The 72,089-nt window shown below is 28.5% G+C and overlaps 5 protein-coding genes across 14 annotated transcripts; 1 reads left to right on the top strand and 4 right to left on the bottom strand.

The window, feature by feature from the left end:
- Positions 1 to 24,153: 24,153 nt before the first annotated feature.
- On the bottom strand, positions 24,154 to 29,648 carry IQD29 (IQ-domain 29). Of its 5 annotated transcripts, none has more exons than XM_028058134.2 (7): positions 29,385 to 29,647; positions 28,765 to 28,891; positions 28,317 to 28,604; positions 27,736 to 27,924; positions 27,432 to 27,512; positions 25,657 to 26,659; positions 24,154 to 24,411 (listed from the first exon to the last, which is right to left on the bottom strand). In XM_028058134.2, the coding sequence occupies exons 2-7, from the start codon at positions 28,861 to 28,863 to the stop codon at positions 24,380 to 24,382; spliced, it is 1,692 nt and encodes a 563-aa protein (XP_027913935.1). In that variant the 5' UTR covers positions 28,864 to 28,891; positions 29,385 to 29,647; the 3' UTR covers positions 24,154 to 24,379. The 5 variants fall into 5 exon arrangements, with proteins under 5 accessions (XP_027913935.1, XP_085526031.1, XP_085526033.1 ...); XM_085669905.1 differs by adding an exon at positions 29,319 to 29,384 and having other exon boundaries at positions 24,346 to 26,659; positions 29,489 to 29,648; XM_085669907.1 differs by adding an exon at positions 29,350 to 29,384 and having other exon boundaries at positions 24,346 to 26,659; positions 29,489 to 29,647.
- A 5,128-nt stretch (positions 29,649 to 34,776) lies between these two features.
- On the bottom strand, positions 34,777 to 36,696 carry LOC114172221 (ubiquitin-conjugating enzyme E2 2). Of its 2 annotated transcripts, none has more exons than XM_028056819.2 (6): positions 36,524 to 36,696; positions 35,718 to 35,843; positions 35,609 to 35,634; positions 35,431 to 35,520; positions 35,144 to 35,232; positions 34,777 to 35,045 (listed from the first exon to the last, which is right to left on the bottom strand). In XM_028056819.2, exons 2-6 carry the CDS (start codon positions 35,840 to 35,842, stop codon positions 34,917 to 34,919), a joined length of 459 nt encoding a protein of 152 aa, XP_027912620.1. In that variant the 5' UTR covers position 35,843; positions 36,524 to 36,696; the 3' UTR covers positions 34,777 to 34,916. The 2 variants fall into 2 exon arrangements, with proteins under 2 accessions (XP_027912620.1, XP_085525684.1); XM_085669558.1 differs by having other exon boundaries at positions 35,427 to 35,520; positions 36,524 to 36,674.
- A 3,365-nt stretch (positions 36,697 to 40,061) lies between these two features.
- LOC114166516 (Pentatricopeptide repeat (PPR) superfamily protein) lies at positions 40,062 to 44,877 on the top strand. Of its 4 annotated transcripts, XM_085669902.1 has the most exons (5): positions 40,062 to 42,470; positions 42,712 to 43,170; positions 43,565 to 43,825; positions 43,992 to 44,110; positions 44,483 to 44,877. In XM_085669902.1, the coding sequence occupies exon 1, from the start codon at positions 40,174 to 40,176 to the stop codon at positions 42,064 to 42,066; it is 1,893 nt and encodes a 630-aa protein (XP_085526028.1). In that variant the 5' UTR covers positions 40,062 to 40,173; the 3' UTR covers positions 42,067 to 42,470; positions 42,712 to 43,170; positions 43,565 to 43,825; positions 43,992 to 44,110; positions 44,483 to 44,877. The 4 variants fall into 4 exon arrangements, with proteins under 4 accessions (XP_085526028.1, XP_085526027.1, XP_085526026.1 ...); XM_085669901.1 differs by having other exon boundaries at positions 43,565 to 44,110; XM_085669900.1 differs by lacking the exon at positions 44,483 to 44,877 and having other exon boundaries at positions 43,992 to 44,237.
- Positions 42,070 to 44,198, bottom strand: LOC114166522 (Cystathionine beta-synthase (CBS) protein). 2 transcript variants are annotated; one of them, XM_028051273.2, is made up of 5 exons: positions 44,030 to 44,198; positions 43,508 to 43,950; positions 42,938 to 43,204; positions 42,693 to 42,862; positions 42,070 to 42,430 (listed from the first exon to the last, which is right to left on the bottom strand). In XM_028051273.2, the coding sequence occupies exons 1-5, from the start codon at positions 44,196 to 44,198 to the stop codon at positions 42,148 to 42,150; spliced, it is 1,332 nt and encodes a 443-aa protein (XP_027907074.1). In that variant the 3' UTR covers positions 42,070 to 42,147. The 2 variants fall into 2 exon arrangements, with proteins under 2 accessions (XP_027907074.1, XP_085526029.1); XM_085669903.1 differs by having other exon boundaries at positions 42,693 to 43,204.
- Positions 44,878 to 53,203: 8,326 nt separating the features above from the next.
- Positions 53,204 to 55,441, bottom strand: LOC114173257 (WRKY transcription factor 72A-like). The gene is made up of 3 exons (XM_028057531.2): positions 54,839 to 55,441; positions 54,483 to 54,596; positions 53,204 to 54,265 (listed from the first exon to the last, which is right to left on the bottom strand). The coding sequence occupies exons 1-3, from the start codon at positions 55,283 to 55,285 to the stop codon at positions 53,384 to 53,386; spliced, it is 1,443 nt and encodes a 480-aa protein (XP_027913332.1). The 5' UTR covers positions 55,286 to 55,441; the 3' UTR covers positions 53,204 to 53,383.
- Between the last annotated feature and the right edge of the window lie 16,648 nt (positions 55,442 to 72,089).

Genomic DNA, 72,089 nt, shown 5'->3' with positions numbered 1-72,089 from the left:
TTACACATATAAGATCTTAGACACCATTTTAACCCAAAACCTTAAGACAATGTTGTTATGGGTCTTTATTCTTATATAGTGTTTAACTTTGTCTTTTCTATCTAATGTGGGACTTTTTGACTCATACTTGGACTATTACCAACATTTTTTTATGGAGAGTATATGGGATAGCGAAACCTGTCCCGTCCCGCCTCGTTGCCATCTCTAACAGCGACCCCTGTCTGGAGAACAATTTTCCAACCTCATTTTTCTGACATTTCATTATCATCGTTATAAATAATTATAAACATATTTACATAATTAAAAAGTTATATGTAAAGTTAAACTTGTTTATATTAAAGTAAATAACTGATTCGTTATAACATATTTTATATTTAGTTTTTTATATAATAAAGAATTTTACATTTTAATAAAAAAAATCTTTAAAAATTATGATGTGTATTTATTAAAAAAATTAATTTAAACAGGTAATTAGTGTTACAAATATTTTTTTCAAATTTAAAATTCTTAATCATTTTTTTAAATTAATTATATACTAAAGTTAACTTTCAGTATTAATTACATGTTGTTTCTTCTTTTTATATCATCAACCACTTAATTTTTAAAAGTACTGCATTCAACATATTCTTATTCTCAAGAAATAATGCATTCTTTGAAACCTCCACTATGAAGTTGCTCAATACTTTTTTCAGCCTGTTAGTAAGTATTCTTTCCAATATATTTACACGTTTGGATTTTCGCATTCCAGGATCAAAGTAATGAAAGATCGATGTAAAAATCTCTTCCTACTGTAAAAATCTGACATAGGTTTCATGACTTTATTTGGAAAATGAGGTTCGTTTTTATAGAGAGCTTCAATGATCCGACCCCAGTTCTGTTAAAAAAACATCCTAGAATCAATAGTCACATCTCGAGATATATAATGTTTGTTTTAGAGTTTGGATCTCTTTTCAGAAAGGACAGAGAGAAGGGAAGTACTTTTAAATTATATTTGATTTCAACTTTTAATACAAGACTATTGAATATATTAGAAATAAAAAACACTTATAATTAAGGTCTAAAGAAAACGAGACTTTGGAGAGTATTGAATATGATAATATATTAAATGATGAACAACAATTCAATAAATATATTCTAGGGTGTGGCATTGTATATTTCTAGACTTTTTGAGCGCATGAATATAAATCATATCGCAAATTTAGTCATGTTAAACTTACTATCTTTCTAAAAATAATCAGTTATATTTTTGTTCGAACTGTTTTTTTTTTTATTAGCAAAATACATATGTCTATATATATATGGATGACTTGTGTTCTAATCCTTTTATAAAAATATATTTATATTGTTACTTGTTTTAGATTCCCATAAACAACATTTACGTTCTAATCCATATGTTTTATAAAAATATATGATGTTTTATAAAAACATATGGATCACCTCCTATGTTTGCCCTAGCTTTAAAGTTGATGACTATGACAATGACTTGGTAGGACAAAGCATCTTATTATGTGTTATATCTTTCAAATTACTTTAGCAGCATCGACCGCACTCAATCACTCACTCCCATTCTTGCCCAACATCCTGGCCAGGTTCAGAAAAAAACAGAACCTTTCTTACGTTGAACTCTCTATGTCCACATAAAAAATTCATGTTTCTTTTGGTCAATGAACATGAAAATCTCCACCATAAATACCACAGTTGTTGTGCCTTTGTGCAGAGGAGAAACATGTATAGCTATATGTAATTTCTGTTGGTTGTCTCCTGGAGTTCCTCTGAACGCTTCATAAGAAAATATATATGCATTTCTTTCTCTCTTTCAATGAAGTGTTTGGGGGAACTCTTGGGTTCAACCAACAACTGAACTAATTTCTTTTCTTCTTCAAACAGCATTGTTACTCTTCACTATTTATATTATCAGTGTTTTTTGGAAGTCTCACATCGATTAGAGATAAAGTAATTTTATAGTATATAAGTAAGGTACAAATCTTACCTTATAAGCCGGTTTGTGAAACTTGAGTTAGGCTTAAATCTTATCCTTTAATATATTAGAGTACTTAAAGTCTCTATATTTAAAGTGTACAAACACCTCAATAATTTAAAGTATGTATATGTGGTTGCAAACTTCACCTTTCAAGCCGGTTTTAGTGTTTATTGTGCAAAACAAAATTAAGCACGCAACTTATGCTTCCCTAGGTTTTTTCTTTTGGCTCTTCATATGGGAGATGTTTTCAATTTGTATGAAGTGGGACACAACACATACACATGTCTATGGCTTGTCATGTTGCAATATATGGTCAAGAAAACCTTCATCTTCTGCAATGCTATGTACGAGCCAAATGTGTTATACCTTGTAAATTTTTATTTGAGATGTCACAAAAGAAATTCTAATACCTATTCATCATTTTCCTATCCCTTCTCTTTTTACATAAAACATTTCTTCAACTAATCATGCATACAATATTCTAATTCTTTTTATATATTATTTTCTAGTATGCCAAATTTCAATTTTATCTCATGAAAGAGATATATATATAATAACTTCACTAATCTGTATAATATAACTAATGCAAATAAACTTCCAATTTCAATTAAAAGTAACATTAAAACTTCCTTTTATTATAAAAAGTTACTTACATGTATTAAAAGGTTAATGAAAATATTAATTCAAAGTAGTGTCAACTTATCATAATATCTTAGTTAGTTGTAGTTCAAGTAGGTGCTAATTAATTAGTGTAAAAAGATTAATTAATTTTTTGAATAAGTTTTTATTTTTTAAAAAAATACATAGAATCTTTTAAAGTGTAGTATTTTTGAAATTATTTGCTCAACTCTCAACTTAACTGCATAAGTATAGTCTGTGATTGATTATTTTCTGTTATTATTTCTAGGATTAAATATGTTTTATAATGAAATGTGTTTGAAGTGTCAAATAAATTTAATAAAATTTGGTTAAAATGATTAAATCCAAAAATTTATAAAGTTAAGGGACTAAATTGGTTCAGAATTTTCAAGAAAGACTAATTCCAATTTTCATCAAAAGTTGAAGAATCAAAAACATATTTAACCTTTATTTCTAATACTATGACATTGATTTTATTATTATTTTTTTACATAATACTCTAAGTTTTTATAATAGGTTTTGTTATTGAGATGATTATATACTTTTAAAATGAAATATTTGAATTTCACTTATTTTACAAAGATTTAGTAGTCTTTTCTATTGTGATGATTATATGAATTAAACGTGATTTATTAGCCTTTGTCAATACGTTTTATATGTATAAAAAAATACGTTTGGCAAATATTAACCTTCCTTTCTCAATATGGTAAGGCTGAATGTGAATATTATATATGAATTGCTAACTTCAGCACATATTGACAAATATTATCTTTTCTTTACCAATTCTTAATATGTTTTCTTGTATTTTTTTTATTATATGTTTAGATTCTAGAATTTAGTTGTATATAACTCAGAAATAACAAATAAATATTATTTTACCATATACTTGTCAAAATTTATTTTTAGTGGATGTCTATTATCATTTAGAAGATACAAAATAGTTTGTTTGGCTAATATTATGGGAGTACAACATATTTCATTCTTATTTAATACTTAATATTTTGAATATTTTATATTAAATTTAACAATCAGTATAAAAATTATTAAATAACAATCAATTTTAAAAAAAAAATTAGTATCTAAATTAGTTATTATCAAATAAATTATTTTTTTCTCTGAACTTAGATATTATTTAAATATTTTTTTGTAGTGAAATTTATATTTGTTTAATAAATTGATCCGCTAACAATTTGTGATATATTGAATCATCCCATACTATGCTGTCAATCAATTTAGCGTTTGTAGTGTACAAGTTTGGAAATCATAGGAATTATATGGTAAAAGTAAATATGAAATAGCTAAAAACATAAAATATATTAAATTATATATTTTAATGTACCAGGAGGACTATGAGTATTACGAGGAGTTCTTTCACCCATCTACTTAGAGGTGACAATATGGGTCTGTCCGTCGGGCTGGCCTGCAGTCCCAAAAAAATAACGTGAAGTGAGATAGAATAGTGAACTTGTAGGCTTGTAGTGGTCTGGTCCGCAGAAGCCCGAGTCCGTGCAGGTTGGCCCGTAATCCCATATCAAAAAAATTTGCACTTGTGTATATCAATTACTTTTTTATGAGCTCTTGCATTAATGTTCCCAACTATGACTGAAAAAGACAAGTATTATGTATTTTTTAATGTGGTAAAATTTAAAATTCATCGTGTATGTCATAGTACGAATATGAATATGATAAAAATGTTGAATTATCAATTTATCATCCAACTCCCCAAGGTCTTTGCTTAATTTTGTAAACTCCTTAAAATTTTTCAATTTTTAGAATATTGAAAATTTTATCATAAGAATTTTAAAAACAATTAAAATATTGAAGAGAAAAAAAATATCTTTTACTGAGTATGAAGGACTTATTAAGGGATCACGTCTATGTTTCATTTCTATAAACTAAGTAATTATAAACCAAATGTAATGATATGTTCTTATTGTCCATGAGGTATAACAATAGGTTGTATAATTGACGATAGTTTCTCAACAATCATTTCCCAACAAGTATATTGGTAGTTTGATTTTTGAGTTTTTAGTCTGTGATAAAGAGTGCAAGTAAAAATAAATAGTAGTTATTAGATAGATTGAGTGAAGTAGGAGCTTTGAAATGGTTTCATCTCATCTTCTACTACGCCACTATCATCTTGTTTACTTACTATGAAAATCATTCAAGGTATTGGGAGTACTCTTTCTATGTAGATATAGGTCCATCCTTGATACACTAGAACCTAAGGACTTCAAACCCATTGTGATTCCTCAACTCCTAGTAGAATGGTAGAATGAATCATTGTTTTAATGTGCATGAATCTTTCCCTCATCATCCCCTCGGGCTATTCTTAAATAAGCACCAGTACATGTATGATGATTTGATTAGACCATAGTTACTGATTTCCCAACTCAATCCAAACCAATTAAATAGATGAGTGGTCAAGTCAGTCATCATTAAGCATAAATCAAAGCACAAACAATTGAATGAAAACAAAGATAAATACCCAAGAAGTAGGATTATATAGAATTAGAATTGATTACATCAAACTTGAGCATGAGGGAGTTCAGGTACTCATAAAATATACAATGCAATTCCAGCAACATCTGCACATAAGATTTACACTAAAAGTACCTCCCTCGTGCCTCACAGACCCTATTCTATACTACTGCTACATTTTCAGCCTCCACTCAATGGTTATAATGAAGACCCAAGGTCTTTATTTATAGAAATTTTTTGGCGGTGCTCAGCCACAAGGGTTACTTCACAAGTGGGTTTCTTTTTCCGCTCAACCACTTGTCATGGTGCTTAGCACGTGACTTTCCCTTCTTGGAAGAGTTTTCTTGGCTGTTCAACCTCATGGATTTGGGCTCTATGTTTTCTTGCAAAGAGAGTTTCCGTACGAGGCTAGATTCCTTTTGTTGTGCTCATCCAGAAAGTCAAAATATGTTGTTCTATCTTTTTTACTTCTATGACTCAACTCTAGTATTGTGGCTTAGCTGCATACTTGATATTTACTTTTATATTCATTGCAAAACAGTAAAATCAGGGGCGGAACTATGCTTTGACCGAGGGGAGCCACGCCTCCCCCAAATATATTTTTTTTGGAATTTATTTTATATATATATATATATATATTCAATTATATTTATATATTTTTTATATTAAATTTATATTATGGAAATTATAATAAAGGATAAAATAAAATATTTAATGGAGACATTGATTTATAAAAGAGATTAAGATTTTGTTTTGGCTATAAGATTTGTTTACAGTGTAAATTATCGTGAAAGTGTGTGAAGAGAAATAAATACAACAAGATAGATTTATGAAGATAGATTTATGATTCTTTTTAGGATCTTTCTCCAAATTAAGTTTATCACAAATTAGTATAAATCTAATTATGATTTTAAAGATTCTTTTATAAAATTGGTATGAACCCTAATTATACCTTTTCCCAAATTATTATAAATGAAATTTAGGGATTTTGTGTTTTCTGCTGCCTATGGTAAATTTTTTTTTTTAAGTTTTGGATTTATACCGTGTTGCTTATTTAATTAAAGTGGTATGAGTTTTGTTATGTCTTGCATTGTGATAATTGTGATTTCTGAATATAAATTTTATCTTTTTCTAAATAGGTGAGATATGATAAATTTATATTAGAAAAATTATGATAAAGAGTAAAAAAATTGATTCTTTATTTAAAGAAGGTTTGTGATGAAAAAAAATGCATATATGTTAACTAAACTTTTCATGAGAAATTTCATGAGAACCAAGAATTCAAGACAATGAAAATCAAATCTCTAAAGTTCCTAGAGTTATATATAATGAATTAAAAAATTCATTAGAACGCGATCCAGAAAAAAGCGTCTTCAAATTTGACAATACCCACCGAATCAAATTGATGAGGTACAAATGGCTGATCTAAAATGATATTCATGGTTTGGTATCATGATATAATAACATGATATAATAGCGAATAATAGTCATATATATTTGAATTCTACTATTATGTGTTTGTTTTAAGAAGAGGAAATGAGAAGAAAAAATGAAAAACTTTTTTTTTCTAACTAAAAGAAAATTATATATAACAAATTTAATTTGGCACCCCTAACTTTTTTCTTCAAGTTCCACCACTGAGTAAAATATCATTATAATTTATACAAATCCAATTCTAAATACCTCATTTTGTATCTTAAGTTAAGGATGTTTGTTTTATACACAAATAAATTATTTGATACATGATAAATGTCAATTTAAAATGGAAAATTTAATTATTCTTCACACTTATTAATAATCACCATATGGTTGTGGAATCACATGATATAGTAGTATATTCAATTAATTATAATAGTTTTCTCTTTTCAAATTAATTGTAATTAAGTCACACACGCACATACACACGCACATGCACACACATAAAAAAAATCTAATTGTGAAAAATTCAACTCACATGTCATCCTAATGAGATTTTGTTAGTGATTCTGTGAAACCATTTTGAACTCATAAATGAAACAAAAAAAAGTTTGGTATCAACTCATGAATTATAAATACTATTTGTATCCAGACTTCATAATACCAAAATATAGTTTAAAAGAAATTTTATGCAAGCAAAAAAATTCAATATATTTGAATAAGAAAATTTATTAATATAATTTTATTAAAACGTAAACCGAAAATGCCAATCAAAAACGGTTAGAAGTTTTGAAATTTAACATTAACCAAGAAGTACATCTTCCGTTCCGCAGTTTTACTCCGATCAAATACTGGAGATTTGGTCACATGTCTTTAACTAACAATTAAAGTTTGCTTAATTTTTTACTATTCATAGCAATAATTAAATCGTGTTTCTAAGATTGCATATTGTAATTATAAAATATCCTTGTTATGTAAAAGATATTACTTGTTACCTAATGCGTAAGAATAAGAAATATTATTACAGCATCATAAAGAATTTTTTATAGCACACGTCTTCTCAAATTTTACAACTTGGTGTTATCAAATTAACATTCTTTTTTCAATCAATTAATGTTCGAACAAGACAAGCTATTTTGGTTTAGTGTAGCTCGATAGCAATTGATCTCACACTGCCATTTAATAATAAATTATCATAAATTTGTTTATTTTTATGATAACTATTTTAAATAATATTTACTATGATTTTTTTATTGGTTTTTGTTCACTGAAATGAGAGTGTGAGAGTGCACTGAAATTAAACACGTTAAAATCACAAAAATATGTAAAATGGTTGTACGCAGTTTTATTATTAACAATGTCAATGAAAATGAAAAGAAGAAAGCTATCTAGTTATAGAGATATGACATTGATCATTGATCCTACGCCTTTGTAAGAAAACTAGGATATTATGTCATAAAAAAATATACAGAATTTGAGCTGCCATGCACAAAATGGAAATGAAGATGAAGAAGGAAATTGGATGTGTATCAAGAAATTCACTCTGTTAGTCCAACAGCTACAAGATTTTTACAAAAGAATTGCACCATCTTACAGTTCATGAATTACATTAGAAACTATTACTTAATAATCATATCCCACAATAAAACTCAAGACATTATATATATATATATATATATATATATATATATATATATAATTTTTATATCTCTTAAATCATTTTTTATATCTTCTTTTAAGGGTGTAGATACCTATACCATATGATAAACAAAAGTAAACCTATAAGAAAAATTACTAAACCAAAAATGCCTAATTCATTTTACATCTAAGGTTTAAACTCGCAAATGCACGCACGTACACATCCCACTCCCACGCATTCATGCACACATACTCATATCCACGGTATCAATTTTAGACTATTTTTTGTTTTAAATTTTAATTTGAAAAAAGTAATAACCTTACTCTTCAAATTTTGGCCAGCTAATGAGAATCTATTTTGTCAGTACAGTAAGTATATTAATTATTTTTTTTGAAAACAAAAAAAATATATATATATATATATATATATATGGTTTTATAATAATGATTTTAAAATTTATACCTCAAGTAATTTTAATTAATTGATATTGTAAAATCTTTTTCATATAAACAACACTATTTTAAATGAAAACTAATTTTTTTTAAATGAAAAATTTATCCCTTTATATTATAAATTTTCTATATTTTAGATATTATTTGAGATTTAAAGTGATACATGTATATAATACAGTTATATGTGTAGAGTATATCATGTATATAAATTACTCTACAATATATAATATATACTCTCTCTATATATATAAAATACAATTAAATATTTTTACATCATATATAATTTTATATAGAGTATATCTATTGAAGGAAGCACAGTATAAAGAGTATATCATATTTATACATCATAATTGTTTTTTATACTCAATTATTCATTTTTACTTCTCCTTATACCATATGATAAACAAAAGTAAACACATAAGAAAAATTATTAAACCTAAAAGTCCTAATTCTTTCTGCATGTGGAATGTATTCAGTTTGGATTGATGTTAAAGTTGGTTTTTTTAGTTGAACTCTCATTTCCTGGTTAGGTCCTTTTCCTTCCTATGATATGCACTCATTGTATGATGCACTCATTGTTCATGGGTTGTCATTGTTTCGTATTATATTGAAAGATGCAAATAAATTGTTTGTTGATTTGTTCATACCAGTTGGGCATAATGTTATAGTTTGAGAGATTCAATCTAAAACTTTGAAGAAACTCTAATCTTGAAGGAACTTTGGATTTCTTGGAAAATACGAACCCATTTGTTATACTTTAGGGGTTTTGTCTAAGTGTTTCAAGATTTGTATGTTTTTGCTCTTCAAATGTACAAATGTGTTGTTGACATCGGTTTGAGTGGTTGCGTAGAGTAGAGAAAAAATCGAGAAGGCAAATAATTAATATAGCAAGAAAAAAAAAATGAATGAGAAAAAAATAAGAGACAAAATATGACAGTAAATGAAAATGCAGATAAAACTCAAGACAATAGGATATGATTTGATTATTGTAGATAAAACTGAAGACATCATAAACAATCAAAGACTGTTTCATACTTATACATTTTTGTATCTCCTCAATTCATTTCTATATCTCCTCTGGAAGGATATACACCTACGCTCCATGATACCTATACTATATGATAAGCAAAAGTAAAAATATAAGAAAAACTACAAAATCTAAAATTTCTAATTCTTTTTACATGTAGGGTTCACACCTACATAGATGCACACGCACAGATCCACACATACTAATATAAACATTAACCTGCACATATTCGCACGCAATCACATAAACATTCACTCACACATGCTCATATCCACGCTATCTACCAATATTAATGTTATCTACCAATATTATTAACTTGAGTTTTAAATTAGTAAATTGTGATAAGAGAGAATGAATATACATATCAATCTGATTTTAGTTTCATTACTTTTTCAAAATATGAACCCACATGTTTTAAGTACTTTATTCATAAAATTACTTTTTCTTAAAAACACGTTAATTATCTTTTCAATGTTAGACCTTTAATATTAGAAGCAGAAACAACGTCATTGACATGAATATAACAAAGGATTCATATTTTGAAGCAACATCATTGACATGAGTATAATAAAGTATTCATATTTTGTACCTCTCAGCAGTTTAAGGATGATATGCTACAAGTTTTTAAGATGACAGATTTAGGAAAAATGTCATTTTTCCTTAATGAGGAGATTAAGCAAAAGAATGGTGAAACTTTCATTAGTAAAAGGAAGTATGCGCAAAGGAGAAGTTATGCAAAGATGATGTTTCAGAACAAGTGGAGGAAGCATTCTACAAAAGTTTAATTGGTTGCTTAATTTATCTTACATCAACAGACCTAATATATTGTATGCAATAGGTGTGTTTTCAAGATTTTTGAAAAGAGGGTGCTGATATATGTCAAGGAAACTTTAAATTATGGCGTCAAGCTCAGTCAATCACAAGATTTCTAGTTACAAGGTTATTTTGACAATTTTTTTTAATCAACAAGTACAAATATGTATTTAAATAGGAACACTTAGGGTACTCCAACCCTTATACACAATTTATGTACATCAATACATAGTTTCTGAAATACTTATCCCTGTTGTATTGATATTCTACCAAGAGTTAATTTCTACATCTATTATTGTGTCCTCCCTTGTTTTCCATCCAATAACAAGACTACTATTACAAATGCATGTGTATGTGAAAAGTTCAAATAATTTGGACCAAGCATTTGATTGCCTCTTTGTGCCTTCAACAAAAAGATAGAGACACCACAATACAACAATAATTTAGAGTGAATAGGATGTCATGGGTTCATTGTGTACGTGTTTAGCCATAAGCCTCACCCCATATCCAGTGCTATATTAGTCCAGTAAAAGTTGTTGATATCTTCACACCACCAATCATATTTTAGTCTAACTCTTGGAAATCTTCAATTGTTACATAAGTGCAAACCTCCTTCCCGTGGTTTTGTGTTCTCCCTTTTAAGATTGGTCTATTTTTGTTTCAGAATAATTTATCACAAAAATGATTTACCATATTTTTCACATGGTCAGCCTTCTATTGCAAATCATTTCCTTGCAAAAAGATTCTCTAAACTATATTTTCTAAGTTTTGTTAGCTACATAATGTCCTATTGTATACATGTCTCATAATGATTTATACGTAATTGCATGAATATGCATATTATTACAAAGTTTTAATGCAATGCACAGAACATGAATACTAGTCAAAATATGAGAATGATGTTTTTTTTTTTTTTTTGCTTCTTATCCATGTCCAAATCCTCAATTGGGCCAAACATATAATTTCTTCTTCGTCTACCTTTTTTTTCCTAAACACAACATTATTTCTTTGATTCCATATACTTCAGATGATAGTTACCCACATTCCTTTCCAAATGATTTTTTTTTTTATCTAGTCCGGTTAGGTGAAAATTATTGAAATTCTTTCTTAACTCATTATGGTGACATTACTAATACCTACTCAAATATCACACATTTGCCATACTTTAGTTGCTATCCTACATCCAAAAAATAGATGGCTGGTTGTTTCCTCACTCTCCCCACACAAGGAACAAACACAATTTATTCTCAAATCTATAGCCCTTTCTTTTTAGTTGTTCCTTAGTAGGTATTTTATTTAGAATGACCCTCCATGCTAGACATTGAGTTGATGGTATTACCTTTATGGCCAATAGTTCTTTATAAATCATAGTTCCTTCCACATTGCCTTTGTCATTTAATTTCTTGTATGCATCTTGAACAGTGATCAGGAAGGATCTTTAGATGACATGAAGAGTAGTTCAGGCTATTGTTTCAGTTTTGGATCAGGAATATTCTCTTGGAGTTCAAAGAAGCAAGATATTCTTGCACAATCAATTATTGAAGCTAAATTCATAACAGTCACAACAATTGTAAGTCAAGCCTTATGGCTTATAAAAATATTAATTGATTTGCACTTGGAGCAAGAGATGACTACAAAAGTAATGGTGGACAAACAGGCAGCCATTGTCATCTCAAAAAATTCCGTCTTTCATGGAAATACAAAACATTTCAGTATTAAGTTATTTTTCCTTAGAGATGTATAAAAATATTGTGCAGTGTGCTTGAAGTACTACAAGACTGAAGATCAATTATGACAATAGTCACTAACATAACTGAAAAACAACCGAGTAATTTAAAAAAAAATCCTAAAATTTTGGATAAATAACATGTTAAATAAATATCGGATGCACGTTGGTGCACATTAATGCACATGTTCAATAATCCTCTTTGCATGAGAGACTCAAACTTGTTTCTTGAAAATTCATTGATGAAGATCTGATTTTAGTTAAAACGGTTGGTGAAAGCACGTTAACGATAAAGAGAGGAAAGATAATATTTTATTCAATAATAATTTGTTTTAAATACATATCTTGTAGCAGCAGTTCAGTTAAAAATTGTAACTTAAATAAATAACGTACATACACACAAATTTGGAATGCATTACGGTCACTATCCATCAATATATACTTTTGTTCAATGTTACTGTAAGTTTCAAATAACATTGTTTTTTAGCACTGTTCATTATGGTTTCAGAATTAACATTTTTTTTTCTTTTTTTTTTTCATGTTCTTTTCATGTTAAAAGTTTTGGTGTTTGCTAGTATCTCTCTTTTCTATTTTAAAGATTTTATTATTTTACATATTTTTTATTTAGGAAAAATTTCATCTGAATTTTCCTTCCGTACTAAATTATTTGTTATTTTTTAATCTTTTCCAAAGTTTCAAATGACATTTTTTTTAGCATTGTTCATTGTGGTTTCAGAATTAGCAATTTTTTTTCTTTTCCTTTTCTTCCTTATCCTCTTTTGTTCCTTGCTTTCAGGAATTGACGCGATGTTATGGACCATTTAGATTTTGTCAATAATCTGAATTAAAATCTTATTATAATGTCTGGCTTTTGTGATATTTAAGGTTTAGTTTAGTTAAAATAAGATAATTATTTTTTTCTGGTAATTCACATAAGTTGTTACAATTTAAATATTTTTTTTTTTTATATTATGAGAGTGTTTTAATGATAAAGAAAGTTTGAATAGAGGTGCATGGAGTTGTGGAATATTTGATGCATGAGAGGGTTTGAGAGCTTTGGGCTCGCCACATCACTTTAGAGTATTCTCCATTCTTCATCTGAGGCTAGACACTATCAGTTTCAACTATGCCCACATCAACATCTGTTACTTTCACCTCACAATTACCAAACCTTCATGTGAACCAATATTCAAACCTTCATGAGATCGGGGAAGTTCCATGGTAACATTTTCGATTACCAAAACTTTTATTCTGTTATCTTTTTGTAGAAGCTGCATCTGTAACTGCAACTTGTTCATTCTGTTAGGGACTTTCTACGAGACTTGTTCATTTTCAATTTTTTTCAAAAAATATTGGACTTTTTACTAACTAGGCAAAAATTAAAAGTAAAGTTTTGACTTTGTTACTAACTGATAAATGATTGATGACATATGAAAATGAGAAAAAAAGAGTTAAAGTTGATACATAGTATATATACAAAATACCTTCATTACGTTACCTGGAATTCTCCTTGTCTAGATAAAATTTAAATTTATTTTGATTAAGATTGAACATAAAATTCTCTACCAAATATAAATGCAACACTTATAATGTATTATAAATAAAGCTAATAATAGAAAAAAAAAATTAGAATGAAAAAATAAAGAACAACTTATGGTTAGAAAGTGTCTTATTTATAAATATTATTTATAAATACAACATATGACTAGTAAAGGATACAATAATAATGTGTCCTTGATGTGAACCAATATTCAAATTTTTTCCATAAATGCTACAATTCATCTCTCTGCTATCATGCTATCATCAATGCTTCCTCTCATCACTTTAGTGGAATTCAAGATTTTAATACATAAGTAGAAAGATTCACAAAATTATTATTTTAAATTTTTTTATTAAAAGTATTATTCTGATATTTTAAGTATAAATTATTCACTATTTATTAGTACAAAATCTGTCTATCACTACTAGAAAAATGCAATTTAGTCACCGAATTAATTTAGTCGCAAATTATGACTGAAATAGTCACTGATTCATAGTAGTCGCAAATAGCTACCGATTTAGTAACTGAATAAATGTACAATAATATTCATTATTATAACGACTGAAATAGCCACCGAAAACTTTTAGTCTCTAAAAATATTATGTTTTAGTCACCGATTTAGTAACCACAATAAATCTTATTTTACATAATATATTTAATATGGTAATTAGTCACCGAATATTTTCGGTCGCTAAACATTATTTAATATGTAATGTTTTAGCCACCGATCTAGCGATCGAAATAAATTTTATTTTGTAAAATATATTTAATATGGTAATTTGCCCCCAAATATTTTTGGTCGCTAAATATTACAAATTGTGACTGAAATAGTCATCGATTCATAGTAGTCGCAAATAGTCACCGATTTAGCAACTGAATAAATGTACAATAATATTCATTATTATAGCGACTGAAATAGTCACCGAAAACTTTTAGTCTCTAAATATTATGTTTTAGTCACCGATTTAGTGACCAAAATAAATCTTATTTTGCATAATATATTTAATATGGTAATTAGTCACCGAATATTTTCAGTTACTAAACATTATTTAATATCTAATATTTTAGTCACCGATTTAGAGACCAAAATAAATTTATTTTTGTAAAATATATTTAATATGGTAATTAGCCCCTGAATATTTTTTGTCGCTAAAAGAATATTTAATATGTAATGTTTTAGTCATCGATTTAGCGATCGAAAGAAATATTATTTTATAAAATATGTTAAATATATTAGTTAATCACCGAATATTTTTCGCTCATTAAAACATTATCCATTATCTAATACTTTAGCCACCAAATAAAGTATTATATTATAAAATATATTTAATATATTAAGTAGTCACTTAATATTTTCAATAGCTAAAATATTATTTATTTAATATAAATTATAATTAATTAAATTATGTATTTTTACATTTTGTTGACACTTCAAGAAAAATAATATCTTACTTTAAAAAATACTCCACTACCATTAGAACCACTACCACCACCAACATCAGCACTACCACCATTACCACCACCACCATCACCACCACTATCACTACCACCACCTTCACCACCACCACCACATTTCTTTTCTCGTTGTCGTTTTGCCCTAATCGTTAATCTTTTGTCTCCTAACAACTGTGAAGGTAACTAGGCTACGGTCACCCACAACAGCGACGGTCACCCACAGCAGATGTAACAGTGCGCTCCCTTCACTTCGTAGTTCCTTTTTTGTTTCTTCATTTTTCTTTCCTGTTTAATTGTGTTGATAGCTAATTATTGAACTCAGATGCAATGCAATTTGATTGTTATAGTTTAGGAACATCATATTTTGTTTTCTCTTTTGCCTTAGGTAAATATGAATTTTATTTAAGTTTTGAATTGATTCTCACCAGTTTTGAATTTATTAAATATTTTGAATTTAGTTTTGATTCTCTTGTGACCGATTTTTGGTCCTTTAGCGACCAAAAATGAATGGTCACTAAAACACATTTTTTTTGTAGTGTATATTTATCCTAAAAAAAATCTCATAACACATAAATATTGTATGAGAATGGTGTATGAGTCACTTTCTTCTCCTATTTTGGGATACAAAAATTTTAGCTTTCACTCCATTTTACAACAGAAACAAACAAAGATCTACCAATCCTCGAATAGGGGTTTAACTTTTGTTTTACTCAAATTAAGGTTTGCTATGTTATAGATCTAATGTAATGGATAGGACCCATGTTGACAAAAGAAAAAGATGAACATTTTGCTTCAATAAAGAATTTTGATGATGATGATGACTTATGGGAAAATGTAAAAGACTTAATGATGATTTAGGAGAAGTGTTGAAGACTTAAAGATTGCTTGGAATTAAGAGTTATTTTAAAGTTTTATAATTTTGGTTCACTACCAAAAATGGTGTAAGTTACGATGTTTATTTTTGTATATTACGACGTTTTTAAACAGTGTTGAAGCTATATAATTTGTGTATGTCATATAAAATAGTAATTGTAGAAAGTCAAAACTCAAGAGAGAGAGAGAGAGAGAGAGAGTTTTTGCTTTTGCAATTAACACTAGAATAATCAATTATTCTTAGTGATAATTGATTATCTTAGTGAAAAGTGATTTTCGAGAAAAGCGTTTGATAATCGATTATCACTTCAGATAATAAAATCGATTATCAGTGGTAGTTGTGACTTGACTTCTCAATTTCTATACCTAATTTTCAAATGACTTCTTTAAATAAAGTGGTAGGCTTTCATTTAAAAATACAGAATTTAGAGAAGTTTCAATACTGGAAAGCTCTCTGTGGAAATGTTCTGAAACACTTAGTGTTTATAGAGCGATAACTTTCACCAAGTGGGTTCTTGTGTGATTGAGTGTTACTAGAAGAAGTTATTTATCCTTTGTGTGATTCAAAGGAGGTGTTCATTGGATTCAAGGAAGGTGTTTCTTTATCTCTTGTTTGTTTCAATGAAGGTGTCTTCATCCTAAAGTAAAATTAAAAAGGGCACTACAGTAAAATAACAACCACGTCATTCAACAGTGCTTCACGTCACAGTAATGAACCATATTGGACACTGTTCTATTAACTATTTGACGGATTTACATAAATGGACCTAATTGAACGAAATTTATGAAAGTTAGGACCAAATTGAAAAGAAATCCTAAACTATGACCAAATTGAAAAAAGTTAACCAAAACTAGAACCAAATGACTATTTAAGCCAAAAAAAATTGATTGATTTAGGAGCCAACATCAATCTAGTGTCATTATCTATGCTTAAGAGAATCGATGGTCTTGAAGTTAAACGAACAAAGATGACTTAGTTAACAGATCGGTCTATCAAATGTCCTTAAGGATTACTAGTGAAAGTAGACAAGTTCACTCTTCAAGTTGATTTTGTCATACTTGATATGGAGGAAGATATTAAGGTTCCTCACATTCTTGGGAGACCATTCATAAAAACCACAAAAATTATTAGAGATGTTGATGGTCGCAAGCTAAAAATTAGAGATCGAGATGAGGAGATGAACTTCAATATGTTTGAAGCACTACACAATCAAGAATACAAGGATCTTAATGTTATAAATGAAGTCTTATCTGCGATAAGTAAACCCGGGCATGCTTCAAAGTTGTTGAAAAATTATTTCATTTGTTCTTCTCCACAAAGGGCGAAAGAAAAAGAAAAGGATCTTACTCTGAAGAAAAATAAAGATGTTCTGGTTAATCATAACAGTTTGATAGGAGGGAATGAACTTAGACTAGGCCAACGAATTATAAACTGTCATGCACATTAATAATTGTGGTTAAAAAAAATAAATATCTTTTTGATATTTTTAATTAATTAATAAATTCTAAAAATTATTTTATATTATAAATTTAAATAAATTATGTGTATCAATTTAGTATTTTGAACTGTAGTTAATTTGGATCTAAAATTAATTTTTGAATTGAAACAAATTTATGTAGTTTTTACATTCAATAACAAAATATTGTACCAATTATTGTTTTTGAGCTAAATCACATGACTTCAAATCACAAAATGAATTTCATTATAACACATTGCATGATTGAATCAAACAAAATTTCATTACCTTCATTACCAATATAACACGATTTATAAGTAATTGATCACATGCCTATAGCTTTATGATAAAGAAAGTTTGAAATTGAAACAATTTTAGATTACTTCTATATATAGGATCAAAATTTTATATACAAATTACTTACTTTCTTACTTTCAGAATAAAAACATTAAAAGCCAATTTTAATTAAAACCAAAACACATACACACAAATTTGGAACACATTATAATAAGGGATGTCAAAAAGTGAGTACGGTACCGGTAGTAGCTTCCCCGTACTCTGTCTACTGGCTGGATAAATATATGTTCCTTACCCGTCTACATATCTGTGCGGATATTCATTATGTGGGTATTCACATATTTTTTTTAATATTACGAATATCCACTGGTACCCACAGGTATTTACAAAAAAAAATAATTAAATATTTAACAACATATTTTAACCATAAATTCAAATAAAATAAAATATATAACATTCATAAATTTCAAACAAAGTCCAAATAACCTATTTAAATTGTGTTGAATGATAGTTTACAAAAAAAGTGAAATTTTTTAAAAATCAATAGATAAAAAATAACCCATTCAAAATCAATGTGTTAATATTTCAATCATATTTTTTTAATTTTTTCTTAATTCAAATTAGAGTATAATAGGTATGGGTATCCATTATGATACTCTTACACGCCCTATTAACATACATGTATTTATATCCATACATGTTACCTGCAGGTATATCCATTTACAATATCAATTTTCTACCTAATGCAGATTTTATCTGTAAATACCTATATGTACGAAATTTTTTTTACAACCCTAATTACGGTCACTATCCATCAATATATACTTATTCAATGTTAATGTAAGTTTCTGTCAGGTGGGTCACTAATTTATTGGGTTCACACTGATTCAATTAAGAAAAATAAAAGGAGATATTTTTGTATGGACTCCCGATCCATTATGCATATTAAATATGCAACACTTGCATAAAGGTTTTGTTATGAGAATTAAAAAAATAATAATAGAGTGAGAAAAGAGAGTAAAAGAAGTTATGAGTGCCTCTGGTTAGAAGCCATCAGATAGAGTGAAGTAGAAGAAAAGAGCAACTGGTTTACTTGTGCAAGTCTGTGCAGATAACCTATCTTGGAGAAAAGGTTTTATTCCTCTTCTCATATATTGGGGATCACTCTGTTGTTTATTTAAAGTAGTTATTGGGGTTTGTTATCCACCTTGTTGGTAAAGAGAATAGTGCTCCGTTGATCTTTTGAATCTCCAAGAGAACTTGTGGTGTATCCATTAATTTTTATTAGTAAAAGTTTTTACTAAATAAGGTCCCATGGGTTTTCCTTCCATTTTGAGGTTTTTACACATTAAAAGTTTTGGTATTTGTTGGTTCTTTCCTTCTCTATTTTATACATTTTATTATTTTGCAAATTATTTATTTAGAAAAAATTTGGTATGGGTTTTGCTTCAGTACTGAATTATTTGTTATTTTTAAATCTTCTCCGCGGTTTCAAATAACATTTTTTAGTACTATTCATTATGGTTTCAATAATTTTTTTCTTTTCCTTTTCTTCCTTATCCTCTTTTGGATCCTATTCTCCTCGCTTTTGTTCCTTGCTTTCAGGAATTGACGCGATGCTATGGGCCATTTAGATTTTGTCAATTCTCTGAATTAAAATCTTATTATGACAATTCATTATATATAAGAACATCACTTATGTACTCATTGTATACAAATAAAAGACTATTTAAGGTTCTTTTTGTGGCTTATAATGTATTATACACTCGATGTATTATAATGTCTGTCTTTTGTGATATTTAAGGTTCAGTTTAGTTAAAATAAGATAATTATTTTTTTCTGGTAATTCACATAATTTTTATGTTAAAGTTGTTATAATTTAAATATATTTTCTTTATATTATGAGAGTGTTTTAATGATAAAGAAAGTTTGAATAGAGGTGCATGGAGTTGTGAAATATGTGATGCATGAGAGGGTTTGAGACCTTTGGGCTCGTCACGTCACATTAGAGTATTCTCCATTCTTCATCTGAGGCTAGACACTAACCAGCTTCAACTATGCCCACATCAACATCGTTATTTGCAGCTCTAGTGGTCCTCTTAGAGCACAACCAAACCTTCATGTGAAGGAATATTCAATTTTTTTCCCATAAATGCTACAATTCATCTCTCAAACACAAGACCATGCAAGTCACTCAAATGTGGAAACTCAGATATCATCAACGTTTCCTCTCATCTCATCACTTCAGTGGGATTCAAGATTCTAATATATAAGTTGAAAATTCACAAAATTATTATTTTAAAATTTTTTATTAAGTCTAGTATTTTTCTGATATTTTAATTATTTTTTAATTAATTATTTAGAGGCTAATCTAAAAATTAACTTTTTTGATAACTAAAATTTAGGTGTCTAATGTTAGTGACTAATTTAGAAACAAATTCATAATAGAAACTATTTTAGTTACCAATTATAATATTTTAAAACTAATTTAATTACCAATAATTTTAAATTTATAAATTAGTATCTAAATTATTTATTATAGTGATTAATTATTATTTTTATTAAATTTAATCATTATTTACAATTTTTATTGTAGTAGACACCGGTGTAATTTCTGCACTGTGAGTTATTTTGTTACTGAGTTTCAGCGTTATTTCAGATTGTGACTAGAACATTGATATTTTAACGATGTAATTTGCCCTTTACATACACTATCAAAAGGACTTAAAAGTTTCACTATTAAACCAATTTTACATACACTATTAATACGGCTTAAAAGGTTCTTATAATTTATTGTTCATTTATTACTATTTAAATATATTAGTTTAATCTGTGTCTTATTAAACATAGAAATAAAATCTACAAACTAAATATTTAATCAAATGCTATGTATTTTCTTTCCAGTAGACTATTATTTTTACTAAAAAAAATAGAAAATATTTTAGTGCTTATAAAAAACAGGATTTTCGTTTGATGACTTATTTGGCTTTCATTCTTCCTTATTTTATTACTTGGCAGGTGATTTTGAAGATGGTGTACTTTTATAATTATAAATTTTTATGTTGGATAAGGATTTTATAGTCTCGTCATTCACTTCTGTAATCTTTCTTCTTTTCTATTTGATTTCTTAAATAGATTTTACAAAAACCTTATTAGTTCTATTGCCTCAAATTAGCATTGACACTAGTAGAAGCAGAAATGCACGATAATCGTAGCCAACAGCAAATATCAAACATGTTCTGTCTGATAATTTATACTGACTTCATAGTAAAAGCTATTTGAATGTCATGTTTTAACCTATGTGTTCCTCTCACCATATTATCTTCTTTGATATGTCATTTTTCTTGCATTGCATCAATAAATTTGTTCAGGATCATTATATATTTGAATGATTTCAGTGGTTTGTTCATGTTTTGTCTAGTAATTTATACTAACTTCATATGTCATGTTTTAACCCGTGTTCCCTCTCACCATATTATCTCCTTTGATATATCATTTTTCTTTCATTATTACATCAATAATTTTGTTCGGCATCATCGTATATTTGAATGTTTCAGTGGTTTGTTCATGTTCCCTCTACACCAATTTAATAGACACCCCTTTGGTTTGTTCATGTTTCATCTAAAGCTTACTAAATACGGTCTAGGAAAGAACCATTGTACTAAGAGTATATAATTTGTTTAAAATAAGTTTCATAGAAATAAGAATCATGTACTTTCATTATTATAATTATCAAAATAATATTTGTGAATGATCAGCTTCAAGTTATCGACAATTGAATTGCAACCATTTAGTTATAGATTAAAAAAAAACAAAAACACGACAAATTAATTACAGATTAACGAAAATATGACTACAATAAATTAGTTATAGATTGACGAGAACCAAATTGTAGCAAGTTAGTCTTAGAATAGTGAGAATAAAATTGTAACAAATTAGTTACAGATTAACAAGAAAAAAATTATAACATATTAACTACAAATTTATGATAACAAATTTGTGAAAAAATAGCTACAAATTATTAGAATTTATAAAATTTTATGATTTCAAGTAAAGAGGAATAACTTCAAAATAATGAGAGATTACAACCCTTCCTAATTAATTACCTGGATTTAACTATCAAATATTTCATAATAATTTCAACAAAGAACTGGACATAAGAAATAATTAAGAAATATTCCGTAGTTAATATATGAAAAAAATTTGTAGCAATCGTACTTTTCATTTTATAATCTTGTTTTTAAAATGTTCCTAAACAAATATTTCGTCTTGATTAATATATTTACTCAAGATTAAAACCTCCATCTACATGCACAGGGAAAAGCTTGAGAGTCCCCTAGAAAGTGTTTCCTTAGTGATATGAGCCAGGGCAAATGCAACATAAAGATGGACCAAATTATTCCTGGGCATCTTCTGCAACTGATAAAGTAAAGCAATATTGTGTTCAGATATCATCATCACTGAATAATGTCAAAAAGAAATGAGAGAGAAATTCCAATACCATTAGTAAATACTCCCTTGACAGCAAAACCCGACCAGGTTCATAGACAAGATTTTTTTGTGAATCAGTGACTGTTCCCTAACCAAAAGGCCAGTGTGTAGAAGGTGAAGAAACAGATTGACAGCACTATAAATAAGAATGTTTTTGGTAAACAGTGCATTGTCTTGCAAAGAATGAATAGTAGCATTCAAAAATGGAACATCAGTTGTCCTCTTGAATTCCCCTGACCACTTCATTAGCAGCAACCTTAATTAGGTTTCATTTCTGGTGAGGCTTTGTCTATTGAAGTGTTTGGGGGAACTCTAGGAGCCATTTGATGCTTTTTAACACACAAAAGAAAAAAACTTGTTCATTCATCTTTCTTCAGGTTTGTGCTGTAGTTTCTCAGGTACATGTCTTATAGTTATTCAACTTGGGATTTCTAACTTATATTTAAATTTTTAACCTTGGCTTTTGATATTATTGTTGAAATTTTCTTCTATAGTAATACTGAGAAGAACAATTTGTACTATGAGTTCCTATATTCCTATATGTAAGAAACCTAATATCACATCCAATATTATATATATATATATATATATATATATATATATATATATATATATATATATATATATATTTATTTATTTATTTATTTATTTATTTTGCTCGGTGCTTCCAAAATATTGCATAGCAAAATCTGATTTTTAATTAATAAATTTTGTTTATTTCTAACAAATTAAATATTATCATTTAAAAAAACAATATATTATTTTATTTTTTTCTAAAATAGATTATTTTATTTGTTAAGTTAAACTATATCTTTAATTTTCATTTTCATAACAAAATATCAATTTGGTCTCTTTATATTTTTTTTTTTATCTCAATTTTATTGGTAGAACGATTTCTTCATTATTTATTTTGTTTTCTTACCTATGTGAGTTTTCATTCCAGCGAATATTCTGGACGTAGTTTGTCAGAAAGGATAATAACAGTAGACTGGCCTCTTGTTGATAGTTTTTCATGTTTTTCTGTTAATGTTTTAAAATAATAAAAAAGAAAAAAAGAAATTGACTAAAATGAGTAAGCAATAACTTCTTGTAAAAGTAATTACTTCTTTAAAATTGTATATACTTTTAGTGTAAGGGTGTGTTCGGCTCGGTTTATTTTAAACTTAAAAGGATGTGTAGTGAACAATAATTTGATGAATTTCGAAATGATTTTGGTAGCTATCACATTAATTTGGTGAATAAGAGACATCAGTGACCAAGAAAAAATAAAACTTCAACTGAAAAGGAGCATTTTTTATTTTTTATAAAAGAATAAAAGTACACTTATAATCATTAATTAGATAATCCATAATTAAGAATTGTGATAAAATTAAATGTCTGGACAAACGTCAAGATAATCACAATATCAATAATTAATTTTCCAATGATTGTCTGTTATTAGTTTTCTTTCAAGGGCGTCTTATGCCATTCTAGAGTCGGTCCAAAATATCGCAAGAATGAAAAATGCTAATATAAACCTCAAAATCGAAATTTTCGCTAATTTATTCGATCATTATCTTTTAAGAGAAATAGTTGCACCAAAAATGTACCTCGTCAACTTTTTTTTATTTTATTTTTCAGCGGATGCCACTAACTTCCCATCATAATACGTCTGAATCTAAAAGTAAAAAAATAAATAAATTTCATTTGAGCATTTTCTCGAGAATATTTTTAACTAAAAAAATGTTTTTGAAGAACTATGCTGGATTTCGGACTGCACATAATTTAATTCCAAAATTTGATCTGAAAAAGCTTGTTAACTTGAAAATGAAACTTAGAACCAAATTGTAATTGTTTTTAGCAATAGACATTATAAAAATAAGAACATAAGCTTAAATCCGTAAATATATATATACCCACCAAGTACTCCTGTCCTATTAAAAGAAATTTGATATCATACGCTGAGCACAATATCCCTTTCTGTATCCATGACCACAAATAGAAATGAAAATCAAAAGTAAATAAATGTTGTAATGTAAGTCTCCATGTTTTTTACTGTTCAAGTTTTTACCTCCTTCAACCATCCTTGCCTTGAAAAATAAGGTAGAATCAATCACCTTCTCCACTGAGGTTGGATCAACTTCTCTGAAATTGATAATGTCCAAAGAAATCAGTGATTAAGGAACAAGGAAAAGGCCTAAATAATAAATCAGAGTGCACTTATAACATATTTTAAGGGAATTATTTATACCTATTAAATTAATTCCTGTTGTGTTTTCTAGAAATGTTGAGGATTTTATGGAAATGTTACCCAAATTACCAAAATCATGATTGAGACTTGTAAATCTATTTTAATTGTAACTTCTACTTCAAACCTCAGATTGAGCCAATTATGGTGTTTATAGAAAGTTTAGAAAAAAAAAATCTGAAATATTATGCAGACATCCAAGGCACCTCCAGTTTTAGGAAGGTGAAAAGTTATATGCATGATGGCTGACAAAATTTGACCAAATCAAATCTGTATCCTAAAATTTCAGGTCTCACTCTAGATCTCTAAGTTGGTACCCCAGCAATCCTTCACATTGCTAGAATCTCCAAGGAGAGATTTTATTAAGGAGATTTGATTCGTTCTACAAGGAAAATGTTTTTTACTTGTACCTCTCTTAATAGATCAAGAACAACTTTCCCTACAAAAATGTTATTGTCATTGACCCAACTCTTGTGTTGGTGCTGGAAAGAGAAGAGAAAATATCAACAAAATCATTCGTTGATATGAATCCTTTACTCGCTTATTTTCAATTATGAAATTCTGTCACAAGTTGACAAATGACATAAAAGGCTTCATTGATACTTGACAATAGGTAGCCTTAAAGGCTATAGAAAAAGGCACAAAAGGAGTAGACAAAGGTGAAACAGGAACCCAAGAGAAGTTGAAGATGTCCAGAGTAATATCTCAAGATTGATTCTTGATGTGCCTTCCATCTCTTAATTGCTTGTGTTTTAATTCCTATGAGAGTATGAGTACTGAATTTCCTTCTTTGCAAATTGCCAGAAAGAAAATGTAGCTTGCATTGGAAAAGAAAGAAAAACTATAGCTTTCAAACAAGCTACTGAGCTTTAGTAGTCTAGCAATAGTCTTGTAGTACTAGTAAGTCATTCATAACATAGGCAAAACTTTTGCTCACCAACTATCTACAAGCAAATAATTTAAGTATGTATATACGAAGATGGATACTTATGTCGATTCATGTCACTGTATTGTATTAATGTACTCCAAAAATGTCTATCATAATCTATTTCTTTTCTGTTGTCGGTGGGAAGGAGACACAAAACCAGAGCTTCACCCAATGAACTAGTTAATAAATGCAAAGAACAGTCTTAAATGCTTACCGGTTCCATCTCTTGAAGATGACAGAGATCTATCAGACTTTATCACTCCTCTGCCACTCACGGCCATCAGCCTTTCAGCTCTCGGGGAAAATGAACCTGACTTTCCATTGAGTGAGGAGGAAAGTGAATGCCGCCTGGTTGTACTGCTTTTTTCTACCAAATCAGTAGCAAATCTTGGAGAGTTTTGAGCTCTTAGCTTGGCCTTTGCAGATTCCGTAGGAGCCATATAACTGGGAAGCCTTGGAGTAACAGGAGTGGTATATAACTCACTATCTTGATCATTGAAGTTTGCAGGTAGTGAAGCTCTTCTCTGGCAATTGTTACTGATACAATTATCATCACCACCATTCTGATCCTCACCAACTCCTTGAACTTTTCCATTTTCACCCTTCTTCACACTAGTCCTTAAAACAGCAATAGGATCCTTATGTGGCTCATTACCATTCTGATCTTCTGCTGGCTGTCCATGACCCTTCCCAGGATCAGACTCTTCTGACTTTGCCACCGTCAAATCTTCCATTTTCTCTGAAGAGGAATTTGGGACCTGCTCTAAAACATCGGTGACAGTGTGATCCAAAATCTTTCTACTGCTGTGTTTTCTTTTTTCGTTAACAACCTCAGATCCATTTGAAACATCATGTGCATGTTTTTTCTCAAGACTACTTTTTTCAGTTTCTTTTTGTGGGTGTTCCTGAGCTGAAGGCAATGGATGGCTTGAATCCTTTTTTGAACGCTGTTTAGATCTGTTAGCAGCTAAAACAGAGCCATTGTCACCTTTCACAGCAGGAGATTTTCTAGTAGTTCTTTTAACTTGTCCCCTTTGAACTGTCTGGGAACTGCTATTTTTCTCATCAGATACTGAGTCAGATTTCTTTCTCAATACAGGAAGAGGTGCCCAAAAGTGTGACTGTGTCCAATATTCAAGCCACTTCCGAGCAAAGTTAGGTTCTGCTGGATCACTGGTGAGTGATAGAGGAACTGCATATGGGGATGAAGCCAGAAGCTAAAATGGATAACATACGGAATGAGATTTAATTCAAACCAAAATAATATTATGGGAATAACATAGTTTCAGAACAATATGAATTAAAAGGGAACAATAAAAAGAACACTATTAGTTCAGCACCTTTGTTATACCATTCATATTCAAAAATCATTAACTGGTGTGTAAAGTAAAAATGGTAATTGACCAACAAAATTGTTAAATCAACTTCCAATCAACAACCATGAGATTTATTAGAGGTTCGGTGACCAAAACTAACTCATTAGTGTAGCCATTCAACAGTAATAATTACAAGAAGTAGCATTGAACACTAATGTCATGCTCCACAATGCATAGCACAAAGACAAGCAGTTTGGGGAAAAAATATCGAATATTGCAAGATGAATAAACTTCAATACAAGCATACTGTGAATAAATGCATAAATATGGTACGGAACAAGATCGTTAACCAAGAACCACAACCAAAACATGTTCAAAACTTTAATCTCATAGCAGATAGAACTACAGAGAAGTTTATGAGCCCAAAAGTTCAGACAAATTTATCATTCTTTTAAAACAATAGCCTTAAAAACAGCTCCACCTTAGGAGAAAGTGAAAAGCACCAAGCTCACAAAAAAATCAGGGAAGAAGTCTTCATCATGGACACAAACATTATTATCTGGTAATAATATCCAGTAGTTTTAGTTAACTGAAATAAATAATCTTGCAGATATTTGCAGAGAATAAAATAAACTATTTATCCCCGACATGGGCATTAAATATCAAGTTTTACCTTGCAAACAAAGACATTTTCTGACACCTTCTCTTCCCGTGTTGATGAAACTACCGAAATAGAATTTGAACAATGAGTATCCTGACAAAAACATGTTGAATAAGGAGTTAGTGAATAGAAAGGCAGGGAGAATGCAACTGAAGACATTCACTGATGAAATAAAATCTTAAAGTCAATAGAAGATACCAACTGTATAGTAGAAAAAACCTTTGGATACTAAATTAATGAGAAAATTTTCCACCAGAATGGCAGGGAAAATAATACACAGATCACTGAAGTGATGAATTAGTTAAAGCACCTTTACCTTACAAATCTTCTGGACGGCATGGCCAATATCAGAACGTCTAACAATGTAACCACGAGCCAATGCTTGAAATTTAACTATTCCCTTCACACAGTATAAAGCAGAAACAGCTTGTCTTCTAACCAAGTGACCACGAATGAGAGCTTGTAGTTGTATGGCTCCTTTGAGTGTTTGAAATGTTTGACGAGCCTTCAATGAAAATGCAGGAATCACTTTTTACATTCAGTAACATATATATATATATATATATATATATATATATATATATATATATATATATATATATATATATATATATATAACTTCCCAATGAAGACTCAATGCTTACGAAACTTGCACAAAATCGTTTACAAATTAAGAATCAATGAGTACGGCAAGTCTTGATCAAATACGAGAATTTCAAATAATAATGCAATATAAAATGCAGAATAGACAAGACAATTACTATAGATGAAATACCTACATTTCCCTTTTCTCTACAACTGAAAACTTCAAATATTAAAATTGAAATAAATGTGGTTGCATTGTATCTGGAATTATTTCTAATGCATTTATATGAATAACTGCGAAGGGGTGATCACCAGATAGCTTCTACAAGCGGCCTGAACTTTTATAGCTGCTTCTGTAAGCTTAAGTTTCTCAGGATCCTCTTGAGTTTCAAAATTAGCAACATCCTGCACCTTGGCCTCTTCACCAGTTGAAAGAACATTATTATCATGTGCAGATCTACTAACTACCTCCTTTTCTGAAAGTACTCCTTTGGTATCATTAGCTCCAGATATAGGCGAGGATATCAGCAGAGAATTGGCAGGTGAATCAGACACAGGTACCTCAGAAGACACCACCACATCCTTATTACTTGAAGGTTTCTTAACACACAAAAAGGAAAACAATTACAACACGCGTATTTCAAAAGTTCAAACACTCACAAACACAGATTACAGAAAACAACAATGAGACTTTCTCCCTCCGTAGTTTCTTTTAAAACAAATCATAAACACAGACTCATGTCAACCACAACAAACTTACAAAAATATCATTCTTCTTCGATGAAGTAGACTTTGCCGACGATTTCTTCCCCAAGAGTAAGTTCTTGAACCATTTGCCAGGACTTCTTCCTTTCCCCATGTCAACCGCAGAACTCAAGCATCAAAATCTGCAAGATTCAACTAGATGTCAAACTAAATTAAATTCACAATCCATAAATTTAAAATTTAAAACTAAAGACAGTAATACCGTAACGTAAATGCATTTTACAAGTACAATTAATAATGGAACTATGAGTGAGCAATTATGAACCGAGAAAGTTTCGTAGAGTAATTGAAAAATCCAAAACCAAACCGTGAAGTCTATTTACAAAAAAAGGACAATAACTCTAACCCGAAGTCAAAACGAACAAAAAATGTAATTAATTCTACACAACACCAACCAATAGTCAATTTAAGTATTTCCTTTAAAATAGCATAAAGATCAGTAAACCCCAACCCAAAAATAACAAAAGCAATAAATTTTTATCTTAAAATAGAAAACCCAACCCAATGAAAGGTGGAACACAATGCAGCAGATTCAGATCAACAACTCACAAAACCAAGGATAACAGAAAGAGGGTCAGACCCACAAACAGAAAAAGAAGGAGCTGAACCCTAAACCTGCAATGGTGAAGAAATGAAAGAGAACAAGTGAGGAAATTGGTGAAAAGTATTATGAAGAAGAATGATTTGGGAAGAGTAGAGGATAAGAAGGAAGAAGAGACTTGGTATGGCTGAAGCTGGGGTTTGGATCAAAGTTGCCGTTTTTGGTTGCAGGGAAGGGAACAGTAAGAACCTGAAGGGACATGAAAGGAAGAGAAAGTATGACTGAAGCTGAAAAGCAAAACGTCACAGATTCCTCTTACGAGGTTTCAATTTTGAACAAAAAAATTAGAACCACCTCGTTTTTCTTTCTTATAAGAATTTGTATAAACTATATTGTAATTAAAATGAGAAATTTCTTTAAGAACATAAATATGTATGTATTCTAAGACAATATTTCACTAAGTGAATTTAAAATATTTTAATTTAAATTAAAACTAAAGGATATATTAAAAGAATAAGTTAAACTGTTCGGTTGATAGTTAAATCATTAAAAATATTAAATACATATTAGAGTATATTTTAACTTTGAAGATAATTTGCATTAATACATTCTTTTTTTAAGTTATTTCCTGTTTATTAAATTTTAGTATATCTAGACAAATATTTTTATAAAAATCTTTAGAAACAAAAAAAAAATCTATTTAAAATTAATCTATGTATAAGTTAAATTATAAAAACTTTTGTTATATTTTTAATTTGTGCAAAAGATAATTTTAAATTTGAATAAATAGTATTATTTTATTTTCTTACTTTTATCTTTTAAAGTTTCTCATAAATAAGTTTCTCCAAACAAATATAAACTACAATTTATTCAAAATGAAAAGTGAATATAGAAGAAGGAAATAATCTTACAATGTATGTTTGTAATATAATATGTTTCCATGGTTTCAATATTATCGCAGCTTTAATTTAAGAAAATTAAATTGACATGTATTTTTAGTTTTTAGTAAGACATTCATTTTGTATTTTACAACAACATTTATCGAATATTCAACAACCCTTTTTCTAATATTTTCTTACCTAAAAAGAGATTAATTAAATTTTAAATTTTTTATAACAAATCTGTTTTTATTTAACAAAATTGTTTATTTATTGCGTAAAATTTTTTATATTTTTTAAATTGAGTTTCTTTCTGTTATATTTATGTCAGTAATTATTATTTTGTTTTGTAATCTTGCTTCCATATTTTCACGTGAAGAAGATTAGGATGTTTTCGGTTACTTCTATTCATCTCAACAATATCATCATTAATAGGATTGTCTTTATTACGTAACATATTTTTAATTAAAATAATGAAATTAATCATAAACTTATATTACTTATAGTATTATTTTATATTAATCATAAATTTTCACAAAATTTTTAAACTAAATAACAGTTACATAATTTAGTTAATAAAACAATTAATCAAATAAAATTAAAAGATATAAAATTTTGATTGTTAAATGACAAAAATGTAAACAGATATGTAATGCTTAAATAAAAATATTTAAATTTACAACAACAAAAAAAGTAACGACTTCATTAAATGTTAAAAGAAATTATGTAAACTCTAAAATTGGTGTTGGTTGTCTTGTTGTAGAGTTTGAATTCTTTATTAGTTTTTATCTCTTGATCATATATTATGTTTTTAAAATATATTAATGATCATTAATTTTAAAGTTTTAAAATATATTAAAATTATTTTTAAAATATTAAAATAGTGTACAATGTTTAGTAGTGGACAACACAAATAAATTTAACTATGATGCATAGATACGACACGTGTATCATATATGACATGTATTAGATATGTCAATACGTTTATTTTCAAAATAATAAGATAATTAGAGACCAATTATTTTGATAGCCAAAATCTGATAGTTAATGTCAGTAATCAATTTAAAAACAATTCATAATTGAAAATATTTTAATTATCAATTTAAAGACTAATTATAATTTTTTGAAACTATTTTAGTTGTTAATTTAATCACTTTATAGTGACTAATTATTTTTTATCACAAAATTTGGTCACTATTCAAAAGATTTTATTGTAGTGTACTACGATTTTATAAATTAGATATTTCATTAATAAGTATCATTAAAATATCTTAAAATATCAAATACGATATATGTCAGATATATGTCGAATCCAAATTGAAGTACTGGTGGATAATAGAAATTCAACCGAAGAAACTCTTGCTATATATGAGGTCACTTTCTCTCTCTAAAATATGGCTGTTCTTTGGGGTTAATAATGTGTTTTTTGGCCCACAATTCAAAGTTTTTGGCCCACAACTTTTGCAGACTGGGCTGGTGTTTCTTTTTGTTGTTATGTTTGCTTTGGTTCTCAGTTTAATGTGTAATAGTTTTAGTTTTACTTTAGAAATGGACCACATTCTTTATAAGGTAAAAAGGAGAACAATTTAAGTAGAAGTTATAAGAACTAAACTGATATTCTTGTCAATTTTCTAAATAGGGTATATTAGACTCACTAGATATTATCTTCAAGATGAGTTAACCTCAATGGATAAGACCAGTGGATATGATTTCAGGATGTTTTTTGAGTCATTGGGTTAGTGACTAAAATTACTTTTTTGGAAAAATTCAAAAAACTCGTGAAAAAGTTAAACTTCCCATGTAATTGTTTTAGTTTTAATAACATTTTTTACCACTTAATTATAATTATTTTTCAAAAAAAGTGCTAACAAAGCAACATCCTTTAATTTTCTGACTTGTTGGGTGACACATCATTATTTGGTATCCCTGGAGGTTACAAATAAAAATGGTAATGAAGAAAGATGGCAAAGTATGATAAGGAAAAGAATGGTATGGTGAAGTAGGTGAAAAGGAAGGGAGGAAAAAAAATTAGGAAGATGGTGAAAGTGATGTGAGAAATAAGATGAGAGATAATGATTTATATGATTCTTTAAATTATAAAAATTATTTTTATTTATTTTTATAAAAATAATAATAATTTTATTATTTTTTACAATTATAAAAAACGGACATATATTTTCAATTATAATAATAATAAAAAAAAAGTGAGATTGTGTATAATTTTTAATACACATAAATTTCATTTTATTTGATGGTGTCTCTAAAAGATATCATTCATGACAAAGATTAAAAATGTTAAAAGTTGGGTAGAAGATATAAATGGAATTCAAATGTTTTATTATTAAAAAGAAAACTTGAGCTATGAATAGAAAACTAAGTAATTCATTTAAGCATTAAACATACTCATTTTCTCTTCTTAATTCTCTTTAGATTTCTAACCAATTTATTCACTTGTTGGAAGATCTGAGTGGATAATAAAAATCTTGTTGTAGGAGACAATCATCCTATCTAATCAAAGTCTAAACCAAAATAAGTTCATCTTTCATCTTATTTCTAAGTCAGCTAAGTGATGTGCTTGTGTGTAGGGAAAACTTGTTTGCATGTGATTTCTTCGAGTTCAAGATGAATCTTTGCATGTCAGTGATCATTAGGGTGTGTTTAGATGATTTGTATAAAAGATTTAGACGATAGTCTAGATAATAGGATAAATGTTTGAGTTTTAAATTATTTAGTTTAGAATATTTTACTTTAGAACTATACGAGATTCTTTGTAAGTAATAAAGAAAACAACTTAAGTAGAAGTTAATAATACCAAACTAATATAATTGTCAATTTTTTAAATAGGATATAAGAGACTCACTAGATGTTACCTCCGTAAGATGAGTTAAACTCAATGGACAAGACTAGTGGATGTGATTTAAGGAAGTTTAAGTCATTAGGTAAGTGGGGTTATCACTGAGCTAAAATTATTTTTGGAAAAATCCAAAGAACTCATGGGTGGTTGGGTCATTAAGTGAGGGTGGACTTGTTGGACAATACACTCGTCAAACGATAGCTTCATAAGACTTGATCATTGAACAAGGAGGAGGAAAAATCTTCATAAAAATGTTGGAACCTTCATTGGTAGGTGTTGTCAAAATGGATGGTGAAATTATATCATCGGAGAAGAAGAGAGTTTGGACTAGCATGTTGTTATCTTCTAACACCGTTAATGAAAAAAAGCACGCATTGAATTTATTTAAAAAATATAAAGACTCATTTGAGTAAAAGAAATATGAGATCAAAATGAATTATAATCCTAAATACAGAAATCAAATTACATTTTGTATATGTGTCATATGAACATACATTATGAAAAGTAAATCTTAGGCCTTTCAAATCTTTGTTAATATATTTCCATCACATCAAAAATCAATTCAGAGTAACCATCAAAAGAATATTTCTAAGGAAAGAGATTGCTTATCCTGAATAGAGAAATTTCATCTTCCAAAGAAAAAATTACATTCGATCTCCTTGAAGAAAGAAATGAGATAGAATGTAAAATCTTGAGTTTTTATTAGATAGAATCATAGAACTAGAAGTGAAGCAAACTCTCACGCAGGGAAACTAATATGAAGAATTGGTTGGAAAAGTTATTTGTCTATCACAAGTATTTAGTTAGTGTAGTAGGTCAATTTAAGCATCGTGAGAGAGAAAGACACATGCAATCAATTGACAAAATTCAAAATTCTTTTGTACTTGAAGTTATGATCAGAAAAAAAAATGCTATTGTTTATGAAAGAAAACATTTTTACCTTGAAGAAAGATACTAATGCAGCAGACTGTGATTAATACCTTTTGGTATTGTATGTGTCTTGGAAGAAGTGGTAAATTGGAGAAGAAAAAAACAGTATAAATTATTTTATTCTAGTGCAAGAGCTTAATTATGAGTCCTTTCTCAATGTGTGTGTGTGTGAAGAAGGACTTTGGATTAAAATTATATTAGGTGACCTTTAAAGTAAGATTGACATTCCTATACAATTGTTCTATGATAATAAAATTAAGTTGTGAGTATTATCCATAATCTAGTATCACACAGGTCTCATAATTACAATCCATATCCTTACAAGACTTCAAATAATGAACATTTTCACTATGAATTTCTCAAAATAGATTCCATAATCTTGTAAGGAAGCTGAGAATGATGAATATTCAATTACTAATTTGAGGAAGAGTATTGTATATAATTAATTATTAGGACAAAATATTCTAAATCTTTTAATAATTATTTGGAGAAAATATCTTTAAAATCTTCTATTCATTTTTAGCATATTTCTAATTTCTTATTTTAAAGAGTTTGATAGTTACAGGTAGATTTGCCGAGTTATCAATAAAATAACTTTTTATTTTCTAATATAATTGAAGTGTCCGTATCAAACTTTTTTTTTTAGGTTCCTACAATCAATTCCCTGTTCCCTTAAACATTTAGTAAAGGTTTTTGCTTAGATCATGCGTCCAACATAGTATGTTAACAAAGTTATCCTACATCATAAACTTGATTATAATGGTGAACTTGAACAAAACATGATTATGCACAACACAGAGATCATAGATGGAACATCCATTCATATAAGTTCGAAGAAACACAAACACATTACCAAGGACTACAAAACACAACTGTTCTTTTAAGTACATAAATGGTTATTCAATCACATCCTTCGATAACCTTTTAACAGCAATAGAAATTCATTAATCAGCAGTCCAACTCTGCTCAACAATATCTCGTACTCTTCTGTTGTATTCACGTTTGTTTTCACTAAACATCCGTGCAGCTTCTGAATTCGCTGGAGAGTTTGGGTTTGGATCACAAAGCAAAGACTGCAACAAGAAAATTAACTTGGCATTAGTATTAAGAGAAAAAGCACATACAAATCAAAAAGCATTAGTAATGCCAAAATATAGAGAATCATTGTGACCTGAATTGAGGTAAGTATTGCAGCTACATCATAAATTGGACTCCATTGATTTTGCAAAATGTCCAAACATATGCTTCCATCTGCATAAACTAAAATTGACAAGGGAAAGGAGATCATAACTGGAAACTACTGAAATTAACAAAACAAGGCAAACATATTTGTGAAAGGAGATCAGAACAACTCTGTAAGCTAATTGAAGTCAATATCTTATCCATTGTTACTGCATGGTTTAGTATATGTTGGCTCAAAAAGAGAAACAAGAAAACAAGTTCTAGTTTCCTACTCACTGTTTGGATGAAACATTTGAGAAACAAAGCGCACCACAGGTGGTTTATTAGGATATTCCTCTGTGAACTGAAGTGATAACTTAAATGTGCCTGAAAAAGTTTGTTAATCTTAACCAATGAACATCAAAAGCAATATGAAGTTTTTTGTGAGTAATTAAGGTTGAAGATATTGTTGTACCTCCATCCCAAGGGGTGTCGTCTGGTCTAGAGAAACAAGAAGGAAAGCATAATTAAACCAGAATCCAAAACCAGAAAAAGGAACAAACCCTTAATGAGTCTTAACATACCCAAATATAACTGCATTCCAAAGCATAATATTGTTCTCATGTGGAGCTCCACTGATTCCAGCTGGAGGATCTTGTTGCACTCTTTTAAAATCCCTCATGAGCCTCTTTCTTGCAGGAGTCGACATCCTTCAATCAAGTTCAACACAAGCAGTGGTTATAAGCAATTGACAAGTCATTGAGCATAGAGAAACAAGAGAGAGACAGAGCAGCATCAGGAAGCAACTGATTCAAGAAAATAGAAATCTACAACACGTTGTTACACAACACATGAAAAGTTTAAAGGAAACAAAAGCCACACACAATTATAAACTAGGTTTTACAAGGACTCCCAACAACAAAGCCCTACAGTAATGATACATAGTGATCACGTTTCACAATTTCAAGAATTATGTAAGATGAAAATCCAATTCCCACAGAGGAAGTGTTTTTTTAACTGGGAAACAAACTACCCTCGTATTCGTATGCATCACCAAGTTAAAAGCTGGAAACTTTTCACTGACAATATCAAAGCCAGAAAGTGGGGGAAGCAAATTCATGCCCACACAGCACAAAAAGCACGTCTAAGGTCTCTAATTCTAATACCCACAAACTTGGTTTCTCACAAACACAAGCCAAATCCTCAGCAGATCATAACTCTTCCACTTCTCTCATGATAAATTTCCAAGGCAGGATTAGAAAAAGCTAAAAGGTAACCAAGCAAACTACTAAGAAAAGTGAGTATCACTTTCATTAACTAACAAACCTTCCTACAACATCAAGAACAATTTTTTAAGCGAATCTGGGGCAAAGAAAAGAGCAAGAAGTACCTAAAAGGGAGACTTGTGATTTGTGAATGAAGGAGCAGTCCCAGGAGAAAGGAAAAGATGGAAGGGGTTAAAAACAGAGGTGAAAGTGAAAAGGGTATTTGGTTCAATCATTTGAAAGCGTTTCCATGCTTATCTGTGAGAGAAAGAGATTCTTCTTCTTCTTATTACCATCATCATCATTAATAATATTGTTTATTAGTACATGATGTGTGAAAATTAAACTTTTGTTTGTGTGTGTGTGTCGCTTTCTTTCTAGTGTAAATTGTGGTACAAATGGCAACTTTTTCAACTCACAAGTGAAGGGAAATTTGCATGCGTGCGTAACTACTAACCACTAGACATCATAGTATGAAAGAGTTGGTCGAATCACGCTTCTAGTAAACATTTATGTTCGATCTCTCTTGGTATCTTGAAAACAATTCTCTATAGTATTACAATTAACAGTTAGACATAACAGTAAGCGAATTACAATGTTATTAGAATTAGTATGTGTAACACTTTTCATTAATTGTCTGCATAAACAAGAATTTCATCAAGTGTATCAATCAACAACCTAAGACATTTCGAATTCAAGTTACGTATATGTTTGAATCATCACATTAAACTGTTTTCTATATATTACTGAGTTGAATTTTAATAACCAGGATAAAACAAAACTTGCAGTTAGATTCCCTTTGCAAAGTTGAAGATCCAAATGCATCAAAATCATGGAGTATGGCTCGTATGTGGACGGCAATGAAAAGATACAAGCAGATCCAAGAATCTATCTAGATTTGTCTTGTGTTCCTGTTTCATGCAATAGAGAATATAAGAATATATCTTTGATACTAATCGATCTCGTGGGAATCTACTTTTTAGGTGAATTACATTGGCGCAGAACGAAAATGCATTCGGCAGTGCATGCAGCAATAATATTATAAGGGATATATTTAAGAATGGGTGGGTGTTCGAGATACCAAAGATGAACAAGTTGCTATGCTATTGGTCCAATCTCATACGGTAATGCTTTTACTAGAATATTTAATGGATTAATAAGAATGTTCAAAATCTAAAAAATGAATGTTTATTATGCAGAAAAAGCTATTTCTTCCTCCACGAAGATGTTTTGATGAGGTGATGCAATGCAAGAGTCTAAATACTTGGTTTATATTTTGGATGCACAATTTCAAAATGTATTATCAATTCCGGTTTTGAATTATATAATAGGACAAATATTTTCAAGAAATCAAAAATGCATTTTTGAATTGTTTAATGTAAAATATATTAATATAGAAATAAGTCAATTCTGAATTATATAATATAAAATATTTTTTATTTCATGGACAATTTGGATCTTTCCCTTAGATGATAAAGAAAAAAAATCACATAAGGAGTGACTGAGCTTATAAGGGATAGAGTATAGTCTGGAGTCTCGACCATATTGTAAAATCCATTTTTTCATAATTTTTTTTTTCCTTAGAAATGAGTTAGGGATCAATGTTGGTAATGAGTAAGAAGGATGTAATTACTTTATATCATTTGTTCATATATACGAGATAAAAATATTAGAGTAAGAGGAAAATTTCACTCATGCTACCTTATAACTAGTTGAAATTTTATTAGTTTTTTTATGGAAATTAGATATTAAAATAATGTTTAATTTAAGAATATTATTTTTGCCTCTCAACATGTATTGAAAGAAATTTTTTTCAGGAAAATATATCATTAGGCTCCACTAAGATGAGATGAACCCATTTATTTAATATATTCTTTATTTTCTTCGTGCATTTTGATTAAAATTTCTATTTTATTTTTTTATTGTTATTTCTCTTTTAATCTCCCAATCTGACGTGTAATATTAAGAAATCCTAAATGATATTTTTAAAGCTCAGATAATATTTTATAAATTTAGATATTTTTAGCTATAATTAGTCGTATAGTACCCAGTTAGGAGTTAGGGTGTCAAATAGGTATCCGGTTTAAAAAAAGTGTCAATTGCATCCCAATTTTTGAAAAAATGCTTCAATTAGGTCCCTTTCAGAAGGAGTTGACTAACGCCGTTAGTTAACGTGCCACGTGTCAGTATGTGGTTTTTTTTTTGTTTTTTTTAAATTTTTAATTTCTTTTTTTAAATTTTTTGAAAAAAAAAATGCCATGTGTCAAGTCTCTGTGTGTGACACGTGACATTGTCAATGTCACATGTCAGTATCACTATCAGATGTCATTGTGTTGATTTCGATTTAGTTCCCATATATGTTCTTTTGTTTCAATTTAGTACCTAAGTATGTGTATCTGATTCAATTTTGTCCTAATTTTTTTTAATAATTAAAATCCATTTTTTTATAAAATTAAAAGTAATTAAGTATAAAAGTTTAACAAAAATTAAGTATTTGATATTTGGTTTAAAATTAGTAAGAGACAATATTGTTCTATTTTAAAAAAATTAACAAAACATGAGTACTTAATAAAAAAAGTAATTAATAAAGTAATATGTTAAAAAGTCGTTTTTAATAAAAAATATTAGTATAACATTTATATAAATAATAAATTTGGTCTGAAATTGAGAGGAACAATATAAATATTAGTAGTTAATTTTGTAAAAATATTTATACTTAATTATTTTTAATCTTATAAAAAATGGGTTACAAAAATATTTTAATTATTAAAAAAAATTGGGACAAAATTGAATCAGATACACATACTTAGGTACTAAATTGAAACAAAAAGACATATATGAAGACTAAATCGAAATCAACACAATGACATCTGATAGTGACACTGACACGTGACATTGTAATGCCATGTGGCACTGACAATGCCACATATCACACAGAGGGACTTGACACGTGGCATTTTTTTTTTTTCAAAAATTTTTTAAAAAAATTTAAAAAAAAATCAAAAAACCCTGAAAGGGACCTAATTGAAGCACTTTTTCAAAAGTTAGGATGCAATTGACACTTTTTAAAAATCGGGTACCTATTTGACACTCTAGCGTCAAACTGGGTACTATACTACTAATTATACCATATTTTTAATTGAGTTTTTATTAAAAGAAATTATTATATCGAGGGTATTTTTGTCAAAGTAGCTTGCTATTTAGTCATACAAATGATTTAAGATTTACCTTTTTTTTCCTCTACTCTATCCCGTCGATCAACTTGTATTTTTTCTACTCAACTAGTCAATTAAAGAAATTGACAAGAAAGCGACAAATTAACATATAAGTTGGAGATTAAAAACTATAAATAACGATCGACATCTAGGCAAAAAATATTTTTAACACCAAAAGAAAAAAAAAATAATATGAATTCCATTTAATTTAAATTTAAGAGTTACTTAAAATTTAATTAAACCCTATATAATACATTTTTTAATCTTAACTAAAAACGATTAGAAATCTAACATTTTTTTTTTTTAGAAATTTGTATTTCGGAAAATCTATATTTGTTTATGTGAGTGATTTGTATCACTTTTAAGTGGGAAAATTTATATAAAAAGGGTAAGTTTCAAAAGAAGTCGTAAAAAATGTATAAACCATATATAATAGCAGAAAATAAAAGAAAGGTAAGTTTCCCTCCATAAACTCACTTATGCTGCAAGATTCTCTGAGGAATCTCATAGGTTCACATTAACAAACATGTAGAAGACGCAAAGCAAGAGATTAACACTCGATGAGGAGAAATCACACATCACTCACAAAACTCGTTGGAGATGGATTCTACAAAGAAGCGCTTTCCCTCTTCTCCCACCTCCACTCTTCTTCTTCTTCTTCCCTTACCCTTCATTCCTTCACCTTCCCCACTCTCTTCAAAGCATGCGCCAAACTTCGTTTCCCTTCCCACACCCAAACCCTCCACGCCCATTTCCTCAAAACCGGTTTCCACTCCGACCCTTATGCTACCTCCGCCCTGACCGCTGCTTATTCTGCCACCCCTCGCCATTTCTCCGACGCACTCAAGGTATTTGACGAAATGCCCCAACCAAACGTTGCCTCTCTCAATGCAGCGCTTTCGGGTTTATCGCTAAATGGGCGTAGCGGAGAAGCTATCCGGGTGTTCCGGCGAATTGGGTTGGGCCCCTTGAGGCCCAATTCGGTCACCATTGTGTGCATGCTTGGTGTTCCTCATGTAGGTGTCAACCATGTTGCACTGATGCATTGCTGCGCGTTGAAGTTAGGAGTTGAATTTGATGTCTATGTTGCCACCTCGCTTGTCACTGCGTATTCCAAGTGTGAAGAGTTAGTTTCTGCGACTAGGGTATTTGAGGAATTGCCTGTGAAGAGTGTAGTGAGTTACAATGCTTTTATTTCTGGTTTGTTGCGGAATGGGGTTCTTCATTTGGTGTTGGATGTGTTTAGGGAAATGATGAGAGAAGTGCGTTTGGAGTGCAAACTCAATTCAGTGACGTTGGTGTCTGTTCTTTCTGCTTGTGGTAGTCTACAAAGTGTTCGTTTAGGGACGCAGGTTCATGGGCTTATTGTGAAACATGAAGTGGATGATGGGGTTATGGTGGTGACTGCACTTGTCGATATGTATTCAAAGTGTGGTTTTTGGCGTTCTGCTTTTGACGTTTTCACGGGGGCGGAAGGGGACAGTAGGAACTTGATCACGTGGAACTCCATGATTGCTGGAATGATGTTAAATAAAGAGAGTGAGAGAGCTGTTGATATGTTTCGACGGCTGGAATCTGAAAAGTTGAAGCCTGATTCAGCTACTTGGAATTCCATGATTAACGGGTTTGCACAACAAGGGGTGTGTGGGGAAGCTTTTAAGTACTTTAGGGAAATGCAGTCTGTTGGTGTGCCTCCGTGTTTGAAAATTGTTACTAGCATTTTGTCAACGTGTGCAGATTCATCTATGTTACGTCATGGAAAAGAGATACATGGGTTTGCTTTAAGAACTGATATCAATAGGGATGATTTTTTGGCTACTGCTCTGGTTGACATGTATATGAAATGTGGGCATGCTTCTTGGGCACGAGAAGTTTTTAATCAGTTTGATGCAAAACCAGATGATCCTGCATTTTGGAATGCAATGATAGGGGGGTATGGGAGAAATGGAGACCATGAATCTGCTTTTGAATTCTTTGATAAAATGCTGGAAGAAAGTGTTCGACCAAACAGTGCTACATTTGTTAGTGTTTTATCTGCTTGCAGCCACACAGGTCAGGTTGATAGAGGGTTAACAGTTTTTAGAATGATGATAAGAGAGTATGGCTTGCAGCCAAAGCCTGAGCATTTTGGCTGTATTGTTGATCTTTTAGGTCGGTTTGGTCAGTTGGGTGAAGCTCAAGGCCTGGTGCAGGAATTAGCAGAGCCTCCTGCATCTGTTTTAGCTTCTTTGCTCGGTGCTTGTAGGTGTTACCTAGATTCAAGTCTTGGGGAAGAAATGGCAATGAGGCTTCTAGATGTAGAACCAGAAAATCCAACTCCTCTGGTTATCTTGTCTAATATATATGCCGGGCTAGGAAGATGGAAGGAAGTAGAAAGGGTAAGAGGGATGATCACGGATAAGGGATTGAACAAATTCTCTGGCCTTAGCATGACAGAAGTTGCATCGAAATAACACTTATATATAAAAAATTTAAATAAAATGTTCTTTCAGATAATATAAGAGTTTGTTACATTTGGAGTATCTCCACAAAAATCACTGAATAAAAATTTCCTTCACTGCAAATCCATAGTAATCATCAAAATGGTAAGGAGGTTCAGTTACAAAACAAGAGATAACATCTCTCAGTGTAATGACTCCAACTAATTCATCCTGTCCATCTACCACATGAATCCTGTGAATAGACTGAGAAGCAAGAGTATGGATCACACTCTGCAGTGTCGAGTCAAGCTTGCATGTTATAGGCTCGTGGCTAGCGTTCCCAGTTTGCAGGGACGAAGAGACAATTCTTTCCAGGAAATCTATCACAGTCAGTTTCCTGGAATTCAAAACAGAGTAGCAGCGAGTAGAACATTTCAGTTAAGTAATTAGTTCCCTTGTTCAAGCCTGTGTAATCATAACCCAAGATGCCCGTGTTGTTTGTTTTCGTAAGATTAAAAAATTTAAACATCACCTCATACACACACTCAACTCATGTGTATTAAACAATAACCCTTCATTAATTTTATTTATTTTTTAATTTGTTCTAATTTGTTTTATGATCTTTTCTTTTACCGGAATGCAAGAATTTTACATTATACCTAAAATTTGTGATCTCAGGACTTAGCAGCAAGTATCTGATGTCTCGTATGCTCACGTTTCCAACAATTTTCTTCCCTGGCCCCTCTACTACCGGAAGACCACCGATTTTATTATCCCTCATTTGCTTGAAAGCTTCAAGAACCAACTCATTGCTCTGAATGCTAATAACCTGGACAGGAAGAAAAATTATGTTTTTAAACCTTACAGCCAAGGGAAACTGAAAATTTAAGACACCAATCCTTGCCTCAGCTGTAGACATAAATGGAAGTCCAAGATCAGATATACACTTGTCTGCAATGCAATCAAACCAATCTCTGCCTTTGCATCTCTCGAGACCTTGGACAACTGCAGACTGAGTAATGAAGTTCACCATGTCAGGTTTATCTGGTTCTATGACAGGTACATTCCTCAGTCTATACTTTGAGAGAAGCAACAAGACAGTCAACATAGCGCTATCTCTTGCAACTGGAACAAAAGGTGCCCATCGATATGATTTAAGTATTGATTTCACCTGAAACCATAAATCAACTCAAATGTTTGTTTTTTCTTTTCAATATGGAGATAAGAGAAGAATTTAACTGACCTGTGTTTGGCTTACGTTATGAAAAAAAAAATCTCAAGTGAATTATGTAGGAACATAGCCATCTTATTGTCTATGATTGGTTACAGCCTACAAGTACAATAAAATCTAAATGTATAAATGACTAGCTAACCAACCTAGCTCTGCTCCGCACTGGTCTTTACCATTAATGAGATAACATAAAAGTCATGAACCCATAGTTAACACCAGAACCTCTGGCATTCTCATGCTTACCGTTGTTGACTTGAAGGGTTCTTCTTCCAGTAAAACTTTGTAAAAATCTTCTCCCAGGTTATCAGCAGCTTGAGGTGCACCTTTAGCCATTGTATTATCTGCAGCAATGCCACTTGCCAGTGCAGCACCTGCTGCAGCAGCAGTTATTCCCGCGATTGCAGCAGGACTTGTCATTCCCAATGCTATTGCTCCCAAAGCACCCACGGTTCCTGCACCAACTCCAACTGCTGTTGCTGAACCTGCTGATATAGCAGCTGCTGCAAGTTCTGCGCTCTCCAGCACCCAGAGAACGATGGCTGAATAATCAATGATGCCAAGGTACTTGCCTCTCCAATCTGAACTATCAGCTGCGAATGGGTCTTTAACTGGTGCAGCTAAAATGTTTCTTTCAGATAGAATCTTAACTGCTTCTCCTACGGGCGTGTCTGCTAGAATTTCAATCACTACCAAGGCATTTTATATGTTAGTGCTTTTTCCCATGCAGATCCTTGACTCAAATTAAATGCATAAGATATCCCTTACCTTTTCCGCTAGGAACTTCTGGAAAAGAAGAGACTGGAATCTTTGCAAATGCATCTGTCAAGGTCTCCTGCAATGACAGCGGTAGCTTCTTTCTAGATTGTATGAATTCGAAGTAGGTCTCACATTTTGAAAATGAGTCGTTTGTTCTGAACTCCTGTTCTTGCGCCATATTGGAACTAAAGAAATGAATTAAGAGATGCTTCAATAATTTTCATAAAATTGTAGACATTGAAAATAAAGCTATCTCTCCCTGTTGTCAAAAGAGTTAGCAAAGCAAGATCAATGGGATTTTTATACATTTTTTCAACTGCATCTTCTGGACTATGAAGGTTTAACATACTCTTTTTGTCATTTTGGTTCATTAATCTCTCAGATCTTACCCCTTGGATTTTGTTTCTCTCGAATATACAAATGAAATGATAAGTTACTGAAAATCCTAAATGGCTATAGCAGGGTTTCATGCGGCAATTCCATGTATCACATTTTCTTTGGTTGGGACGTATACTCTATATTCAATGGATGATATCCCTGCAAGATTCCGCCATGCAACTCTTGGATCCATTCATCCTCTAGAGGAACTTGTGATAATAACTACTCATCTCCTCTATAAAACGATATGCCACAGTTCAAAGTTGGCATCTCATCTATGTCCGTCATTACCAGATATTTAAATTACAATATTTGGTTAGAATTTGTTTATCCTAGGATACATAAATCGGAAACTGAATGCGTCAACCGCAAATTCAATTCCAAATTGTTTCATGAAATGCCTTTAAATTGTAATGCATGAACAAGAGACTTGGTTAGAAATCATGAAAGAGATAATAAGTGGAGACAGATTGGATTTACCGCTTCTTGGCAATGTTTCTAGATTGTGATATGAAACAATGAAAGATAAATATATGGAGAAAGATCGAACATGACATACCTGTAAATATGTGTATATGCCAATAGATTTCAGAGCCTGGGAATTTTAGTTCTGTGGGCTATTGCAAAAGCAGTTTTATCTGGTTTTTGGAATTGTTGGTGGGGGTTACTAACAATGCCAAGTGTTGTTATAGGACGTGTGTCAAAGAAGGGTTAAACCATTTGTTAACCGTTACTTGTTTTTCAGTTTGATAATAATAATAATATAAGTAATAATAAAAATAATAATGATAATAATAATATAAATATTAATAATAGTTATATGATTATTAAATGCAATACAAACATTAATATTATCAATATTATTAATTAAAATAATAATACTACTGATGATAATAATAAAAATAATAATGCTAATAAATAATAATAATAATAATAGTGATAATAATATTAATATTATACTTATCTATTATTATCAATACTAATAATAAAAATAAAAATAAATAATAATTATTTTGCTGCTAATAAAATATTATACTAATAATTATAATTCTAATAATAATAAAATTATAAGAAGTTATAATAAATATAATAATAGGAACGTGTGCTGGTATTTTCGAAAATAAAGCAAGATAATAAGGGTATTAATTGGGTGGCATTTGCATAAATTGGAAAAAGTGATAAGGTATTTAGAATAAAATAATAAATGTGGTGTGTCGAATGATAAAAAAATTATGAAAATGGACATGTGTTAGTATTTAAGGATGGATATTTGTGGGTTTTTCATAATACTAAATTTTCATATATTGTCAGTAGATGAAAAAAGAAACCATGAAAATGAACCTGTGTTAGTATTTAAGGATAAATATTTGTGGATTTTCCATAATACTAAATTTTCATATATTGTTAGTAGAAGGTCGCAACTTCACTAAATGTAGTGTATGGTAACCGTTTTCTAAACCTAAGTCCCTAATTCAAGTTAGAGGAACATAAATTATACAAGTTTTTAACAAATTTAATATCATTTTCTAAATTAATTAAACTCTTTTCATAGATAATTGAAGTCATCTTATACTTTACAGAGTGTGATACGAGAAGTTTGATCGTATTTAAATATTTATCATTTTTTACATTTTTTTCCTTCTTTCTTTTCTCTTTCTCATTTATTTCATGCAATTAATCTCATACGAAATGTAAGGTTCACAATATTAATTGTGATTAAAAAAAATTAAACATTTAATACCAATTAAATTTGTAACGTCCCAATTTTAATAGTTTAAAACTAATAAAATAGGATGTGTTCAAAACATATAAACAAATGTATAAAGATACAGCTTTACAAATGATCGAACTATATAAATATATTAATTATACATACCAAACATTTCTTCCCATCGACCTAAAAGATGACTCATCAATCTCTAGAGGTGCCTCTGAAACTGCAAACACCACTGCTCCCATCGAATAGGTGATCATTGCAAAAGGAAAACATACAACACAAGACAGAAACACAGAAGAAGGTAAGCTAATGACTGTTAAAGAATTTTCTTAAACCATATAATATTAATATATATATATATATATATATATATATATATATATATATATAACAACTACATACAAGTAGATATTCGATACATATATTTATAAACTACCACTCAACTAATCCGGATACATGCATTGAGGTCGGATCCAGTCAGTTCTGCACTTGTAGTGGCATCTCATGCTCTGCTCGACAGATTAAGAGTAAAAACTCTACCACATACAAGGTCAGTCCGTTAACACCTATGATCAAGGAAAAAACCCTTGGCTAGGTTCTCTTGCTCCTGTCACCACATACCTCATTCTTCTCTACTTGGGAATTTGAATGGTTATTAGAGCGTCAAGATAATTGTCAAGATAATCCTTAGCTCAATTCATACATTACCGCAATTCATAACTAATTCTCCTTGAATTAGTGTTAACACCTCTCAATCTCATGTAAACAATCTCATATTACACCACATATATTAATCATATCTAAATCAATCATTCATTATCCCAACTAACTTCTATAACCAAAAATACCATTCAAAACACTCAAGAATGCAAGTTTCAGGTTCATACTTACTCGCCCAGCTAGTAGCACTCACCCAGCCACTAGTTTAAGTCTGGAAGTTCCTAACTTCGAAATTTGTCCAGCGAGTAGCACTCGTCCAACCGCTGGCCCATGCTCGTCCAATGAGTAGCACTCGTCCAACCACTAGCCCAGGTCTGGAAGTTCCTGACTTGGAAATTTGTCTAGCGAGATTTACTTGCCCGGTGAGTTTGCGAATCTGCAAAATTCTACAAATCAGTGTTCTGCATAATTCTAGAGATTAACTCACTCGCCTAACGAGTGTGCAATTCTGTAGAATTATATAGAAATTGATCTAACCTATTTTATGCATCTTCATCCAATCCATACCACTCCAAAATCAGTGCAGAGATTATTCAATTATCAAACATAAGTTCTATCTAATTATTCATACCAATTGAATGCAAAACACATTTAAACCACCAGTTATTCTCAATTAACACGAAAAACACACATCTTCATAGTTTTCAACATCACAAGCAATCCCGCATATCAAATACATCAATCAATCACAAATTAAACATACAATATGCATTCTTAACAGGTTTATGAATTAAGACAGAGAAATTAACTTCCCTTACCTGATATCCTGCTTAAACAAGTCTATAAACGTCAGACGTCTCTAACTCCATAGGATGCTCTATCTACACATAGAAACATCACAAGAACAATCAGAACATACCATTATGATCATTGATCAGTAGAGACTCATACTGATAAATAAAAGGAGGCATGCAAGCAGAAGAGGACTTACATGCAACAAATAATAAAAAAGACCAAAAAAGATAGCAGAAACTTAACTTACGCGAGCGAAGAAACTGATCGGTCCAGGTTGAAGAGCTCACCGAGAGGATCAATCCTACGGTCTTGATTTTTCAATCAGACGACCAGAAAGACAGAACTTGTATAGAGAAGTTAGAGAACTCTAAAAAAGTGGTTTATAGAGATGATATGTTTTAGAATAATGAAACTCGTTTATAATAATTGTATTTATACTAAAAGCTTTTAATATTAAAACAATCGAGTCTCACTATTTTTAAACTACTATCACTTTTAAAATATAATTTTCTTCGATTTTACAACATTTATAGTCTTAATTATGATTTTATCTTGTATTTGGATAAAAAAACTTCAGAATGTCTAAAAAATTTAAATTTATTGAATTTGAGTTTATTTAATTTCAAATTGTTTTATCTTTTGAATGTTCTCTATTTGAATAAGAAAATTCAAATTTAGTGAATTTTAATTTTTTAATAAATTATTTCAATTATTACCAAATATAAAAAAAATTATTTAAATATCAAATAATGGTTAAAAATTTAAAAATATAAAAAATGACTATCTTTTGTCATTGATCTTAATTGATGTTATTTTTTAGTAAAAAAAAATTAATTGATGTTTGCAAAAGAAAAAAAATCAATTGACATTAATCAATTTACAATGTTAATCGTGTTACATGCCAAACTAAAGTCAATTAAAAAATTTCTTAATTGGCATTGGTATAAAAACAATATTAATTAATGTCACCAATAAAAAAATTTCTAGTTAACATCAGAAAAAAAAAACTAATAAAGCAGTGACAAAAGAATAACATTTCGGTTGATGATAAAAAAAAATCGTTAGAAACATCCATAAAAAGATAATTATTACATAATCAACTTAAAAAAATAATTAATTCACATTTCAAGAAAATAGTTTTCCCAACATTAGCCGTAAAAGTTACAAATAATATCGAACAATGATAGTCTATAAACAATATTCTAACTGATAAAATAAATCCTATTAATATTAATAAAGAAAATCCAAGTCGGAGATGAAATATAGTCATCTTAAAAATGTCTCTATCTCAATCAAGTTTACGATATCCAAAATCAAAGTACGACCATGTATCCATGGCTGAGAACTCTCAATCAAATTCTTGGATCGAGAATATCACACAAAAATCATGGCAAGTACATTGTATTTTTGACAATAGGTCAAAAGAGCACTAAACCTAATTATGCAATGTAATGACCAATTACAAAGTGATCAGGTCAACTCTAACAAACGTGATAACACAGTCCCTGAGGAAGATATGATCCTTCAAGCACCATCCATATGTCTTGTGTTTTCAGGCCTGGGGAGGGTTGTATGTAAACCCCATTTTTTTCTCAATTCAAGACATAAAAATAACAATATCTAATATAATTATGGTCCGTGAAAGTATCTCAAAAAATATTTAAATGAAATCTCAAGATATTTCAAAACAAATGGACTATAATCAATATAGTTATCCCAAAAGGTAATATACATCGTCATCTAAACTAACTACTATTTTATTGCTTCAGTGAGCTTCCCGAGCTCCTATGTTACTATTACCATTTGTTCCTACCTCTACTCACATATTAACAGTGTGTATGTGTGCGCGCACGTACGTGTTTGTGTTTGTGTTTGTGTCTGTGTCTCTGTGTATGTGTGTGCGTACGTGTTTGTGTCTATGTGTATCTGTGTGTGTGTCTGTGTCTGTGTGTATGTATGTGTGTGTGTGCCTGTGTATGTGTGTGTTTGTGTTTGTGTGTGTGTGTGTGTGGCGGGCTAGGATAGTGAGCCTGCGACCCACATAAAAAAATAATAAATAAATAACTTGCACTTGTTTGTATCAGTTATTTTTTCTATGGACTCTTGTATTAATGTTTCAAATTCTTATATGACTGAAAAAGACAAGTATTATGTATTTTTGTCTGTGATAAAATTTAAAGAATAAATCTTGTATATCATAGTACGAATAAGATGAAAATGTTAAATTATCAATTTATCATCAAACTCCCATGAAGTCTTTGCTTAATTTTGTGAACTTCTTAAAGTTTTTCAATTTTTTGAACATTGAAAATTTTATCATAAAAATTAAAAAAAAATTAACAAAAAAAAATTAGGTTGGTTCGCAGACCCGTAGTTATGTGGGACAGGCCAAACATTTCAGCTCGCATTGTAAATGCAGTGCGGTACAGGTCGGCCCGCATTGTGCGGGCCAAATGTGGGTTGGACCTAAACGGTCCAAACCAGCTTGCATTACCACCCCTATGTATATAGTATATGGTATATATATATATATATATATATATATATATATATATATATATATATATATATATATATATATATATATATATATATATATAAGAATCAATTATTAGATTAACATGTGTCATTTCTTTCATAATTTCACTATTTAATTACTCACTCAGAGAACATCCTATTTTAAGGTTTAACATAAAAACTCATATTTTTCATTCATCTAGATCAATTGTCAACATTATTTCATATGTCTCTATCCAACTATTTCATTGAAATCTCAGTCTAATTGTCTCAAACAACAAATTGTTCATTATATAAACAACCCAATAACATGAACAATTAACATTCATGAAATCAAATACCAGGTGTCAACCCATAAGACTCCAATAACATAAAACTAAAAATAGCTCAAACAACACACTGAATTTAAACTTTGCTTTTCTTAAGACTAGTGTATTGAATAGACTCGTGAGTAGGGATGTCAACGGGGCGGGTAGGGTACGGGTAGTAGTTCCCTCATACCCTACCCGCTGAATAAATATTCGCCCCGTACCCGTACCCATATCCGTCAGGTATCCGTTATGTGGGTACCCATCTATTTTTTTCATATCCACGGGTATCCACGGGTACCCGTGGGTATTTACAAAAATATTTTAAAAAATAATTATTTAACCATAATTATTGTTTGGATTAACAAGTTCCCTTTCTTCGATTGATTCTTAAAAAACAAACAAATAAAAAATCACTACCAATTTATATTGTAGTTTATTTTTGAATAAAATATTAAAGAAATTACTAACTTCATCAATATCCACCTCTTGCAACATTGTATAAAGTTTCATGTTGTCCAATCTTAATCTAGAAGAGCCTTAAAACATAAGGAGTTCAGTAAAAATTTCTAACAATCACTTAATTAAAATATCTAAGTAAAAATGTTAATTTCATTACCTTCCATATTGGTCCATAACCAGTCTTAGAGACACATCAATGCCTCCACAGTATATGGAAGTAATTTACTCATTTGTGGGGTAAGAATCTGACCACCATTATTGAATGAAGACTCATAATGTTTTTACTAATATATATATATATATATATATATATATATATATATATAAATTTTCTGAATTAAAGTTTTTACTAATATAATGAAGACTCATAATGTTTTGACTCATTTGTGAGGTAATAATTTTTCTGAATTAAAGTTTAGCGGGTACGGGTATCCACGGGTACGGATACTAATGTATCCGTATCCGCCCCGTTAACATGCGGGTATCAAAAATATCCATACCCACGGGTAGCGGGTATCTAATTTTAATATCCATTTCCTATCCGTTGCGGATTTTATCCGCGGATACAAATTTTTTTGACATCCCTACTCGTGAGATTCTACACTTGTCATACTTACCACCAATTTTTTCATATTATAATCACATCCATGAATCCATGTTCTTCATCAAGTTATGAAAGGGTTCATTTCATCACCTCCTATGATCCTTCTACATATCATGTCACCTATTTTGTGAAGTCTCATTTGACTCCTACTACTTAATTATCTTCTTCTATTTAAGTTAATACTAGTAAAGTCAATATAATCTTACATAACAAATCCCCTTTCGATACACCATAACTCATCCTAAAGTAACATTTTCCCTTGGAAGCTGATTCGAATACTAATATCATACACTGTTTCACGTACATTACTACATTGATAAACCTTTTACAATAAAACCACCATTACAAAGAGTGAATTGTTACAAGATTTATATAGTAAATTTAATTAAGAAAAAAATTGTATAAAATTACCACCCGACGAAATGCTACCATCGGCCAGTGCCACCAAGTGAATTGCTTACTGTAATATTTTGCACCCAGCGTAAAACACACAAAGGCCACTGGAATCAAAAGCGCCCAACGGTATTTAAGTACCGCCTGGCGGAATAATCCCTGGAGTTCTCTGTTCACAATTTTCGTGATGGCGCCTGGTGGTGCTTGGCCTGCACTCGACGGTAATTGTAGCAGAAACTCAAAATGTGCAATTTAAGATGCTTTTCTAACTTTCGATGTCCTCTAACTTCATGCTAATAATTAAAAACAATTGACATAAGCCATAGATAAACACCTTTAACTAATTTAATGTCTTCAAATTACTGGCCAAGTTCTACTTCAAAGGATCTTCCTATTCTCTTTGACCTATAACATTCAAGTGAACCCACAATGCTATATTAGCTTCAATCAGTCAAACGTACATAGTAACAATTATATCCTATAATAATCAAAATCACCCTCGTTGTTCAATTGTATAAACAATTCATCAATCAAATATAATCGAACATTTTCTACCAATTTCACAAACACTCTAGTTACTTTTACAACATTTATAGCAGTTTGATCACATCACTACATCTTCTTATGAATCTCAACTTTGACAGATATATCATAACAATTATTTCATATCAGGCCAACTGATTTTGCACTCAGTATAGGAATACAAATGCATTCAAACCCAACCTCTCAATACCTATTTCATTTTCTCATAACCCATTTTAACCACTAGGCAAAAACCAAAAATCCCTTTCACTCTTTCAACAGCATCACAGTCTCAAACGTATAAAAACTCCTTTATATACCAAGTTCACAAAACAAACTTGGTCTATTCCATATTATCAATCACGGTACCCCAAAATTTTTAATAAAAAATTCATAATTTAAAGCTTCTTTTACATGTTGTTCTTTTCCATTCAAACATTTATATGTAGAATCAAATTAAATAAACGATTAGTTTTTCTTTCTATACATGCAATAGGGTCCAAACAAAGATCCTTGCGTGATTCTAAGATTGCAACGAGGTAGACTACCATCTAAAAAGTAAAAAAGTAGAATGTAACAAAAAGAAGGCTACATGCAAAGTAGAAAACGGATTGATTCAAAATTAGACATTACTAATCGCATCACATCACTTTACACAATATTATATATCTTAAATATAGGATTAGACATTAACGATGGTTTGATAATATATCGACAGTCATAAAAAGTAAATTTTAACTTTAATTTAATCTTTCAAAATTAAATTTAAGATCAAATTTGTACTTACTTAGTGGACATGTAATCTTCAACAGTTAAACTACTTGGGTACCAAAAATCACCGAGATACATATTTTAATATAAAATCTGTAACTAAACATACTTTTAGTATACATCTTAATTTTATTCAACAACGACACAAAACGAACATCAATTCTACCAAAATCTAATACAAACGGACACATAGTGAGGTCTGATGAATCTTGGAACATTGCATTAATTATGCTGTTTTACTTCCATTGCCCAGGTAATGGTAGTGGAAATATACTTGAGTTTCCTTGTTGAGGGTTAAGAGCAGAAGAAGACACATTGAAGTACCTGGATGATGCACATCCCATGCTATTTTCACTACATAGCTTTAAGTTCAGTTCTGAATTCTCAAGAACATGGTTTTCTCTTAACCTAACACCACCGGCTTCATTGCCAACATATGTTGTGAGAGCAGTTGCCAACACTGATTGAAATTTTGGATTGCTTGTGATTGCCTTGGTTGCAGCAATAATGGAATCCGGCAAAGACAAGTTGTTGTTGCTCGTGCAAATAGGGTGATGAAGTTGCTCAAGATATGGCTGATTTTGAGTTCCAGTGTTTAACAAGTAATCACCATGGTTTCTGTTATGAGTCGGTGTTCCTGAGTTGAAGTGACCACTGTAACTGCTCCAAGGTGATGAAGGCATGCTAGATTGTAGAGGAGAGAAACCTGAGGAAAAATTAAGGTTTGTTGTTGTTGATGAGTATTTTGGCATGTGAGTGAAGGTTGAGTTTGAGGATGTTGGGGGTGCTGTAAGGTCCAAAGTGATTGTGGGGTGAGAATTCAAGCTTGAAATAGATGAGTTTGGAAAGTAGAATTGATGTGGTCTTGAAACTTGGTATGTGGAGAAGTTTAGAGCATTATCAAGGTTGTAATTAGGAGCAGTGAAGTTGGTAATGGAGGATATAGCTGAATTCACTATTCCATGTCCATGCTGTGAACTCAATGAAGGAGATTGGAGCATAGAAGCTGCAGCAGAAGTTGTGCAGGCCATTGCAGTGGCTGATATAGGAAGTGGATGATTGTGGATTCCTTCATAGGTTGTGATCAATATGGACATGTCTTCAGCACATCTTTGCACCTGAATATTAATCAGTAAAAAGTTAATTAATCTGATATCTTAACACTAATCCAAAAACAACTCACCAAATTTATGTTTAACGTATATGAATCAGAAGTAAAAAATTGAAACCTGATTGTTAATTTTCGTTCTTGTTTTCTCTTCTCTTATAAGAAAAATCATAGCTTTTTATTCTACTCTGTTAATTATCTAAAACAAGCCATAATGAAAGTCTCACCTGTTTTCTTACAGGACACAATGGAGAAATGGTGCATCGATAGTAAGCTCGGGGACATGGATTTCCTTTTGCCATTTTCTGTCCATATTTTCTCCATTGACACCCATCATTCATCTGCATTGGAGTTCAAGAAATTAAAGCTTTAATCTCAGTTTTCCAGTTCAAGAAATTATATAATAATAAACATAATCAGAGATAACAAGCTTTTAGACTAACTTGATCCTTGACACCTTCATAACTTACGCTTTTATTTGTTTTTCATATTAGGGTTTGGTTTCTTTTAATTCTAGACTTGTAGCAATAAAATCAATCTAAGCTATATTCCCAAGAACAACCAAATTTCTGTACTTACTAACCGTTTGAGTATCACATCTGGCTCTGATGGAAACCCTAGTTTTCTTGGGCTGATCATTTTGAGAAGCTTCACTTTTATCCAAATTTTTCATTCCCTTCAAAACTTTACTGGGTGGCCACATCTCACTTGGTTCCTCTTCCTTCCCTCCCTCACCAAAGCTACTTGCAGTGCTGCAAATTGCAGCTTCAGCAAAATTCACAGGATCCAAATTGATATCTAACCCAAGTGTGAGTCCTTTATCCATACCCTCATCTTCTCTTCTGCAATGTTTTCTCTCACCCTTAGTCTTTCTATTGAGTGATATCCCAAGAGAAAGTGACACAAGTTCACTCTCTTCACTTTCCTCATGGCTAGTTACGCCTCTAGCATTTGCAGCATCTTCAGGTTTTTCTTGCTGAAAAATGTCCAAGAACTTCAACATCTTGTTTTCTTCTCTGGCCTCTTCCATCTCCTTCTTTGCTGATTCAAGCTTTTTTGATCCTGCATGCAATAATGATGACACTGTAATAAGAAAGTGAATGCTACTTTTGTATCTGATCTGAGAAGGAAAAGAGATGAAGGAAATGGAAGAGAATTGAAGTATATATGATGAGTGCACGGTGAATGAGATTTCTTCTGAGATTTAAACACCTGTGGTCAAAAAATGATTAATTTATACTGTGTTCATTGAAAAACTGGTCATCATTATTGTGCAAACGTGTGCGTATATGCATACGTCTTTTACACTTCTGGATTTGAGTTGACTCCTGTTACAGTGTGTGTGTTCAAGGACTTTAATTATCTTCATTATTAAGTGTTCAGTCGATAATTTGAATGAGTTAAGTAGAGTTAGTAACAAAAGTATGTTTTAAATTAGAAAATTTATACTTTTAACTTCCATTTTTTTTTTACTTTCTTACTGTACTTTCTGACATAACTGATTTAGCAGGTCATTTATTCTTTTAAGAAAATAAATAGTATTACATTAATCATGATCCAAATTGAATTATATCAAAAAATAAAAGATGAAAGTAAAAAAAAATGAAAGTTATAGTATCATTATGCTTTAAATTAATCTTCTATGGTCTTTTTTTAATAATTTAAAGGTAACTATTGAAACTAGCACACTATACTAGCTGATGATATATTTAACAGTGTTTTTTATTATTATAAGGCTTTAAAAGTTTTAGCAATAAAAATATTTAGCATACCACTATACCATTAATATTATTTTAGAGAAAATTAAAAATATGCTTGGGTGGAAATATATGATTTTTTTAGTTACACCTAGAGAATTAAAAAAAAAAAGAAATTAATGAGGACAGTAGAAACTAAAATTAACTATAAAGTAAGTTTTATTTCTGTGTTGCAAAAAAATAATATGAATCTTACTTGTTCGTGGAATAAAAAACCATGTAAAACATAAAAATTGTCATTTATTTGGCAATCAATAATAAATGGAATAATATATTTCACATTTTATAGTTCTTAAAAATAATCTGAGAAAGTAAAGCAATGCATCAGATGGTAAAAAAAGAATATTGCATTTAGAAAATGCACATTTTGTTTATATTTATTTCTTAAGACAATATATATTAACAAGTTTTGCTTATGTCATTAATAAAAGCAATCCTTCTAATCAGTCCTTAAACATGTACTTAATTTCCTTAATTTAAAGTTTTATACGGAAATAATAACATAAGAAAAAGTTGTAATACAGTAATGTGAAAGAAACATAAGAGTACTGTATAAATATCAAGCTATTCGTGAAAGTAAATGTGATGTGACCATCCCACAACGACTTTGACCTAATTATTCACGTGTGTAATGGTTTTTTCAACATTACTCCATAAAATGGGGAAGAAAGGTTCAATCATATATTGCAATATAATTTTCCCTTATTCACCTTCTAAATAAATATAAGTAGAAATTACATGTTAACAAGGTCTTAGAGACTTATCTAAATTAGTCATAAAATTGTGCGGAAGAAGGAATTTTTGTTCTCAAAATATTTTCACTAATATAAAAAAGTATTTTACATAATTTATGTCGGTATAAATAAATACCGATAACTTTATAAATAAGTAAATATGTTTGTGTTGGTTATAATTTAAGTAAGGTAATAAAAATATATAATTACTGATTTAATTTTTTATTTATTTTTTTCAATTTGATCTCTTTATTATTAGTTGGTTCAATTTAGTTTCTAATTATTTGAAAGGGTTCAATTTGGAATTTGGTTTTCTATGTTAGGTTGGAGTTAACACCGTGTCTGTACAAGACACGTATCAAGTCGTGAAATTTTAAACTTTTTTAATTTTTTAATTTTTTAATTTTTTTTCTAAAAATTTATAAACTGTCACGTGTGAGGTTACTATCTTGTTACACGACAATTTACATTCGTTGTGACACGTGACCGTGGTAATAGTTGTTTTCAATTTAGTCTTCTATTTAAATGTTTGGTTCAATTTAGTACCCTTATTTTTTAAAATGATCCATTTTTGTCCTTTATAATTTGAGATCAAATTAGTAAATAAGCTTAATTATAACTTATATATACATGTTAAAATAATATTTTTAAATTTATACATCAAATCACTACGTCTAAATATTCAAATTATTTTACTTTTTACAAGTGTCAAAAGTTTCAAGTGTAAAAGATTACAAAGGTAAAAATGTAAAAAATAAAATAATTTGAGTATTTAGATGGAATGATTTGATATATATTCAAAAAACTTATTGTAATATGTATATATAAGTTGTAATTAAGCTTATTTAATAATTTGGTCTCAAATTGGAGAAGACAAAATTTGATAGTTTAAAAAATATGAGTACTAAATTGAACCAAATATGTAAATAAAGGATCAAATTGAAAACAACTATCATCACTGTTACATGTTAAAACTATAGACTGCTACATGAAAAAACGATAACCTAACATATGACCGTTTATAAAATTAAAAAAAAAAAGTAAAAATGAAAAATAAATTAAAAATGAAAAATTTTAGGATTGACACGTGTTATGTAAATATTAACTTCAACTTAAAAAAAATATCAAATTAAATTTTTTAAATAATTGAATATTAAATCGAACAAATTAATAATAAAAACAAATTAATAATAAAAAGATTAAATTAAACCAAATAAAAAAAATTAGAGAAATAAATCGATATTTTTTACCGATGAAAACTTACACAGTCCATATCATTATGTTTACCCATAGAGAACAGCGTTAATTTCAAAATATAACAATTTTAAAATAAATTTGATGAAAAATGTGGGACCATGATAAAAACTTTGTAAATGTTAAAACCATAGAGAATTTTAAAAATCACATCACTTTTAAAAAGCATTACTTTCCCCGCATCTCATTTTATTTTAATAATATTTTTATTAGGATGGCAAAAAAAATCATACTTATTTACATCTATACCTAAAATCTGTCATACACGTAAAGAATACGAGTGTTATAACTACTCGTTTGTTAATAAATGTTAAGTTTTATTTGAGTATTTTAAAAGAATTAAGTGATCAAATCATTACAGAATTATTTAAAATATAAATTTATATATTTATATATTTTTATTTAAATATATAAACTTGAAGCTATTTAGACAATATTAACTTTTTAAATTTTATATTTTGGTACAACTTATTGAAATGTATTTTTTAGAATACTAAATTTTAATATTTTAGTGTACAATATTATTTAAATTTTACCTTAAAATTAAATTTTACTTTAAAATCAAATTTTTATGTAAATTTAATTTTTAAAGACATAGTTTTAAATAGTTTTATTTAAAATTAAAATAAATAAAAAATATTTGCACATTCCTATAAATATTTATAAGTATAAAAAATGTGTAGATATATTTTCACATAGGTATAATAAAAGTAATGGCACAATCTCTACCGTCCATTATTCAGTCTAGAATAATCAATAGAATTTATTCCAAAGATGTCAATGTGAGATGAACCCTAAAGGGGAAACGAGAGGAAGAGAAACAACTCTCTTTTTCCTTATTGATACTTGTTAATTAATAATAAACAACAAATCTAAAAGGAAAAAAATGCGTTATTAATCTTTGTTATGCCATAAATGATGAATGATGTAGCCCCAAGATTCTTAACTAAACCAGGACTTTGATGTTTGTTGTCCACAAATGCATGCATACAGCCATTTCTTTTCCCTACAATCATATGCTCGTTTAATTGACTTTCATTCACAGTCATTACAAAGAGAGGACAATGGTGCTTTGTGTGCTGTAATCCATTATTCATTATTATAACATCAAAATCAGATTATTCTTAATGATATATTTTAGAGTTAAATAAGACTTTAGATCTAAATTTTAAATTTAAATTTTAAAATGAATAAATATAATTTTTTTTAATTTAATTGTGTTAAATTCTTTTAAGAGTCAAACAATGTTTAATACTAGGGTTTGAGTTATTTACATAGTTTGTCACGTACACTAACCCAAATGTCAATCATAAAAAAAAAATAACAATGATGAATTAAGATAACTATATCTATTTATTTTAAAGTTTGGAAATTAAAATGTATCAGATTTCGGTCAACAACGAATTTCAATTTCACATTTTAACATATTTAATCTTATATATTTTATAATAAAAAGTATACATATGTACAAATATGATGTTAAAATAGAAAAAATAATAATTCTTTTAAATGTGGGTCAGATCGGTGACTCATTTAACCCATAGGTTAAACGAATTTAAATTGGATTAAATGTGGATTAACTCGTAACCCACGAATAACAACCTTTCATTAATTCTTTAACATTTTTCACAAATTTTGTATTATAATAATTGTGTAGGTTTTCAATCTCATCTTCTTAAGTACTAAAATAATTCATTAAGTTTGAATAGTTTAATATTTAACTTTACTTGTCAAGTTATAAGTTAACACTTTAATTTTCAACTTTGATCGGTACTCTTATAAAATAATTAGTCGAATCAATCCTAATAAATATATGATATAAATTAAATAAACAAAATATTCTTAAATAGGTCATCTCTCCAACAAATGACAGCTCAAATTAGGTTATAACATTTTAGACTAAAAAAAATTAACTTACTTTTATCTCAATCCATAATAAACTCATCCATGTAAAAGAGATTAACTCATTTCAACAACCTAATTAATATACATATATATATATATATATATATATATATATATATATATATATATATATATATATTAATATTAGTATCACCTTTTCTATAAATTGTTTGTGAAATTACTTTTTATCTTAGTCATCATGTTATACGTGAAACAAAAAATTTAAAATAATTATATTGAATGACACGTATTTTAGTCATATAACTTATAATGAATATTGGAAACTAAAAATCATTAATTAGTGAAATTTTCGAAGTATAAGATGTAAAATATTTAATTTGAAACCATAATTTAAATATTTTACAATGACTACTAAACAAATTAATTTCAAATTTTATAAGAATATAAATAAATAATATATATATATATATATAGTAAAAAAAATTGTACCAATTTTATAAAAACATATCCGAACAAATATACAAAAATATATTAGTATGTGTGACATAATATAAAATATACAGAATATTATTCTTTTCACAAAAAGTTTTTTCTTCTTAGTTGTTTAGCTATTATTATTATTATTATTATTATTATTATTATGAGGATGATGATGATTTTGGGTTTTTAATTTATTGGCCCAATGTGGTAAAAATAAAATATATGTTTATATCATAAATTAATAGGAGAAGTAAAAAATCATAGGTGGATAAAATTTGTTTATCTTTAGAAGTAATTAAGAGAAACTTTGTTGATTTTAAGAGAAAAAAAAAAAGACTTTAGAGAACCAAAATCTTACATAGTCAAAACTAGAAGGACAACAAAATACAAATAAAATAAATTTTAAAATGTTCTCCATAAAAGGTAACTATTACTCGAGCATTTATTAATTAACGCCTCTCTAAATATAAAACAAATTTTGTTATATTTACAATTTTTTAAAATTCAAAATAATTTTAATGATTTTCTCCCCAAAATAGATACATTTTTTTTTTATCATATCTGTTGTCCAAATGTCTAGTTAGAAAAGCCTATTTTTCATACGGGAAAGTAAGTTGAATCAGTTTTTTAGGTTTTACAAAAATAAACTTGGAAGTGACCAAATATTTTTTAGCAATTATCCTTGCTAACTAGTTATTAATACATATTTAAATATTTATAAGATTTTTAACTATGAAACTCAAACTCATATTTAAATTTCGAATAATTACATACTGTTTTTATAATTTTTTTTATTTGAAATTAAGAATACTATTATATATGTTTGTTTTGAAATTGTTTATTTACATGAGACCATTTTGTTGATAATTGCATATTTCATTTAATCTAAATTGAAATATCCAACAGTTAGATTGCTGGTTTAAAAAAAAAAAAATGTGTATTTGCATCGTTAGTGTTTATTTTGTAATAAAATAAAATTGAAATATATGTTTTCACGTAAAACAATAATTCGTTGCGTTATTTTAAAGCCATACATACATTAACAACCAGAAATAAAACATATATATATATATATATATATATATATATATATATATATATATTAAAGTCTAAATATTTTAATATTTGAAATTGTTTAAGAAATATTCAGTTTTTACCTAAAAAAATTATATTGTTATATGTTTGTTTAAACTTTAAAACATTGAAAAAATAAGTTAAAAACAACTCAATTGATTAAAATAAACCCATGTATAAACTATTTTAAAAATATGGATAAACACTTTTATGAAGTATTTTTCATTTAAATTTTGTTTGTTTCATTATCTTGCTTATTTGTATCTATACATTAAGAAATCTAAAGATTTAAATACAAAATGATAATAAATACGATAAGTAGAGATGACAAATAAACCCGTCTCCGTGGGTATTGTCCGAACCTGTCCCCGTTTTGACGAGGAATCTCTGCATTGACTGGGTATGGGTATGGGTATGGAGAATCCCCGACTTTTTCAGTTGGGGATGGAGATGTACATATCTCCGCCATAATACCCGTCCCCGCCATATCTCCATTCTCGTTTAAATTATTAAAATATTCACAATTAATTAAGTAACTATATATATATATATATATATATATATTCTATTTTTTATTTCTTTTAATTATTTGGTTTGTCATGAAACTCATTCGCATTTCCAGTATATTTTTGATCTTATCATAACCTTTATGTAATTATGTTAAAATGATGTATGTTAATTAAAAATAATTTATGCCTCACATTTGAATATTTATATTATTTTTTAATATTTTTATTTATTATATATTTTTCTTTCACATGAGAATGTTTATATCTCAATCTAAGGTAATATAAAAAAAAAATCTTTACTTATTATTATTATTATTATTTGTTTAATTTGAAGAACTCTTTTGTTTCATTAAAATAATTTTCGTTATTTTTCAACCATTGACTATATATGTTGATATTTGAAAAGTTTTCTTAGTTCTCTAAGATATTTTTCATCTTATCATACCTTATTATACATTTGATTTCCTTTGTGCGATTTCTTTTGATAGTCTCTCAAATTATTTCTAAAACACATATTTGTTAGTTTTTTAATATTTTTATTTATTGTTTTTATTTTCATCATGTAGAATAATATTTTGATATATTCTATCTAATTATTTTTTATTTTATAACTCATTATTAATCATACTATAATTTTTTCACTTTAAATTATGTTTGGAGTGGTTAAAACTATATATATATATATATATATATAATGATATTTAGGAATAGTATATGATAATTCACTACAAGAAAAACATGAAATAGTGACTGATTTAGTCAATAACCAATATCGATCACTATTTTTCGTCATTGGTGGTAGTAGTTGATTTATTATCTGAATCGATAATTAAATTAGTGATCGATTCAATGATCGAATCGGTACTTGATTTGTGACCAATTTAATTACTAATTTATTTGTAATTTAATGACAAATTTTTTGGTCACTAATAATATTTCTATTTAATTTAAGCACTTCAAACATAATTCTTTTAATAATTAGTTCTCTAAGGTATTTTTCATCTTATCATACCTTAATTATACATTTGATTTCCTTTGTGCGATTTCTTTCAATAGTCTCTCAAATTATTTCTAAAACACACATTTGTTAGTTTTTTAATATTTTTATTTATTGTTTATTTTCATCAATAGAATAATATTTCGATATATTCTATCTAATTATTTGTTATTTTATAACTCATTATTAATCATACTGTAATTTTTTCACTTTAATTGTATAAATAACTTTTATTTACTACAATATAAAAATTTAATGTAATTGCTATGAATATTTTTTTGTCACTATCCAACATATATTGAAGTTCAAAAGATACAAAATCTATGTCAAAACTTTATTATTTGTTCTTTGTGTCATTTTGATGTATTATAACTTTTATTAGTGTATAAAAAAGAGATTCATTAAAATTTTAAAAATTGAAGTAAACAAACATTTAATATATATTTTAATTTGAATATTTGTTTTTCTTTTATATTTTTTCAAAATATTTCTTAATTTTATCAACTAAGTTCATCAATGTTGTAGTTTGCAAATTTAATAAATGTTTTAGTTCTCATGAAATTTTATTTGGTATTCTAATATAAAATGTTGACAATTATAATTTATTTCAAAATATTTGATATGGAAGAAACAATCATCCTCCTAATATTGAATATTTGATAATATTATGTTTTTTTTACCGTAATTTTGTTTCTTTTATAAAAATTAATATTGAAGTAGTTAGAACATGGTACGAGTATGGGTACGAGATTATACCCGTTACCCGGTGAGGATGGGGATGAGACAAAAGTTTGATACCCGTTGGGTTTGGGTATGGGGATGGGATGAATTTTTTATGCGGGAATGGATATGGATATAGCGAAACCCGTCCCCGCCCCACCCCATTGACATCCCTAACGATAAGTAAATTTTGTTATTTGTGAAAACAATAAAGATATTATCACTATTGATGCAAGTGGTACCGAGAATCCATTATTATCTAATATGTTTTTAATAAAAAATATTCATTATTTTACATTAATCATAATATTGTTTTATATTAATTATAAAACATAGTTTAGCACATGAAAAAATAAACAAAATAACATGACAAATAATAATATATCACCTATTAACATAAAAAACTAAATGTCAAATATTTAATAAAAAATATATAAAAACTTGACATATAAATCATATAAAATTAATAAAGCAAATTCAAAACTTATTTAAGTCATTATAATTTAAAAAAAATAACCATCTATCACAACTCTAAGAAAATTAAAGAGGCTGAAATGGTAAACTTTGGCTAAAATATTTAAGGTTACTCGATTTATTTCCTCATCAAAGATCTAAAATACCTACTCTATATTTCATCATACAATTATATATATACACGCACACAATTTTATTTTATTTTATTTCAAATCTTGTACATTGCCCGTATTATTGAACCTCACAAAATCTTCAATAACAATCTAAGAAGTATGAGATATTTGACTCAATAATGGAAGTTCTCCCCATTTGTGAAAAAAAAATAAAAATCACACATCATCAAAATAGCACATCGAGATATGCTTTTGAAGTTTTAGGTGAAATATACAGATCAAATTCAATGGATTTATTAAAGAAACTAATAAAGCTGATATCACATGCGTGCACCATTCCTAAAACTGTAAAAAGATGCCACATGTGTGAATGTTGTAAGTAAATTAAATTACTTATTAACGTACCTAATGGGGAATACCCATGTGAAATGTATATACATACCTATATATAAATTTTGAAAAAGCTTTTGGGAAAAGAAAGACATATTCGATATTATAGAGAAAAGAAAATCACACCTTTCAGAAGATAGAATCCCAATTATCTCCCATTATACCATCATTCGCATAACACCAAAATTTCTCTCCACAAAATGTCTTCTTATATATATACACTAAAACCTTCAAATGTTGACTTCAATTGTACAAAGAAAAATATTTTTTAGCAATTAAATTTTGACAACTTCCACTTATAATATAAGTTGACATCTCTTAAATAGTTTTTTATTTTTTATTTTTTTTATATTTTTAAATTATTTAGAAAATGTCACTTCAAATTATAAAAAAATTATCAAAATTTAATTGTCAAAATATCATTGTCCTTATATAAACTAGCGTAACACAGGCGCTATCGCGCCTGTGTGTATATATTTTTTAAATATACGTGATATTATATTAGTAGGTGATAATATGATAATGTTATTAAGTTAATATATATATATATATATATATATATTAGAATTATATTTATTAAAAATAAAGTGAAATATATCAGAACAGATAAAAGAATAACCATTAATAAATAAAGAAGAAGTAGAGACATCTGATTTTATAAAATTTTTGTAAAAGTAACGGTCAATTTTAAAAAATTTAAAAAATTGTTATATTTAAAGGGTAAAATCGGTATTTTAAAAAGTGGACACAAAAAGGGGAATCCCCTTTATATATTGTTATAGATTAGTGGAAACACAGGTGCTATCGCGTCTGTGTACATGCATGTTTTAAATATGCGTGATATTATATTAGTAGGTGATAAAATTATATTTATTAAAAATAAAGTGAAATATATCAAAAAAATGAAAGAATAACTGTTGATAAATAAAATAAAATATATCAAAAGTTTAATAAATAATTATATTTTTAAAGGATAAATTTGGTATTTTAAAATGTGGACAGAAGAGGAAATCCTCTTTATATAATAGTATATAATAGTATAGATAGTATAGATTCAAAAGAGGTTTTTTTGTCATTCCTTGTCAACATACTTGAATGTATATATGTAATACATATATATATATATATATATATATATATATATTATGCATATTATAGTTGGCTTCTTTATGTTAAAGATTAAAAAAGAAGAAACATATTATAATTGAAATTCTGGGTTTCAACGTTTATGAAAGAGATTGGAGAAGCATTGATGATGAGTTGTGGTAGAATTGAAGATTCGTCCGTGAAAAATGTCACAAATGGCTATGATTCCAGTCAAAGTTCACCGTACTTGCTTTCAACTTTCACACTTATCACTTACCTTTTTCTATCATTTTTTCTAGATTTTAATATTTGGGCTATCCTTTTTCCTTTTCCATTGTGACTCAACATTCATGCATGGTCTCAAATTTCTAGGACTTTAATTTCTTTATGTCATTATTAATACATTTAATAGTATTTTTATCCTTATATTTATATAATAATTTTAATATTTTCCTTTCACGATGTTAGTTCATGACTTTAACGTTATAATCTAAAAAAAATAATTACATTAAATTTTATATTGAGTCAAAAATAAATAAAAAACCAAATTATTACTATAAATATAAATACTGAAAATACTATTAAGCCTTATTATTATTTATTGTTGAATAAACCTTATGTATAAAATCACTAATCTTATGTTAGTGAGAAAGACAATAAATAAAACTAATCGGTAATAGAATATACTTCCATTCGGCTTTTCTTTTTCGCATATTAAGGGTGTTTTTGTCCTAATCATCATAATACTAATTACTATTTTTTTATATATATTTTATTGTATTATGTCGTTTATTTTAACGAATATTAACATATTCCCCCTATAAATGACTACTTTTACCAAGCAATTTCTACATAAAAGATAATCATTTGGAATGTAAATTAGGTTTGATTCCACCTTAACCAATTGTTAAAGGTGATTATGGTAATAGATGCACATCTTAAAGGAAGTAAGATGTTGAACTAGTGGATTGATTTTAATTTTTAAAATAATGTTTGATAAAGAAAAGTCATATTTTGTAAGAATATATTACTGTTTAATTTCCTCTTTGAAATATGTTTTGAATCATGTAAAATTATTATAAAGCTTAAAATATTAAGAATTCAAATTATTGTACAATTTCTTTGGAGTGTCAATTCTTGATTATACTAGTAACCGGAGATGATTTTTTTTTTCTATTAAATATGTATTTGTCCTTCAACTTTTAGTTAAAATTGGAATTAGTCCCTCTTGAAAACTTTACCAATTTAGTTTCTTCTCTTATATTTGTAAATGCATGGATTTAGTTCTTTAAACCAATTTTTTTTAGGTTTATTTGACGCTTCAAACACATTTCATTATAGTATTTTATTTTGTTTACACAGTTGACACATTTTTGCTTCAATGTTAGTTGAGAAACGCGTTCAAAACGCCAAATAAACTTAATAAAATTTGGTTAAAAGGACTAAATCCACGCATTTACGAGAGACTAAATTTGTTCAAGGTTTTAAGGAGGGACTAATTCCAAATTTCACTAAAAGTTGAAGCACAAAAACATATTTAACTTTTTTTTTAATGAAAAGAGAAATAAAAAGGGGAAGCATTTTTTATTTTTGAGATGAAGAAAAAAGAGTAAGCCAAATTTTTTCAAAGTTCTCTTTCTTCTTTTACATATTTATTCTTTTCTAAAACTAAACAATTTCTAATAAAAAAAATCCCTATTCTACCATCATTTCGATGAGAGCAATTAAATAGTATGACTTACTTTATTAGGTTTAGGGTTTATGCATGGTTGAAGTGAAGATATTCCATTCTCATTGATGAACATAAAGTACAATCATTCCAACTAATGAAAACTTGATGATAAAAATTTTTCCTTAATTTTCAAAGCCATTTCCAACCTTTGAAGAGCCATTAAAACCTGCTGCCGGCTGCACATATAGAAGAAAACATTCCACCATTAAAGGACCTTCATCACCTTAATTAATTTTCTATGGCTAACTTTAATGGCCGGCAATGGCAGAGGTTGTAAATATTATATAAGTTCACTATTTTATGGTATATATGAAGTTTCTCGTTCAAATGTATGTTATATGCCACTTAATTAAATATGAATATTATTATTAAAATATGATATATAAAACAAATAATACACATAATAATTTTTATTAGATGCTACAGAAAAACTGCTTGACCATAACTTGATTCGTGATGCATTATTATGATTCTTACAAAAGAGAAACCAAGTGGGTCAATCTTCAACAGATCTTAGGTCAAGTAGTTTGCATTAAGTTTATAATATATAGGATCATTTGCACACGAACTTTAATTAGTTGACCTTTTGACACAAAATTAATCCATTTACACAAGTATAGTGAAGTAATATGTCTTTTCCTATTTTAATAAACAAAAGAATTCAATAAATACATATTTAGTAGAAAAGTCAATATTTACACAATTTTATTTAAAAAATACATGCTTAAAAGAATACTAATGATTTATGCACAACATATACAACTAGTAATTTTAAAGATACTGATTAATTATAAAATTCATCTATGAATTTAGAATTTGGATAACTTTAAACAAATGTATTTCTCTTATTAAATTCATTTTCTCTGACTAAAAATTAACTAAACTACATTATAGTTTTCAAATAAAACAAACATTAAGAAAGGAAGTTTAATTCATTTGAAACAATCTTCAATGTTTCAAAATCTTTTATAAAAATTAACATAAGCATTATTGAAACAAACATGACTTTGTTCATGTATATGAGCTAAGTGATTACTAGAACAGAGATGACTCTATTATTTATAGATAAACTAAGTGATCATTAGGGCATGATACAATTATTTATATACGGACTCCAGATATGTTGCATCAAGAATAAGAATAAATCAAATAAATATTGTAAGTTATATCTCCGGTCCATATTCTAAGAATAGTAAGATGGAATATATGTATGCCATAATTATATTTTGCTTCTTATTTATGTTGTTGAAGTATGATACTTATACCAATTTAATATTATTTTGATAAAAAGATATATGGAATAAACTTAATAGATGTCCATCCATATAACCAATTTCCAAAGCAAATGTAGATCGATATGTTTGGATGAGACAATTTAAGTGAGTAATTCATTTATTTAAAGAATTTGAAAATAAAATTACTTCTTTGGATGATTAAATTAAAAGAAAATTAAAATTAAAAATTTTTAAAAAAATATTTTAAATAACTAAAATAGTAGAATTTAAAATTAATTAAAAAAAGAAGAAAATTGAAATTTCACAAGATGTGAAATTGTTCATTAGTCAGCACAAAAAAAGTTCTAAGGTCCAAAAAAATCGACTTATCAAACTTCAGTTTGAGCTGAGTCTGAGGATCAAGACAAGTTAGCTTGAATTAAAGACCAAGCAGAATTGGGTCAGATCAAAGGTTTTCTGAGGTTCTTCATTTCGGTCCGCCTCTCCAAAGCATGTAGTAACCACCGTGCTCTTGTTGCTCTTGCTGCTTTGAGTGGTCTTGAATTTTGAAGCAAGAATAACCATTGAACAAGTAAAAAATCAGGAGCGGCTCAAGAGTGTATGAGATCTAAAGTAAATTTTAAAAAATGAGATCTTTAATTTAAAATTTATTTTTTGAGTTTTTTTATCTAAAATTATTTATTAAATTATCATATTTAATTTCATTTAACATTTTTTTAATAGGTAATAAGACTAATTTATTTAATTTTTCTTAAGACAAGGTTGATCTTAAATAAATATTATTTTTAGTTTTGAGAAACCATTTACGCATGAAGCAATGGATATTGGAATTATTAACTTTATAAGATATATATGCATTTAAAAAAGAATTTATTCTTTTTTATATAATTAAGAATGTTAATTGATTTATCATTTTTCAAACCTATAATTTTTCTTAAGATATTTAATTATAAAAATAAATCAAATCCGTCAATATCTAACAAATTATCATGTTTTATAGATTTTTCAAGATTTAAGCATTTTTCTTTCAAAACTGTATGATCCAGTGATTTTAATTTTTTAACATTAAATAAAGACCATAACTACTCTCCTATGTTTTAAATTGTTTAATTCTACATTGAAGTGTGATAATTATTTTATCTACAATATACAAAAGGTAATCAATTCTAAATGATTATGGAAGAGATTTTACAATTTCATTCTCAATGTTTTCATCAAATTGTTTCTTTTTCTGTCTAATACTTTTTTTCACAAAACTTAGGTTCATCTCAACTCGATAGTAAATTTTTTTTCCCTAAACTTGAATTATCTTTCTACAAAATACCCAACTTTGATCCAATTAATCTATTATCCACCAAACGACTAATCCCTAATCTAATTAATAGTTTTGTAGCAAAATTCCAGTTCCTTGTCAAGATATATGCATATAACCTCTCGAAACTCATAAATTGAAATATATAAAAAAAAACAAAATTAGGCAAAAGAAACACATTTTTAATTTTAATACAAATCCAAAATAGAATAAAAACAACAACAATACAAGTAAAAAGAAAAATATACTAACCAGAAATGAGGATGAAAATAATGTTACACGCGAACTCCTGTATTTATTGGAAGAAGAAGAAGAAGAGGAGCTCATAGTCAATGGTGTTAGTTGCCAAGAATAATCCATAGTGGAAGCAGAAAAGATTTTCAAGATAACACACGGCTACTACTTTAATTTTATTAAAAAAAAATGTGTAAAGGAGAATGGGAGAGAATAAATGAATTAGGACTGAGACACTTGAAGAAGGTGCTTTTAAGTTTAAGCGTGATTGTGAAAATGAGCATTTGTGTTTGTTGATGGTGTTGTTTTAAATACTTCCGCGAGCACCCTTATGAATGAAATGAAATTGAAGTCAGATTTCTTGAGCTAAAAAACTAAATAAAAGAAAAGCAAACCCACATCTGCACAAGATGCACTTGCTCGAGTATTTTGAACATAAGTTGAAACATAATTATCAAGTGTCAGCATAAAACAAACATATTTACGCATTAAACATCAATAAAATCACAAATTAAAATAGTGAAGGATATATTGTTCAGAAGGTCAACAACAAAAACCAAAGCGTATTTTAAAGCATATTTTTAAATTCTTTTTAAAATTTTATATATATATATATATATATTACAAACTTTTAAAATATTTTAAATTATATGAAATGTACACCAAAAATTAATGAAAATTAAATTAACTATCTTTTTTAGTTTCTTTATATCAAACATAACATTTAATATCAATAAATAATAAAATATAAAATCAAATATAATAAAAAATAAAATATTTATTAAAATATTTTTTATTTTTTTAATTATCTTTTGAGTTTGTCACTTTATACATTACTTTGACTTGTTTTCTTTTTATTTTCCAAGGAAAGAAAAGTTATACACGAACTAATTTGTTTTTTTCTATTCTAGAAAAAACTTTCTTGTATCTCACTTCATATTTTATTAATTTAATAATTAATATTATTTTTTATCTTAAGATTCTTTTGTATATTCATCTATTACATATTAAGAAAAGAAGATACCACCAAAATTATTACAATACTCATTTTCTTTTATTGACACCTGTCATAGAAATTAGTTTTTTCGTTATTTTAAAACTCTGGTACAAAAGGACCCGGGTTCAAATCCTACAAAAGTCAATTTGTTTTTATTTTTTTCATTTATTTATGATTTCAACTATAATATTAATTATAAATAATATTGTTATTTGTATTATTTTTATAAATATTAGTATTTCTAATTATTAATAATATATTATTATAATATTATTTATAGTGATAATAGTAAAATTATAACAAATATTAATATTATTATTATATGTTACTATTATATATTATTACTATTAGTATTATTAATATTATTAGTAGTAAAGTTATTATTCTTATTTGTAATATATATATTATTATTATTATATATTTTTGTTAGTAATTACATCTCAATTCATGATAAATTATTTTTTTTGTCTTAAACTTAAAAAAAATGTATATTGATAAATATATGATTAGTTTAAAATTTTACTCCAATATTTCATTATTGATGTTCATACCCATTCAAATTTGAAGGATTTGTCGACCATTATTGAATTATGTCAATCTTTGACAAAAACAAAAAAATTAAAGATATTTTACTTGATTGATTGTCTAATTCATTTTATTTAACTCTTAATGTTTCATTTTCTACAACGAAGATTATCAAAATAAAATTTGGAGTAAGATGAGAGATGAATTTATTGAATGCAATATGGTTATTTACATTCAAAAAGGAATAACTGAAGATTTTTATTCCGAATAAATTATTGATGAGTTCAAAATCTTTTACTGTATGATTTCAACTATAATATTAATTATAAATAATATTATTATTTG

Source organism: Vigna unguiculata, chromosome 2 (genome assembly GCF_037176805.1).
Source record: "Vigna unguiculata cultivar grain cowpea cultivar isolate G323 ecotype 2 chromosome 2, ASM3717680v1, whole genome shotgun sequence".
Classification (NCBI taxonomy): Eukaryota; Viridiplantae; Streptophyta; class Magnoliopsida; order Fabales; family Fabaceae; genus Vigna; species Vigna unguiculata.
The sequence above is the reverse complement of the archived record's forward strand: the minus strand, read 5'-3'. Positions and strand labels throughout refer to the sequence as shown.

Coding starts and splice junctions, on each gene's coding strand:
- LOC114173257 (XM_028057531.2), bottom strand. CDS start 55,285: ATGGAAGAGGCCAGAGAAGAAAACAAGATGTTGAAGTTCTTGGACATT. Junction 54,597..54,838: donor CCAGATGTGATACTCAAACG/GTTAGTAAGTAC, acceptor ACTCCAATGCAG/ATGAATGATGGGTGTCAATG. Junction 54,266..54,482: donor TGTGTCCTGTAAGAAAACAG/GTGAGACTTTCA, acceptor ATTAATATTCAG/GTGCAAAGATGTGCTGAAGA.
- LOC114172221 (XM_028056819.2), bottom strand. CDS start 35,842: ATGTCGACTCCTGCAAGAAAGAGGCTCATGAGGGATTTTAAAAGAGTG. Junction 35,635..35,717: donor TGGAATGCAGTTATATTTGG/GTATGTTAAGAC, acceptor TTGTTTCTCTAG/ACCAGACGACACCCCTTGGG. Junction 35,233..35,430: donor TCAAATGTTTCATCCAAACA/GTGAGTAGGAAA, acceptor TGTCAATTTTAG/TTTATGCAGATGGAAGCATA.
- LOC114166522 (XM_085669903.1), bottom strand. CDS start 44,198: ATGGCGCAAGAACAGGAGTTCAGAACAAACGACTCATTTTCAAAATGT. Junction 43,951..44,029: donor AGAAGTTCCTAGCGGAAAAG/GTAAGGGATATC, acceptor ATGCCTTGGTAG/TGATTGAAATTCTAGCAGAC. Junction 42,431..42,692: donor CCTGAGATCACAAATTTTAG/GTATAATGTAAA, acceptor TTTGAATTCCAG/GAAACTGACTGTGATAGATT.
- IQD29 (XM_085669904.1), bottom strand. CDS start 28,863: ATGGGGAAAGGAAGAAGTCCTGGCAAATGGTTCAAGAACTTACTCTTG. Junction 27,513..27,735: donor CCGTCCAGAAGATTTGTAAG/GTAAAGGTGCTT, acceptor TGTTTTTGTCAG/GATACTCATTGTTCAAATTC. Junction 26,660..27,431: donor AAAATGTCTTTGTTTGCAAG/GTAAAACTTGAT, acceptor TATCCATTTTAG/CTTCTGGCTTCATCCCCATA.
- LOC114166516 (XM_085669902.1), top strand. CDS start 40,174: ATGAGGAGAAATCACACATCACTCACAAAACTCGTTGGAGATGGATTC.